This window comes from Aplidium turbinatum, chromosome 4, assembly GCF_918807975.1.
Source record: "Aplidium turbinatum chromosome 4, kaAplTurb1.1, whole genome shotgun sequence".
Taxonomy (NCBI): domain Eukaryota; kingdom Metazoa; phylum Chordata; class Ascidiacea; order Aplousobranchia; family Polyclinidae; genus Aplidium; species Aplidium turbinatum.
Genome location: NC_137475.1, coordinates 39,960,323 through 40,028,474, shown reverse-complemented (window position 1 = coordinate 40,028,474; position 68,152 = coordinate 39,960,323). Strand labels below are relative to the sequence as shown.

The following is a 68,152-nucleotide window of genomic DNA, read 5'->3' as shown; positions in this document are numbered from 1 at the left end:
AACTCAACTAACCCTATATAGTTGGATTATACGCTTTACGGGACAATTTCTCCTTAGCCTTAATTCACTTTCGTTTACAATTTCTCCAGGACAATTTGACTTGGATTTAATATGATCAGCTTAAGCAGGTTAAGTGTATGAAAAATTTTATGCATTTTAAATTTTGCAATGCGCTTTAACAATTAACAATAATTTGACGTTAAAAATAATTTTTTACATAGACTCTTATTTTTCTTCGTCAATAAATATGTTTATTGCTCCCTTTGAATTGTAGAAGAATCAGAAAATTCTGTAAACGATTCAAAAGACGATCTATCCGAAACTGCCTCATTGCTGAACCCTGATGTAATGCTTGAACCAGGTAATATGATCAGTATTGATCACCAATGGCGTACAAGGCGTGTGTAAGATGCGTTATGAAAGTGAATGGTGGGCGATGAAGAGGATAGATATTAGGCTAATGCAGACCAAACGTGTGGCAAGACACTTCTGTACAAAATAGGAAACAGTGTCTTGAGAGAGTGGACTGATGTTGAGGATATTGAAAAGTGCTTGCGAAAACATCGTTCGAGTTTGGTTGGACACCTTGAACGAATGGATGAGAACAATTTGACAAAACTAGTTTGGAAGAAGTTAATGACTCCTTCTCTTCAAAGGCTTATAATCACTATAGCTTTGCTAGAGAGATAAATTTTTGAATACCACGGCATAAACAGATAATTGATAGCGACTTGATGAGATTGAATTGCATAACTCAAAAACAATACAGTATATATATAAAATAAAAGATAACTACATAAATTCGAACGTTTTCGGCAAACTTTCTGCCCTCGTCAGGAAAATAACTAATTCATCTAAACAAATCATTAAGGTTTGCAATTGTCTGAAAATAAAATTTAAGGCAAAGTCACCACTTTGGAAGCTTCCGTGCGGAAATGACGATAATTGCTCATTTTTTTGTTCGGAAGTGACTTTGACTGTTTTCGCGCTTTCACTTCTGCAGTCAAAGTGATGTGCACTGTGCATGTACGTACAATTGTACACACCACATAACACCTAGGCCTACATGTTAAATTGTAGAAATGGCACCTTACACATTGCGTTAGTGCTGTTCAAACGTACATAAAGCCGAGAATATCTTCAAAGAGCGATTGATTGTATTTCTAGTCATTGATTAGTTGTGTCCAATATTATCCACCCTTTGCAGATGATTATGAAGAAGAACCTGACTCACGACCAAAGCTTCTATGGTATGAGTGGTTTAGGCAGCCTAATTTTTATGTGGTAAGTTTCATTGCAACATTTTGCCACTTAAATTTGGTTTTTTATCGTTTCTAACTTTGTGCAAGTTTCATAAAAAGTCTTCAATTTTCTTACATACCAAATGCAATATAGGTATTACCACAGGGTTGAAGCTGACATTATGTTGCTCAGAAACACACGTTTATAGCAGGCCAAGGATACGATAACTCTCTACTAAAGTTACACTTCAACCTTCTGTTTTGACGCCAATGCAATGTTTTTACTTGTTTGTTATCTTATCGGTATCCGCTGTTGTAATGTTTGATATTGTCCTCCAGATTGCTTGCCTCTACATGCTCACTAGGCTGGTGGTGAACCTTTCGCAAGTAAGTCAACTGTGCAAGGCAAAGCTTGATTCTTAACCATAGCCAGGATATTGTACTTCAAGAGACAGGGTTTCCGTATTGTCAGATTTGAATTTCGACTTTCATAATTTTGATTATTTGGTTGATGGCCGCCTTCGAATTAAATACTTGCATCTCGTCTTAGTTTTGCAGCTGCGATGATTTGTACATGATAGCATAAACACATGAATGCTGCATTGCTGCAGTTCTTAAATTTACAACTTTGAAAAACGACAAAACTTAAATGTAATTTAACATTAAACGTTGCAAGTTTTTTAGATTGCTTTGGAAGAATGTTAAATACAGAACCTTCCTCTCAGTTTTCCGAAACAGCTTTACTCCATCTTTCAGGTCTACATGCCAATGTACCTGACCGACACGTTGAAGTTACGCAAGCAGTACATCGCTATCGTTCCGCTAGTGACGTATGTGTCCGGTTTCGTCAGTACTTTCTTGGTTCGCCAAATCACCAAGGTCCTTAAACACGAGGTATGTTGGTAAGTTGTGTGCTGGTTTTGTCAGTTTGTGACGTCAGGCCCTGCGAAGTTGGTTGTTATTCAATGTTGATGCAGTTGTTGCGTTGTGAGGTTCAATTTGTTTTTGAAAACTTTTTCAAAGTATTTTTTATATGAAATTTTGTCTTCCAAATTTTCTTTCATCTCACGATTGTCCTTTTTGTCTCCATAGCTAACGTACATTATTGGAGCAATGTTCTTGCTGGGATCTTGCGTGTGGGCTCATTTCTTGGAAGAGCACAGCAAGCAGGTGTTTGGGCAAGCAGTTTTACTTGGGATTGGCACTTCCATGATGCTCGTCATGTCTCTGGCTATGACAACGAGCTTGATTGGCTCTGAGTCAGTGAGTATTCCGTCTTCAAACTTCTTTCACCATACTCTTGCGTTAGTTTTCGTAGTAGTTTTAGTAGTAGTTCATGAGACGTAGTTTTCGGTGTTCAGAAGTGATTTCGTAGTTTTCCTGTCTAGTTTGAATTGTCCTTTTATATTGAAGCTTTGGCGTGAACAAACCAAGAGACATCCAATCACTTTTATTCCTAAGATAACTACAAAGTAACGCTTTTTAGACAATTTTGTGTCGTTAAATAATAAGTATGTGTAGCATTTTTGTTCATTTATCCCGCTTTGGCGCTTTGTTTTTTCAGTCATATCCCAAACTGCTTTACCAAATTATATTTTTGTGTACAAGGAATTAGCTGTAGTGAATTAAAATTATTTAACAACCCAGCCAGCAAACCCAGTCCTTTGTTTTTTGCTGATTTTTACAACGTCTGCAGATGTTGATTGAATGAAAAAAGACCCCACTCTTGATTTCTTATTGCGCATCTACTTACAGGGAACTGGTGCCTTCGTCTATGGATCTATGAGTTTCACTGATAAAGTCTCTAACGGTGTCGCTGTTGTGATAATCCAGCATCTCAATCCATGTTTGTAAGTGTGCCACATGCTCAGCTAGCGATTCAATTCCCCAGACAACAAATCAGTCGTTTTTTTACATCAACTCAACGTCTGCAGACGTTGAATTAATGTAAAAAGTTTTAATGTAAAAAAATGTAATGTAAATGTAAAAATTTTAATGTAGAAAGGACTGATTTGATGTATAGATCTTTTTTTGCAAAGTTTCGACTTATGTATTTTTTTTACTTGATCAAACGCCTACAAACGTTGAATCAATGCAAAAAAGAGCTGATGTGCAGGTTGGGCAGTTCCAACTTTTGGCCTGTTGTTCACTGTTTGCTTAATAAGTTTCACGGTTGAAACTACATTAGTTTGCTATGTATTGTCACTGTAAGAATGTGAAACGCAGTTTATTCACCTGGCTTTTTTATGTTTCCAAGGGTATTAAAAAGCCGTGATAGAACACCAACGTATTTGTTTGCTCATTAACTTGGTTCAGACTTCAGATGCATGTCTTGTATCGGTAGAAACATGAATAGAAACCGCGTGCAAAGATCACACTTTTCTTTTATCTGTGCGAGCATATAGCGCTTTTAGTTAAACGTGTTAAAACTCACCTTTCGACCAACATGTGCCAACAATGGTCATTTTAGCATGTGACTGAACCATAATGTGTTGACGGTGTAGTGAGATATTTGGTTAATGTTTTACAGATGCAATTGCCCCGATTGCTCGAGTTACTTTCGCACTTTAATGACTTACCTGCTCGGTGCTGTCACTCTGGCCTCCCTTGTCACACTTTCTGTACTACTTTGGATGAAAAAATACTCTAAAGACAGACGATCGGCTTCATAAAAGGTAAAACGATGTGTAAGAGCAAAAGAATAATTTCAGGTAATTCTTGTCACTTTGGAGGTTTGTGGTGAAAATTTTATGGTTCTTTTAGTTTCACTACAATTCAAAATTGAAAGAATGATCCGAACACATAATTTTCAGGGCACTATCGGTATCAGTTCGTGAAATCTGGTTTCGCCCGACCGAGAATCGAACCTGGGCTGCCAACTCCGTGGTAGAGTTGCCAATCAGTTGGCTTTACTGTTTCTTGTCGCTGACTGCACAATCCCAGACAGCAAATCAACCGGGTTTTTTTACATTGATTCTTACGTCTTACAATGAACATTCTTACGTCTTACATTTAACTTCTGCAGACGTTGAATCAATGTAAAAAACGGTTGACTTGCTGTCTGGGATATCTGATGGATTTTCAACCTTCATCCTGACTTTTTTTTCAATCTTCTTACAAAGTATTTGTTGCAGATATCACTGTCGCTTGACAATCTAGAAGAATATTGCTGCCGTTTCGATGTCAGTATTCACATTGTTTCCAGTACAATGAGTGCAGTCTTTCAACTTGAACAGTGTTGTGTTTGCCACTGCTTCACTCAACCAGCTCATTAGTTCTTTTTTACATTAATTTAACGTCTGCAGATGTTGAATCGATGTGAATTGATGTAAACTAATTTGCTGGCTGAGTAGTCACATATTGAATCAGTTTCTTTTTGTTTACAAACTTTTTTCCGTTCAACTTCCACAATGTTACTTTGACGTCAATATTACACGTTATTTTAGTTCAAGTGCCATCTTTGAGTTCCTGTTTCACTGTTTACTGTTGACTTTTCCTTGTTTGCAATTTTTGATTATTTATTCCTGATCACATGATGCTTGATATTGTTATTCAAATGAAATAATGTTCATTGGCACTTTGTTAACCATTTGCAAACTTTATAGAGACTACGTCACGTAAATAAGGCACAAAAAAGAGCAAGTGTATTTTTTTATGAAGTTTTTGAAATGGTGATGTGTGTTCAAAATATCCAATGTCATTTCGTTCTTGTTTGTTACAAACTAAATAGCACTGAAGCTGACTCAAATTTTTAGCTTACGTCCAATGAGCTGATTGAGAATGTTGTCCCCCAGCAGCAAACGTTTTTACATCGTTCCAACGCCGTTTTTATGTCGTTCCAACGCCTAGTGATGTGGATACACCACGTGTTAATGGAATTTGTCCAACGAATAGAACAAATCACACGAGAAAGATCACAGGTGGTATGTTGAAACGCATTAAAACATACAAGTACAAGTAGGCTACTATCGGTGCACAACCCCATACATCAAAGCAACCTTTTTTACATTGTACATTTTACAACGTAAAAAAAAGTTGCTTTGCTATCTGTGTCTGGGGTGAACCCCAAAACTCCCTTCAAAAGACCTTCGTCTGCCAATCACTACTAATTATTGTAAACAGTTACTTTCAGTAGCTCGGTCCCGTCAAACCGAACGTGCTTGTTTGTTGGCGCGAGAATGAAACTTTTTATTGGTTCTTTCCAACGTTGTCTGTTCAACAACATGATTAGCGTGTTTAATTCAGTCTTTTTGGTGGATATCGTTAGGCAGTGTTATTTTGTGCCTCACGCTTTTGTAATGAGCATGTCTTTTGAAAAATGGTTGCCCACTCATTCTTATTCAATTTGCGCTGCAGCACTTTCCACTAAATCAGTGGTTCCCAACCGGGGAGGAATTCCTCCCTAGGGAGGAATTTCATGAGTTCAGGGGAGGAATTTCAGTTTTTGCCGTTCGTGTGCAAGAGCTACATTTAATAAGTTAATAGCTGTTTATTTGCTAATAAATTTCATACAAATATTACCCTAAAAGTGTTTCCAGAAAGCGCTATAATCCATTATTTTAGTGTAATTTTGCAAAAATTTTCCGGGGGAGCATGCCCCCGGGCCCCCCTAGAATACGCGTGCCTTCGGCACGCTCTAACCTCCCACCAGTTTTATTGCTTCCCTTGCTCAACCGACCAGGGTACGCCACTGCACATGAGGTAGCGATGTCTTTAATCAAACACTTTGTTGTTCTCTTCGATCCATCAAATATTTGGCCCCCCCAAAAAAACATTTCTGGCTACGCCACTGGCCAACACGCCACTAAAAAACCTTCACATACCTTGGGTTCCGCTTGCGCAGAATGAGGATGATCGACACGATGGTTTTGATAAGCCAAACCAAAAACTGGCATATCTGGTAATTTTTATAGACCGCCGGCTGTGCGGTCCCTGATCCCGTTTTTACTTCCGATCGGAATGAGGAAAGAGTCTTAGAACCCTAACATAATGGTGTCTATTACAATCTGGGGGAATTCTAGAGAAACCATTTTAGTTAAAATTCTAGGGTTTCTAAAATTTAAGACTCCCTTTTTTGTTTTTAGTAATATGGGGAGGAATGAATAGTTCCAAAATAGGCAAAGGGAGGAACGCAACAAAAAAGGTTGGGAACCACTGCACTAAATGTTCATATATCTTCATGTTATTTGAACTAGCATGCGGATGATTGACCATAGAATGCTGAATAGGCCTATCAATTATCCTCACACGTTCATTTTTGAAGATTAGCAGGCTATAACGCTAACAATGAAAAAACTCACTACCTTCCAAAATCACATCATGAGAAGCATGACCAACAAAAGGTTACTTGATCTCACGAAAATAGAAGATCTTCTAACTATGACGAAACTACATCCAATTGCAACAATAATAAAATCAAAAGTTTTAAAACTGTTCGGCCACACTAAAAGATCACAATTCGGAATCAGCAAAGTTTGCACAGAAGGCAAAGTAGAAGGAAAAAGAAAACGTGGCAGACAACCAAAACGATGGCAAGACAACATTCAATCATGGACCGGACTCAACTTGACGACACTGGGCGAATTGGCTCAAAACCGCCATTCTTGGAAGCAAATAAGCCATGTTGATGCGCAATCTACTACAGGCGGAGATAACGACTGATGATGAACGCTAACCTTCTTTTAATTCAGGATTCATATTTTGTGTATTGAAAAGTCTGTAGTTGTTTTGAATCATGGCTACCTAAAGATACGGCCTGATTTGTCACATTTTGCAGAAATTCCAGGTTTTGCTAACTTTTGGCAAATGTTTAAATAAACTTTTCTTAAATTTATATTTCTACGCTTTCCTGACTGTTTTTTCCAGATGACACAATAGGTTTTAATATTCTCAAATGTTAAAAAACCAAGAAAATTTGATTTAGAAGATTTTAGTCAGACTGTTAATTTTTCAATAACCGTCTGATTCAGCGTTTTTCAACTTACTTTTTCTCATTTGCTACTGCTTCCCCAAGGCAACAAAAAGCTTTTGTATCAATAGGAGACAGCAAAAATATCTCAGAAAATGTCAGTCAAACACTAGCAATAGCTGTAATCAAAATGTGACAAATCAGGCCGCATCTCCAGGTGGCCATGTTTATATTTATGTTACCTTATCTGGTCCGGGGAATGGTTTTGTTTTAATTGGCGTGTTCTATGCAGTTTGTGGTGCTACAACTCACGTCTTGACCTAACAAACTTGTACTCATGCACCAGGTTAATCGGTTTGTTGTGAAACACAGTTGTTAGTTTCCGGTTAGCAACAATTGCTTTTGGTTGCCTCCTAGTACTTTTGTCTTGGTGCGTTCCTTGATGAAGTTCATGGAATGGAATCTCTTATGTTGTATCATTTGTAATATCCCACGCGAAATCGATTCATTTTGTCTTCCACTATGAAATCAGCTACTTTTTTGGTGAATATTTCAAACTATGATATATTTTTAACATTTAAGTAACATAGACAGACAATCGATAACAACTTAATAACATTGAATTGCATTATTCAAAATTAATACAGAAATGAAATAGATACATAATTTCAAACGTTTTCGGCAAAACTTTCTGCCCTCTTCAGGAAAATATCTTAATTCATCTAAACAAAACAAAATTATTCGTGAAATGTTAATAATAAATGACTGACGTTTGAAATTATGTATCTATTTCATTTCTGTATTAATTTTGAATTATGCAATTCAATGTTATTAAGTTGTTATCGATTGTCTGTCTATGGTTTTTAAAAAGTACCTCTCTACCAAAGCTATACTATTTAAGTAACACGAATCTAAAATGTGCTTTTGAATAGTTACGAAATCTTAGATCGTCCGAAATAATGAAATTAATATCTGCACTTTGGAGTAAGGCCACACTGTTCATATTATTTGTCATGAAATGCATCACTACTAATTCAATGATTGTTAGCTTGTTGCTATCATTTCATTTCGTAAACTGTATGTGTCATACCTCATTGCCTGACGTCTATTCTAGCCTATGCAGTGAAGAGAAAGCATTTTTTGATAAGAACTTTTTTGTGCAATTTAAATTCTGTCACTTTTTTAAGACTTGTTCCTCAGAGAATTGCCATAAAATGATCGAAAAAATTGTTTATTTCGTATTTTTTCTGGTATTACCCTTCTTTATTTTTCACGTATAATCATTCCCTGTCACTATTCGTTCTGTACAATCCATCCAAGAAAATAACGTTTCGTTCTAAGATTTCAAAAACTAACTCAAATATCTTGCAGTTTCAACATCAGTGACTTCACAGGCATCAGTTAACTGTGCGAAGGTGGAGAAGTGGTCGATGTCAATATTCACTTAGTCATGTTCAGAAAGTGGTAGAGTGTCGATTGCATGTGCAGTCTAGTTTGTTACGCGCGGCGTATAGGATATATCGAGGGCTAAATGACAGAACGAGCTAAGTCCATTTTTGCATTTTTTGTGGTTAGATACTGGGAAGTGTTTCTCAAGCCCCGTATTTTTACTGACAGAAAGAGCTAAGTTCTAGCCTGAACAGGTTTCTCAGAACTGACTGCTCATTTTAAACTAAGTCCAGAGGGCTATACGACACAATGAGCTATTGCTACATAGCTCATTGTGCCGCTTCTGCTTCTATACCATCTCTATTGACAAAATGAGCTAATGTGACATAGCTCATTTCGTCATCATTGCCGACTTGCCGTCACAGGTCCAAAATATAGTCACACAGTAAAAAAGAGTGGTTTGACTTCAAATTTAAAATTAAAATTTTAAAATACCATTTTCTCAAAACTACTTTTGGGTGACTTGGCTCGTTCTGTCATTTAACCCTCGATATGAAATTATTTACAATCGTCATTTCAAAATTCCAATGTCGAAATGGCAGCCGAAATCCAGAGCTTCACACAGAGACTCATAAATATAGCTTAGCCTATCTCTATGCAGTGTTGGGCGCGATAACTCATTTTCAGAGGTGGGCAGTAGCGCGCTACTTTTGTAGCGGCGCTATTTTTTTTTCCAAGGTAGCGGGAGAGGCGCTATTTTTTAATTTAAATTGAAAAAAATGCTTGTTTTTTTTGCAATACTCGCGTGGTCAAGCAGCTATATAATCGGCTTGGTTACAAAGTTTCGGTCTTTTCTAGCTGACGTCAACTTCTTCGGCGAATATCTCCGTGTGATGAAGCCTATCTGCCAGCTTTAGACATTCTCCAGGGCGAGTCCAAGGAATATTACGGAGTCTTGCTTCCAACCATCACAATTTGCGAGAAGAAGTTGACCGAGATCAGTGATCTTGTGAGCTGTGAGGAGTTGAAAGCGAAAGTCCTTGAAGGGGTGAAGAAACGATTCAACAAGTGCTTCAACAATATGAAATGCGTTATGGCATCATATCTTCATCCCTCCTTCAAGACGTCGTGGCTACAATTTCTGCACTACGTTTCCACGGATGATGCTGACGCACTGCGAGAAAAAGTCAAGACAGATGTAATTCGACTGTTGCGGGAGACATCAAGCCAGGTTGATACCGAGAAGAGTGACACCAACACCAGTCATGACTCCGAGGATGTATTTTTTGGAGTGTTTGCGCTATCCCGTGAAACATCGGTGCAGAAGGAAGCAGCAATTGTAGACGTATTTTTTTCGGACAAGAGCAAGTCCTTGAGCTTTTCGAATACCGAGTTAAAACATATCTGTTCATTAAATACTACAACACCCCCATATCTTCCAGTGCTGCGGTGGAGAGACTTTTCTCTGTTGGAAAAGATGTGCTTAAGCGAAAGCGGGCAGGACTTAGTGACTCTCATTTTGAAATGCTCGTGTTTTTGAAAGATGCGTAACAATAAATTTCCCTTAGAATGTGTTTTCTATAACGACGTTAAAATGACAGCGTAAACGAATGATAACATTCGTTTTCAAGGTCACTTTTGCGTCACTAGGGACTTGCGTGTTTCCTAGTGTCATTTTAGACAAAAGTAGCGGTAGCGCGCGCTACTTTGGCCCGGGTAGCGCGCTACTTTTGTAAATTGGTAGCGGTAGCGCGCGCTACTTTGGCCCAAGTAGCGGGTGCCCACCTCTGCTCATTTTTCAGTTAAACGAAAAATGCCTAAAGCGATAACAATAAATCAAAAAAAGTTAAGCGATAACGATAAAATTATCGCCGATATTTGGAAGAGCGAGCTCAATATTTAAAAGTAAATTACCGATCTCAATGAAAAGAAAAGTATATCAATGCATTCTCCCAACAATGACATACGGAGCAGAAACATGGAACTTAACGAAAGCACTAACACTCAAACTACGCACTGCGCAAAGATCACATGAAAAAGTACTCTTAGGCATTACATGGAAAGACAGGAAACCAGCCAAATGGATACGACAACAAACACAAATCAAAGATATCATTCAAACAATAAAAAGTTTAAAGTGGAATTGGGCAGGACATATCATGCGAACAACAGATGGACAAGAAGAGCTACTGACTGGATACCGCTTGACAATAAACGCAAAAGAGAAACAGAAAACAAGATGGCGAGACGAACTCTACCAATTCGACAAACACTGGACACAAAGGTGTAAAGACAGTCAAAATTATAAAGATATGGGGAAGGCCTTCATCCTGCAGTGGAACAACAATGGCTGATAATGATGATGAATGTCCGATAACGATAAAAAAAAATTCTTGATTAGCGCTGCCCCATTCCATGCAGCAGCATGAACTGTTTTCATCAACATTACGAAAAATCGAACATAATATAGGCCACTGTAGTGTAGAGGGACAAAACTTTTTGTAAGTTATGCATGGATAGAACGCAACAGCGGCAGTGGGTATCGAATCTTCAACCTCTTGATCCAGAATCAAACCATTGAAGTAACCGCCGTGCTTATAATTATACCTTCAGATAGCCTACCAGTTGGATTCTTTTATCAATTGAGTTACACTGCCGCGTACGTGCAGTAGGCAAAATAATTAAATCAAATGAAAATACCACAAAAAATTCCAAACTTTGTATTTTGCTTTCTGCTTAAAGGGCTGTTTACAGCAAATTCAGCAATAATTGAAAAAATTCCAAAAAACGCAAAATCAAATGAAATTAATATCGGAACAACACAATCGGATTTTTCAATGTTATAATTAGCCATTTAATGCCAAAAACTCTCTGATAAACTCCCTGAGCTTCCGATCCTCGGATTCCACTGAGTGAGTTTGCAGCGCTTCCCCAGTTGTCTGGCGGCATTTTAAATGATTTTTCATTCAAATTCACTAAGCTATTATTTGTTACGTTTTTGTCTCTGTGGCCTCTCCTATATAAACCGATTTCTTATTACTGTATGTTGATTAGTTATTTGTTAACTCTTCTTTAGAAAAGTAAGTTGATTAGTTATTTGTTAACTCTAATTTGCAAAATTACCATTCAGCATTTATAATATTGTTGCCCGACGAAAACTTATGGCGTTTATTATGTGACCGGCTTTTTTATGACTTGTTCATTAGGTTAACATTTTGGTGTTCTCTCACTTTAGGCAGGTGCCCCCCTCCCTTCCTACTTTTTTCGCTCTGGCGAGAGCACTGAACTATAGGCCTACTGTATTGTTCTTAATTGCATCTTTTCTCGACGAGCCTATCTACTTCATACTTAGGCCTAATGCATGGCTGATTTTCTTTAACTTTAAACAGGAACAACTTTTAACTTGCTACGCCCCTAATCTAAGCCTATGCAATAAAATCCCACTCTCCAGAGTCTTGATCTTGAAAAGTGCGGTAAAATGCACGATGCTGCAATCAGAGTTTTTTTTCTACTGCAATGCTTACCTGAAAGCGGCCTCGTATTGCGACTTTTTCACACACCACTTGCCAATTTCTTTCGCTTCGCTTCAAAGGAAGCTGTGCGCCTGTGCGCTCACATTTTAATTGTAAAATTCACTCGCGATTGCCGATTGCAGCAAAACAACAAGAGAATTGTTGCATGCATTTCATTGCATTGCAACTCTAAAAATTATTGTGTTGTCAGGGCCGTCGCTGCAGGGGTGGGCGTGCCCGCTCCCCTGACAACGACCTGTGCACACACACTTCAGGCACTGAAGAAGAACTGGTTTCAATTTTAGTTTCATTAACTAGGTGGCTAGTAAAAATATTACTTTTCATGATCTTTCCACTTGTGTGTTGATCTGAAATAAAATTTATCGGCGATAATCAAATATTGCCTTTGGCGATAACGATAACTGAAAAAATAATTGAGCGATAACGATAAGCGATAAAAATTTATCGCCGATAATTATCGCCGGTAAATTATTATCGACGATAATGCCCATCACTGTCTCTATGTATCTCTGGCTTCACATCGCAGCCCATTTGCTTCATCTGTCTTAGACATTCATTTCCTTTTTGTTATGGGCTTTCACATAAAGCTGACATAAAACCGTTAAACACCTTATGGTTAAGAGGTGGTATCGATCATCGTTTTGCTATGTAGCTTAATCTACTGTAGCCTATAGAGACACATTTAAGTTGCATTACCTACTCCATGTGAATTAAAATAATTACACACTGAGGAAAGCAAACAAATTAAAACAATTAATGCTACAAAAAGTGCTCAATGTCAAGTAGAGCGAATTGCATCAAACTCAGTTAGCCTACTACTCACTAAAAACCTTAACAACCTGTTTTACCTCATTAGGATCATCAGAAGGAATGTGCGTAAACTGTTGGCTATGTTTCATCAATAAAACTTTTGGATTCGATTAAAGCTTTTTGTAAACGAAACCGAATACGCTACATGCAGACTTGTGTTCCATAAGTGGAGGACATGTTTCTTGCACAAGTTGGCCAGGGCGCCGGAACGATTTTTGACTGGAGGGGGCAGGATTATGAAAAAAGGGCACTTTTGTTGATTGGGTTTTGTGGCCCTGCTAACTACTGATATATAGCCTACTACATAATTTTTCATTCAGGCACGTTTTAAACCTTTCAAGTTTTGCCACCTTTTCCCGTTCGTTAACGTGCTGGTAGGTCTATATCTAAGTTATTTTTGTAGTTAGTATCTTTTTCGTCCCGGACGCGTTAATGACGAAAAATAAAATGATTGATTAAAAGACCAATTCTTTTTAAAGATATAGGCTAGCGATAATGCTCATCTATCAGCTCACTATCGAGTAATGATACAAGTGTCCGGTATACAAAAAAGGGCATCATGCTATGATGTAACCGATTGTGTTACAGAATTTCGTGAATGTTATTTCGAGGCAAAAATGAAAGCTTATAATTAGGCTAAAAGCGAATAGTAGAAATTGTTATATTGCAAAGTGTGCAGTAGCTTACATGACCTTAAAAAGGCACCATTGCTCCTCCTGCCCTTCCATCCACAGAAAAATTGAAGGCAAAGGGGCATCCACCCCCCGCTTCCGGCTCCCTGCCTAAGCTATGTGTGAAATATGTTAAGCGTTCTCTCAAAATTTCTCCTGAGTTGAGAACTCAACTGTAACTGCAGTATTTAGCAAAACACATTGATGTGTAGCCTACTGGGTCTACATCATTCCAACCTTCCAAATACACTGGGAATATAGTCACTTTTCTGTAGTGTGTAGGGGAAATTGCCCTGAGGCTGGATCCACCACTGCCTGACAGTGTCACGTAGCCTACTTGGTTGGTTTTGAATCTTTATCTTCGAACTGATCAAGTCTTGATAGTTTGTTTCGCCTACTTGTAGAGGCTTTTGACGCAGGGCCGGTTACGGAGATCGACAGAGTGAAGTAGGCCTATTGTTGCCGGGAAAATATTCAATCCATTAGATGCCGCTGAATAGAGAGCAGTCCTTCATAATGTGCGTTCTCGCCGTTCAGGGAATGGGATGGAAGACAGATTTTGGGATGGAAAATGTCAAGAATGAAAGATCTTGATGATGGGATGGAAGGCAATCTTCCATCATTAACTTTCTAACGCATTATCAAAACATATAAAATATTAGTAATAAAAGGTTTCTGTAGACTCTTAACCTCAGTTCTGGCTTCTCGGTGTTTTGGGAATTGCTAATCATAAATAATTGTAGGATCCATGTAAAAAGATTCAACCAAACGTATTTATAATCAATACAAAATCAACCATTCTATTTGAATAAGAGTACTGATGAAGCTGCCTTAACGGCGGCGAAAGCTTTACCAATAAATTTTTGTAGTTACCAAACCTGGTTGATTTTTTATTGATTATAATACAAAATATTACTTGTTGTTTCTTTCTGTATTTATATAATCAATCTACGCTTCTAGTTCTAACACCAAACGGTACGTAGGCTAATCCTTAGGAAAATACTGCTGTTAAATTTTTAGATTAAATTTAGCCTATGATATTTAGGTTTATTTGTGGCATATTCAACGCGGAGATCACAAAATGTGAAGATGGAAGAGATTTCTGAGATGGAATGGAAGATGGAAAAACATCTTCCATCCCATACCCTGTGTGCATTGCTCAAGCACACAGCCCGAGAGTCGAATCAGCGTCGCTTGATCTTTAAGCTGCTTCGTTCACGAACCGGGAATTTACGAAGCCACGCGCTAACCAACTGAGCTATCGAGGTGTAGCCTAGCCTAGTTTTCTTCTATTTTTTAGCAAATATGAGAAAAATTTCGAAAGAAGCGGTGGTCTGTGTTGTCACGAGAAGCCTAATCCTATTTAAAAGTAGACCAGAGGTAACGAACCTGCGGCCAATCAAAGAATTTTGTGCTGCCCGCAAAACAATTTGACAATCGCTCATGCATTAAAGACAAAATACATCTCAAAGCTGTTTTATGCCTTTACTGTACACCTTTCCTTTGCTATTTTCTTAAGTCGTTACAGGTCGAGGCTGACAGATGAAAATTTTAGTAGCCTACCGGTATGCTATGCAGTTGAGAGTTGCCACATCGTCTATTCGACTTAATATTGAACGCTTAGTCAAGCAAAAAACTTTCCAAAATCCCACTAAGCAAAAAAATTCAATGCTTCAATGTTATTTTTTAATATTTTATGCTTCAATGCTGCGTTAGATAGCTTCAGCTGCATAATTCGCATGGGCTTTTGTTTGTTGTTTAAAAAGTAATTTCCTTAACTGATTTGTTGTTTCCGAGCACAGTGGTCGAAACATTTATTCAATGTTGTATTTCTAGACGTTTCATATAAAATAAACAATAATAACAGTAGTAGCCAACCAAGTGAGAAAACCATTTACCTCTTGTTACTTACTGATTCAGTGTATCAAAGCAACGCAAAGCAATCAACTAAGGAACGTGGTACAGAACGCTTAATTGATTACACGCGTTGCGCGGTGGTAATCAATTCCAGCGTCTGTACCAGAAAACGCTGAATGTTATTATGTGGTGAGGCAGGTCACAAGTTACATAAAATCAACTTAAATAAAATGACGACTATAACATTCAACTTGAGCAAAAAGGATAGAGCCAAAAAAAGAAAAATCATACTCTTATATGAAAGCAAACGCTTCAAAAAACTGTCTTCTTTATCAGTGCAAGTAGGCTACTGTTGCTCTATCCTTTTTGCTCAAGTTGATTTGTTTTTATTTTTTACTGTTGTATGTTTCTTTTCTCCGTAAGATAATTTCAACTGTGTGGGTTTTATTACTTTCATCTGCCGTTTGTTACTCTTCATGAATAATATCTTGAGTAGCTTCTAAAAGATTTCATAGTAGGTTACGATTAAAAAGTTGTGTGGCCCGATAACTCATGTGTAATTGACAAAGTGGCCCGCGACCGCAATCAGGTTCGTCACCCCTGAAGTAGATGATGATTAGTAAAAGCACCCACGACTCGCAGTCTTCATTTTGGTAAGAATTTGAAGACTTGAGTTAAAAACTACAGCCACAAAAACATGTGTTTTAGAAAAAGGAGATAATTATAGCCTATGTGGTTTGCTTAAGCTAAACTTAAACACAGACAGCCTATCCTCTCTGTCATGAAAAGCATATTTTCAAATTAAAAAATTACTGCATGGAGAAGAAAATCACAGAAGTAGCCTACACAAAAATAACAACTGCACGAAGTAGCCTACAGCGTAAATATTTGTAGGCTTTGCAAAGAATAGGCCTATTAGGCTATCAACTGGCAAAAAATCTGACTCTGGCTCCTGTTTTTTATTTTCCAAGAATTTCTGACTCCTAGTCCGAGACTCCGCATACTCCAGTCTCCAAAGTGCCTACACTTTCTTGTAGACCTACACTTCTGCTTCGTAGTAAGCTCTTTGCCTCACCATGATGATGCAACCATAATCCATTTCATCATTGTAGACTTAGGCTAGCAACAAGCAGTGGCGTAGCTAGGGACTGTGCCGCCCGGGGCGGATTCAGATTTTGCCGCCCCTTCAAGAAAAAGCATGTGAAAATGAAATTTTTTTAATTGACCTAAAGTGGAATTATTGTATGTTTTGAACCAGTAGCGTAGCCAGTAATTTTGAAAGGGGGGGTTTTAAGGGCCGGCGGGCGAAGCCCGACGGCGACCTCGCCAAAGACGACACCCAGCGGCGGGGGGTCTGGGGGGCCTCCCCCAGAAAATTTTGAAAAATTACCTTGGATTTGGTGCATTCTGAGAGCATTTTCAACAAAAATGTGGGTATAAATCCCCTTATATAAATATTCCTGTGAAATGGTGCTGTCCGGTGGCATAGCAAAAGAATAAGATCATGTTTTCTTGGGAATTTTTCGGTAACTTAATAAAGCTAAGTCTCTATGTTTTCTTGTTGCTAATTCCTGGCTGAGATATTTGAATGTTTGGTATTGGCAAAACTCGCTCTTTTAATGGAGTTTCGTTTAAACTTAGGCAAACTTTGTTTTAGAGACATAGAGACTGAAAGCATCATTCTCAATATCGTGACGTCACATGCGTGCCAAAGGGGGGGATTGTAACCCCCAAACTCCTCCTCCGCCTTGGCTACGCCACTGTTTTGAACGTTGCCATTCTGTTTGCTTTTATTTTCCGTGTACTTTTGCATTATCAAAAAAAAAAACGTCCTGTCTGAAAGTGCCGCCCCCTAGACGTGCCGCCCGGGGCGGTCCGCCCCCCCCCCTAGCTACGCCACTGCCAACAAGCTTCCTAATTTCAACTTCTAGCATCCGCCTTGGTATTGAAAATACAAGAATGAATTAGTTGAATTGATCTTCAAAAGAGGATTGTTGTTCTTTGTGTCAAAAAGAATAATAAATTTAACAACATTGATGGATTACGGATCCATGCAATATTTCGAGCAATGATATAATTTCCATTTGTTAGTTTATCCGACTTTCTGCACCGGACGAGCAACTCCGTTGTTCCGCCAACATTAGAAGGGTCAATTGCCAATTTGACATTTTTTTCACGCTTTGTTGCTTGCTTGTTTTCAACTAAAAACCTTAAATTACTTTAAAACTAACTTCATTCTTCTTATGTAACCTATAAAATATACATTTTTTTGTAAATCAGAAAAAAATTGTAACCCTTCTAGTGTTTCGGATAAGCCAAAGCGCATCCCGATATACTTTCTGCAAACAGAAAAAAATCTTTCTTGTGCATAACAGAGTTGCCAGGAGTGTTTCGGCAAAGGCACTCAATAGCATGGCAAAATAGGGGTAGCAGTTAATTCGAAGACATGGCTTCTAATTGAGTTGCCTCTGTGATCATAGTGCACTATATGTCGTCGCAAAGTAAAAACGTGACTATTATCATTGATTAATTCTTGCTATAATAAAGAGCTGTTTGAACTAATTCTGAAGGACATGTTGCTGGATTTAATATAACTGAATCCACGTTTTCTTGTAAAACAAGGATTTTTTTACAATCAGTCAACAAAATTACCTCATATTGTTTTAAACAGTCTAACAAGCTTGGCAGACTCCTGGATTTTTTGCTTATTTAAAAGACTTTTTCACACTGTTGGGCAGGATACGACATTTTTATCTGGCAACTTTGACGGATGCTTTCTTGTTTCTTCCTTTGTCTCGTCGTTAATGTGAAAGTACCAGAAAACAATAAATCTTCATCATCATCATCATTTTATTTTTCGTCATTAACGCGTCCGGGACGAAAAAGATACTAACTACAAAAATCGATATAAACCTACCAGTACGTTAACGAACGGGAAAAGGTGGCAAAACCTTGAAAGGTTTAAAACGTGCCTGAATGAAAAATTATGTAGTGGGCTATGCATCAGTAGTTAGCACGGCCACAAAACCCAAAAAACAAATAGCAAAAAATAAAACAAAAGCAGAGAGAAGCACACATGTAATAATGAATGACAGACAGCCTAATGAAAAGTGTTGTGGATTGAATTTGCCAGTTCCAATATTGATGTGGATGAGCAGTCATAATATAATAATAGGATGGAGAAAGAAAACCGGACATAAAAGAAACCCATCCTCAGGCAAAAGCCCGTTTCAATGTGGCCTAGGAGAGCAGGTGTTGAGCTCTTTCTATGGTTAGACTGCACATCACACAGTAGCCTAAGACGATTGAGGTTTGATATCCAGTTTAAGTTATTGTTTCTTGTCCTGGTGGGTGATGGAATGGATGAGCTGGTAGATGATGATGTCCTGATGGTGTTGATGAAGCTCTCATCCCCTTTTGCGACGTGTCGTGTTGATTATGGAGTATTGCACTTGCTGTTAATATCTACAAACATAAAAGTACAGCACAAGCAATTGGTAGTATTGTTAGGTAAGCCTAGTCTTTTGTAAATAATTTCGGATTTCCACTAAAATCTTCACAAGAATGCAAGAAAGCCTTTCTACGTTGTCTTTCTATTCAATCTATTGCGTGTCCGTTTTGCTTAAATGTTGTTTTAGTTTGTGAATAAAAAGTGACTTTGTATCAGTCTTTCTAATTGAAGAAGGAAATTCGTTCCATGTTTTCGCACCTGTGAATTCTATTGAATGTTGAGTAAGCGTTTTTGAGAAGTATGGAATGTTTAGAGAATCATTATTATGGTTTCTTGTAGACAAGCTGTGAACCTCTTTGACATATTTAAAAAGGTTGGTGAAGCAATCTGGTAGTAAATTGTTGTGAAATTTAAACACGAAAACACCAATTTCCAGTTTGAACAATTGCTCAACTGATATCGGGATCTTGCTACAACTATCATTGTTGAGACGGAAAATACGATGAAATTTGTCACAGATTTTTTGAAGTTTTTGTATAAGTCCTTCGTTGCCATATTTCCAATTCGTAATGCAATACCTCAGGTTACTTTCAATTAAAGAATGGTATAAGCAGATCAAATTTGACAAATTAAGACAGGGTCTAATCTTGGTAATTATGCCAAAATTTCTTCGAAGCTTTTGCAGCAAATGTTGCATGTGTGGTTTCCATGAAAGATTTTCATTCAGAGTCAGGTCAAGGAAACTGATATTTTGTACTCTCTCAATTGGTTGATCATTTATACTTAAGATTTGCTTACACTTATTCGCACGTAAACTGTTAGTATCAAATACCATGTATTTTGTTTTGTTTACATTGAGTGATAATTTATTTGCTACAAGCCATTTGACAACTTCTTGCATTTCTGTATTGGCCGCTTCATGCAATTTATCCACACTCTTACCTGACATCAGAAGATTTGTGTCATCCGCAAAAATGATAGAATTAGACCACCAAGACTGAGTTATCGTTTTCTGCGGCATTAATAGATGTATCGTATAAACAAGTACAAGCTCTCTATTCAATCATTGCTTGAGCAATGATAACTTATTTATTGTTATCAAAGGGTATGATTTGATAAGATAAATTGCAACTTTATGTAACTTTTAATTTTAGTGCAAGGGATTGATATAGGCATAATCCTATTCAATTCAATTGATAACTACAGTGCAAGGGATTGATATAATCCTACTGGGAAAAAGATTTCTTAGACGTTTTATGTGTGAAACTATTATCTCGGTTAAATTTCACGTTGATAATATACAGTTTTTCTTATCATTGGTAGCCTACAGACTCATTTTTAGTGTCAGCCATAGCTTTTTTTAGTGTCCCTACCAAAAAACAATAAAATGGTCAGCTCAACTCAAAAATGTATATCTGTCACAGTCTTGACTGAAGTGTCTGCAACAGAAAAACTGCCTTGTATTTATTCCCTCCTGAATAAACTTCTAAAAAGTACAAAGAACATGTCCTGGAGCTAGTGGTGAACAACCATAGTAAAATTATTGTCTTACGAGATCAACAAGATGGACACACACATAATGAGCACAATCAACAACTTTTCAGATTTCACAACCAAAAAAGAATGCCCTCCATCTAATAAATTTCTGATTGTAATTTTGCGTTAAAAAAAGTTTAGTAGATTGCTTACATTAAACCTCATTCAACAATAGAAGAGTTCATCATCATTTTGTTCCTTCCTCGTCTGGAGGGTTGGATACAATGCGCCATTGTTCTCGACCATGAGCTGTGCGTACTGCACATTCATAACTTAATTTTGTCCATTTTGTGATTTGTCCATTTTTTGAAGAGTTAAAAATAGGTAAAATTGCTTATAGATGCATCTAAGCACCAGTGTAGGTTGAATGAGGTACAGTAGTGAAGATGACAAAGTGGTTTATTGAATCCAACTGCAGTGTAGGCTATAGGCTACATTTTAACTTAGACAGAAGATATAGTTACCATGTATGGTAACTATAATTTCTGATGCTATGGTTGTTGTATATCACTTGAACATTGAAGTCAAGCATATCTATTTGGGGATTGCAAGGTAGGCTACCATACTGCATGCACCATAACTCGATACAAATAAAAAGGAAAAAATAGCAAAATTATAACACTAAAATATAAGCTTTAGGTCATGTCAAAAAAACTTCAGGAGCTATGTGTACCATATATGGTAACTATAGCCATTGTATTTAACTTAAAGCTGTTTTAAAGATATCCAAATTTCAGTTGATTTATTTTGTGTGTTGTGGGAAATACTATTTGTTACAGGACTTTGATGCTACCCTGGGTGATTGATAATGACTTGACAAAGTTTTGAAAACATTGGGCATAACATTTTTATAACTCAGCTTAGAAGCAAACAATATTGTAAACATCAATTTTCCACTTTGTCACTAGCTTATTAATCTTGAAATGAAAGTTACCCGCTTCAATTTGCTGCTGCATAGCAAAAAAATTCAAACCTTGCCAATTGCCATGTTTGAAATAAAAAAATAATCAAATTATAATATTACAACTTGTATTTTTGGTATATACCGTATAGATTTATGTATTGTTTGTTGTAAACAATGAAAAAACTGAAAGCCCCGTTATAAGAAGCAGAGCGTTTGTGTAGTTATTTAGTTTGTTTTGATGGGTTAGGATCAACAGCTTGGAAAACCATGGCGGCATCAGCACGATGTTATCTTCATTCCCAAGTCAATAAGCTTGCAACTCTTTCTGCCTCTACTCAACACAGACTAAGCGGAATGGGTGATTTCATTTGTTATACTGTGAATACCAACTGCTAGCTTAAATGCAAATGTAGAGAGTACTACACTAAATTGAAAAATTTAAGTTTATTATAGAGCTTTCACCACACAAGCTCGATAATACAGTTAAAATCTCATTAAACAAATGAAACTGAATAAGCAAGTTCAAGTTTAGCTCAATAACAAACTTGACTTTAACAATTTTGTGTAACCCTCTCTACTTGTTTGATTTTTTTTTTGCTCTACGCAATACGCATCCTTATAATTGATTGGTAAATTCAAAGAAAGACTTTTCATGATCCTTCAGTGATGTCGTTTGTATTGGAATTTTGAAATGTGTTTGCTTGTTCTATGCCAAATATTATAATTATTTTCTTGTTTGAATGTGGAAATGCATTTTCTCATAGCCTAGCCTAAGGAGAATAGAATCAGTTATTTTTTGATCAGCTTAATCTTATTATTGGCTGTTTGCATTTTTTCGGATGCTTATAATTGCCAAGTTTTGTTGTCTGCAGACTCTTCTAGAAACCACTGCATGGTTTTAAACGTATTGTTTAACAAATAGTAATATTACAATGTTTGTTGGTAGTTACATATATGCAGTCAAATTTATAGTTTAAATTATGTATATCAATGTTGATATTAATAAATTTAACATATCATTATAATGCTTTTTAAAGACTTAAGCATGTCTATGTCTTAATAAAAATGCAGTATTAGTTACAGAGTATAATTTTTTTCAGGTCTTTTGTCACCTCCGGTTAAATCTACTGAAAGTTTATCAAAACGAAAATACTTGTCGCCATATTCAACCTTTTCAAATTCAAAACTTTCAAATATCCCTCAAAATGCCACAAAAGTGTTTACGAACAATATTCCTTTAAACTCAATGAACCTTGCATTTTATGGAACTGATAAAGGCAATGATGATGAACAATCAAAACCCAACGGCAGTAAATCAAAGCAAGCAAAAAATACTTCCAGTAGTGAACAAGAAGAAACAAAATCAAGCCAGATAGATATTGAATCAAACCACGCCTCCACAAAAAATAGTGATTGTGGTAGTACTGCTAAGGAAGTAAACCAAAAGAAAACAGGAAATCAATCAAATGAGTTGGGGGAAAACATTACGATGCTTGCATCCGACTCAGGATCGAAAAGTGGGAGCACATCAAAAGGTGGATCCAGCAGCAGAAAACAAGGGGCAAGTGGTGGACAGTCTGGTTCTGGTCACAGTGGCTTCAACAATTGCATAGCATGTGGATTGCCTTGTACAAAGTTAGATACGGAGTGTAAGTAGAACAGCATATTTGAGAACTTTCATGTTAACAAAGGTTTATTTTTTTCGGTTTTTAAACATACCATTTATAGAAATTTCCTTGTATATATATAAACTATGATCCCTTATCTTTAATACGGTATCATACTAAAGGAATTCAATGCTTTTCTTTCACTGAGCCAGTTAAGAGATTTACTGCTTACAGTACTGGTGCACTATGGTAATCTTTTGGCTATATTCTCACTTCCAGTGGGGTCGCCAGTGCAGATTGCATTAATAGTTTTTAAAATACAGTAGTCAAATAAACATTGTTGCAAAATGTTTGCATGTTATTTCATGGTTCTGTCTGCACATGCTCATGTGTGCATCTTCCTTTGTGTTGTTTGCATATCGCTTATAATTGTTGGGATCTTGTTCTTTCACAGTTGTAAAGATACCAAGCGAAAATGCATCTTTTGATCCATTTTTATTCATTTCAGGCCCTTCATCATTCCTACAATGCAAACAATGCGGTAATCTTTATGTAGCAACAACCGAAGAAGAAGTGACCTCTGAAAAACCTTCAGAATCAATGTGGGATCAGCGACCGCCTCCTCCTCCAAAAAAAGTAAGAGCAGATCACTTGTTTTGGATTGATTACAGTTTAGAGCAAAATGTTTAGAATGCCTTGTCATTCTAATAAAAAAATATATATATAACCGAAAACGTCGATAATAAACTCATGTTCAGCAAACGTTTTGATAACTTAACTGTTTTCATCTTCAGTGTTATTAACATGAAGATCGCATATTAATAGAAATAATTATAGAAGTTCAGTGGCGTATACTGTATATTGTCATATATATTCAATTGCACTGAGGATGAAGACGCTTTAGATTTGGAAACGTTTGTTGAACACGAGTGTAGTATCTACACTTTAGGCTTTTAAAGTTTTGATTGGGTTGTAGTTTATTTTAATAGGCTAATCAGTAATCACACTAGTATATTTAAAGTTTTTAAACCCTTTTTGGTATGTAGTTGTAATAGCACATGTCCACTCTCCAACAGCTCAGTTGGGCATCCAAGATAATAAAATCTTGTTTCACTTCTTGGGATAGTGGGATATGTGCTTGAGTGACGCATTTCGAGCACAGATCTCGTCTCCATTCAGCAGCACATACTGGATGGAATAACAGACAACAGCATTTCAACAACAAGTGGAAGCTTTACTCTGTCAATCTCGGTGACCAGGTCATTGTCAGTGATTTAAAGCCTCTGTAAGCTTGCAAAACTGTCAGCATCAAGCGTCTAAAGAGGCTTTCTCAATTTGAGGATGAATTAAAAATTCTCACAATCCGTCATTTCTTAAGCTTTGCAATTGTTTAATTGTGTATTTGTAATGGGCAGATTTGTGAATATCTTGACAAATATGTTGTGGGTCAAGGCCATGCCAAGAAAGTACTGTCTGTCGCCGTGTATAACCATTATAAAAGGATCTTTAAGAATATGCCTCGAAGACAAGTTCCTCAAACCGAAATGGAGAGATCTCAACACGTATATTCGTCCAGAGGTACAGAATGTTTTCAATAATTCTGTCACCTGCGAAAACCCTATTGTAAAAAGTAAACAACTCATCAAAGTTTCCAGTCAGCAAATCAGTCGTTTGTTTGACGTCTGCAGGACTTGATGTAAAAAAACGACTGATTTGCTGACTTGGTTCTTTGTAAATTCGGCATTGATACCCCAGATAATAAAAGTTGTCATCTCACAACGTTTGATGACGTTGAAACAATGCTTAAAGAACAACTTTTGCTTCTGGGTCGTCGTTCAAAGCTATTCACTGACGGCATCAGGTTCAACACCGAATGACTCATTTTGGCAACGTCGACAACAAGTCAACGGAGTTCGTGGCTATCAACACATCATCAAATTGTGCGGCAACGTATTTGCACACGTTCCAAACTGTCCCAGTCAGAAAATCAGTCGTTTTTTACATTGATTCAACGTCTACAGACGAAGCAAAAATGGACTGTTTTTGCTGTCTGGGATATGTATTACACACTTCGCACACGGTGCAGTTCTGATTAATAATAAATACCTTCCCAACATTGACAAGCAATAACAAATCATTGTTGATTGTTGCGCTCAAGGCGAGTCAATGGCCCTTGTACAAAATATAGTGTTTTGCTTACCTACCTTGCTTGTGATCGGTTTGAGCGTCGAATTGACTGGCTTGCACTTTCAGACGTCATGCATATTGCGGGGCTTTCCCACGCTTCAACACAAGGCTCCCGACCTCAGATGACCATTGGCGGCTCTCCGTTACTGATGGACGACAAAGACGCGAAAGAAAAGATCTCACTCGATGATAACAACGAAGTTGTTGTCTTGGAAAAGAGCAACATTTTAATGCTGGGACCTACCGGATCAGGTGGGTAACGGATAAGTCCACTGCCAATACACTGGTTGCTGGGATAGCGCGTCTATGCAGCGGTTTCAAGTATGATTACTTTAGGCGATTCTCTACTGAACCTTGGACTTTTTACACGTAAATAGTTATTCATTAATGCTCAAGCGTTATTCAAACGAAGGATTACTGTATAATAATATATTATGGTTGCAGTGTACGATTAGTAAGCAGAACTTTAACAGGTCATTTGTTTTCAGATATATTACTTTTAAATAGATTGTCACAAACCTAAAAATACCATGTCAAATTATTTGCCACAGACGAGCAAATGTCTAGTTTTTACCCAGAAAACAAATCAGAAGTTTTTTACATTTATTTAACATCTGCAGACGTTAAATGAATGTAAAAAATACTGTTTCACTGTGTGGGTATGAAGTACTTATGTGCTGCAAGTTTTTGTTGTTTATGATGTGCACCGTTTGTTTGAAAACAAAAGTCGACACTTCACAATGCTGTTTGTTTTACGACACTTCACCCATCTTGTCGTGGGTTGGGAAAGGGATGGTTCAAACAAAATCTTGTTTATTTGATTCAGGGAAGACTTTGTTAGCTCAAACATTGGCCAAATGTCTGGATGTTCCCTTTGCAATTTGCGATTGCACAACACTGACACAAGCTGGATATGTTGGCGAAGATATTGAATCCGTTATAGCGAAATTACTCCAGGAAGCCGGGGGGAATGTGGATAAAGCACAGCAAGGTTTGCGTGACGACAGCTGCTTATTTGAACGAGTTTCTGTTTTGTGGTTAATATTATTTTAGTATCAATAAAATAGGTTTACCTTCAAACAAACTCTTTGACCAGAAGAAAGACAACAAAAAATGTAAATAATACAGTAATCAGCCCAGTGCTTACTGCCGCCGAGGATCAAAGGACCCAAACAACGTTTTACAACAACTGTCACTTTTCCTGGATGATGATCATCGCTGCATCGTTGTTGTGGGCAAGCTGTGTAATGATGTCTAGTTTAGCGTTGGTGATGCCTTCAACATTTAGTTGCAGAATGGTCACTCCTTGACCTACAACAGCTGGTGCTGTTCGCCCTGACAAGGGCGCTGTGCTTGGTCTGGGAGTGCCATTCTGATGATTGTTCTTCCGCATGATAACTTTATAGCGACAGTTGTAGCAAGTTTAGTTTCCCAGAGTCGGTACTTGCGGGGACGACCACGTGGAGGTACTTGCTTTCGTCCCCACTGTCACTTTTGATAACGTTTTTCATTTTCAAGTAGCTCAATTATAGCTATGCTCATTGCACTTTGGAAATGTAATGAAATAAGAAAACAATGTATAAAATTAACATCATTACTTTAGTTTAAAGCAACAAGTTAGAACACGGCAATAATCACAGCGTAGCCTATTTGTCGTGCAATGAATTCTATTCTAATCTTTTGTGCTGTGTATGTTTAATGTTTTCTTTATCTGTTGCGTAGGAATTGTCTTTCTGGATGAAGTTGACAAGATCAGCAGTGTCCCGGGCATCCACCAACTACGTGACGTAGGTGGGGAAGGAGTTCAGCAGGTATGTCTTGTTTGGTCAGTGGTCACCAGAACCTGGTACAGTAAGTCTGGTACTCCGATTTTCTTCAAGTATCCGGTAGTGATAGTCTTCACTTCTCTTCCCCAATTTATTTTATTTTACATCTCTTTCTTCATCCTTTATTCGTCCGACCTTGTCTATCTCATCCTTAACATGTTGTTTTCACTTCTTTTTCGACTTCCTTGTTTTTTCCACTTTTCTTCAAGTCTATTGTGGGATAATTTTCTTCCTCTCTTCCTATCCCATACCACCTCGCAGCATTTTCTTTTTTGTCCTTCAACAAATTATTTTTACGCGATTGACCAATACTAGTGGCAGCGATAATAACCATAATCTCTGCCAGCGAAGACATGGCCAGTCTGTATGCACCCAACCAGCTCAAACAAAATGCTTGGCCGAGAAACAAACTCTCTTCAACTCTGATTGCAAGAGCTTCGTGTGGTTGGGTGCGAATACTGAGACAGAAAGTCTCACCACTTAGCTGCCTACATGAAGCAAATCTCTACTGACCATTGAATCAACGTAAAAACTCAATGTTAAGCTTAAACAATAAATTGTCTAACTTTGCAAACCAATTCAAGCTTCCGTCTGCAAAGTTAAAGATTTAAATCCCGCCAAATGAACTGAGGACACAAAAGAAACTGTTTATTTCTAATGAGAAGACTCACCAGACCATGACAAGATGTTATATAATTAGTTTTGTAACACTTCGTGAAGGTATGTCTAACTGGAGACACCAAGTCAAAATGACGTAACCCAAAACTGATGGTTCCTGTTCAACGTACTTGTTTTGCTTACTCTTGGTTAGTTGTGGGAACGCCTTAGGCAATTGCTTGTGTTGTGACTTCACTGGGTAACCTTTAACTTCTAGAAAATGTGAAAAACATATGAACCAGAGAAAAAGAAATGTTGTTCATCAGTAGTGGTATTTCAACATATGTTGACATCGCCTGGGCCGTTTACTTTTTGTGTGAATGCAGCGGAAACCACTGCTTAACCAATAGATGATACCAGCCTCGCTTAGAAAGAAGTTGTTGTTTACATTAAAAACACCTCAGAGTATAGACTTTCAAGCACTAGATGACTTCAAGCACCTCAGTAGAAGCTAAAAATTTTTCCCAGTTTGCACAATTGATCTATTTTATATTAATTCCACGCCTGCAGACACTGAACCAATGTAATAAAGGAACCATTTTACAGACTGGGCTTCCACTCTAGCGCCAGGCTACGATTTTTTTGTTAAAATTCTGAAACGTTTTGTGAAATTCCGAATTCATCCAACTGCCATTTAGGTTTGTTTGGTTGGCTGTGATATGCAAGAACGTCCTTTGAAAGTAAAACGCGGTTTGGTGTTCTTATTGATTGTGATGCCGCCAAATTTCAATAACCCGCCTACTTCGTTCGTCATACAAGCTGTATTCATGAGCCCAGGCATTAGATTCCAAAGAGAAGGGTTGAAATGAACTGGAGTTGTCGGAGTAATGTCGTATAGTGGGGATTACGCACAACGTGGAAGTTATAACCACCATGCAAATATCAAAATCCATCATTTTTACAATCATTCAACGTCTGCAGATGTTGAATCAATGTAAAAATGAAAGATTTTGCATTGTTGGCACGACCTAACTGCATTGTCTCATGCGCCTGCCTCAACAGCATTTCTTCTCGTTTCAGGCTTTTATGTAATTGCTTTGAAACTGCCGTCATTTGTGCGAAGAAAATTTAAGTCACGCAGTTAGTTTCGGTCACGTTTCAGATTGTTGATGTTTGCATTCTTTTTGGCTCTCCTGCACTTTACACACTGCAACATATCATGTAAATATGCCTCTCGTGTCAATGTAGCCTACTGCTGCTTACAACCACCAGATCGTTGGTTGTCAGCTGATTAAGACAGGAATCCAATCCGGAACTTCAACACGGAAGGCAAGCGATTGAGCGGGAACATTTATCAACATGACCAGCTAATGACCGGAACTTATTTTCAGGGACTGTTGAAGATGCTAGAAGGAACCACTGTTAACGTTCCGGAACGAAATTCCCGGAAGTTGAGAGGAGAATCGGTTGCCGTGGATACCACCAACATTCTCTTTGTAGCTTCCGGTGCCTTCAACGGTCTGGAGAAGTTTGTCAGCCGACGAGTTAACGACAAGGTTGGTTGGTAGCAGACAGCAAATCAGCCACTTTTTACATTGCAGGCTGCAGACGTTGAATCAATGTAAAAAATAGCTTGATTTACTGTCTGGGTTGTTGCCGATTAGCCAAGCCAATGTTTTTGGCTCAAATCCTTTCAATATGTGTCACAAAGCTGAACGATATAGCCGCCAAGCGATAAAAATCATTACTAGATATCTTTTAATTCAATAAACTTTGTTTATAACGAGGTTGTCGATATCATTTGTTGTTTTCTAACTTATATCGCCGATGACAAGAATTTCCTTCAGCACGTATAATTTGATAATTCGCAATAATATCAATCCATTTCTTTGTTTCATTACAAGATATGCTGGTATTGATTGGCAAGCTTAATCGATAACACTCCGTATTGTGCTACATTTTTAGGGGCTAGGATTCACGCAAAACGTTGCGAAAAACGTCGAGTCGGAGAAGAAAGACCAAACGATGGGTTTCAACCAACAGGAACTGCGCTCAGCTACTGAGGAAAATAAAGAAAGAGACGAATTGCTCATACACACAGAGGCGAGGTATGCTTTGCTTTATTTACGACGAAGATGCTCAAACAACCCAGACAGCAAATCAATCGTCTGCAGACATTGAATCCATATAAAATGCGGCTAATTTGCTGTCTGGGAATGTCACTGTGAACAACCTGGGGATTTCCCTGGGACAAAAACAAACGGTTAAGAACCAAAAAATATATCAGATGATAAAACAGATTTATTTTTGCATGACATCAACGTCAATAGACCCTGAAACGATGTAAACAGATTAATTTAGCCATTTGAGGCCAAGACTTGATGTCTTGATGCACAAATGTGATCAGCTTTGACACAAAGATAACAAACTTTCTTCCTCTAGGGATCTTGTGTCGTTTGGAATGATCCCGGAGTTCGTCGGCCGTCTCCCCATCACTGTGTCCTTGCACAGCCTCTCAACCGAGCATTTGATGCAGATTCTAACCGAACCCCGTAACGCGGTGGTTCCCCAGTTTCAGGTACAACCAGGCCAAAATACCCAGACAGCAAAATTCGTCATTTTTGAATTGGTTCAACGTCTTTTCTACGTTGAATCGGATTTTGCTGTTTGGTTAGTAGCCTCAAAACCACAGTGTCATTGTGGTCTCGATTGTCTCTAAATAATCAACACAGCAAGCAGTGAAGTGTAGTTTTACTTTGCGTAATTTTCACTTCAAATGAGGAGCTTATAAATACGTTCTTAGAAGTAGATGTTTTTGCTGTTTGATATTTGAGTAAACGTATAGCTATTTTCGTCTATTCTGTTACCATTGCTTTTAATCATTTACTCTTCTTTTATTGTCGCACTTGATTCCAAGCATTGACTGCCTCTTGCATGTAAAGTTTCCAAGATTCTCTGTTGTTTGCTGTGTGTATTAGGTGTATGTTGGTGTTGGTTTTTGTCGGTTTGTTGGTTTAAGTAAGTTAATCTTTGTCTACCTTGGGCACGCTTCCCTTCAATTTTACCTGTGAGGGAGAGATGTTTTAATTTTCTAATTTTTGATTTATTTACTCTACTTACTCTATACTTTTTACTCTACGATTTATTTTTATCATTATCATTCCTGTTAGCTAATACTTCGATCACCCGCAGGCATTATTCAACATGGACAAAGCTGATCTCGCCATTACTCCAGGAGCACTCAAAGCCATTGCGGATGTTGCCTTGGAGAGGAAGACTGGTGCGCGTGGTCTCCGTTCCATCATGGTTAGTCTTCTCGCATTAGTTTGCTCGTCGTATTCATCGCCAAGTGGTGAGAACCCTGGCATGGCACTCCAAAGGGCGCCGGTTCGCCACCGCTTATGAGCATGGGCTGTGTCTTTGACAGGACACTTAATATAAATATTCAAATCGGAAAAAAAGCATGTTCAGTGTTCACAGTGGCTTTGTATTTATTTCTAATGCTTCGAGTAGTGCCAGAGCTTTCAGTGGAAGGACAATCAAAGAATTGTTTCTTGTCATTTTCCAGTCTGTAGACGTTGAATCAATGTAAAAATGACGAATTTTGCTGTCTGAAGTTTCCAGGGACGTGTGGCCCTCCTCGCACCTGTCGCTGTTTCTTTGTTCTAATGTCTCTGTTCGACATCCATTGCTTGAAAGTGGACCCAAAGTTCCACGATCAATGGAGAAGTAAAAAAGTGAAATTTCACGCAAAAAAGTCTTTGTACATAACTACATAACAAACAAGTAAAAAAAATTGTTAAAATATATTAAACCAAGTGATCAAACAAAGTGAACTCTAACCCAAATCCTTATTATATATAAAAACCCGGAATTTGTACTGTAGTGTTAATTAGGTTTTCAACGCTTCTCTAAAACTGAAGCAAAATGTGTGGCTCTTCAGGAGGCATTGCTCCTTGATCCCATGTACGATGTTCCTGGGAGCGATATCATCGGTGTCTGCATCGATGAGGAGGTTGTAAGATCAAAAAAACGTCCTGACTACATCCGATCTCCTCAAGGATCAAAGGAGTATGAGAACGACCAGAGTGCCAAGAAAGATGCGGATCAACCAGACCGCCTCGTCGCTTATAATGAGTAAAAGTTTTGCGTTGTTTTTATGTCTACGTGGTTACAAGGATTCGACAGCTTGTTCACTTTTTACTCGTACAGTTGGAAGGTCACTTTTGCGGAGTGGCATGTTCTACGTTTTTTCTGCCATTTTAAGCATTTTTTACCCGATACGTTTTTACTGCGTTGCTTCTCGAAAAGACATCGCAAAAATTCCTTTGTGTGAATTCTGCGTGATGTCTCCAAAGACCGCAATTGTATATTATGCTAAAATACTATGATTCTGTGTATCTAAAGACTTATGTTTTACATAAATTGTATTGTTTTTTTTCCTGTCTTCTAAAGAAAACTGTACGCCGGTAGTTATGTTAGCATGCGCAAAGTCTGTTGATTTCGAACATAGTTTTTGATACATCACTTTGCTTCGAAATATCAGTAGAACTCGGTTAATCCGGATTCGGTTAATCCGGATCTTTGCCTAATCCGGATAAAACTGGAAGTACAAATGAACAAGTCTTGATAGAACCGTCATGGGTTAATCCGGATCTTCGCCTAATCCGGATGGAATCGCCGGTCAAATCGAATCCGGATTAACCGAGTTCTACTATTATGAAATTCATTTTTGTCTTTTCGAAAACTTTCCGAAACTGTTCTATAAATTGTTATCCGGTGGAAGCAAAATTGTTTCCACGACAAAGCATCGGTGTGTCATGTAATTGTACTAATGTGTTCTCCTTGTGACTCTGTGTTTCTGACTTTCACTCATAGCGTCGATATGCTCTCAAGCAAATGAAGCTGTAAGGCTGTTTGTAACTTTGTCCCTTAAATCAACCTCTGATTTTGAAGTATTCATTTCCTTCCAGTGTTCATACGAACACATTACATTCTATGCTGGTTTGTTTAAGCAAACCGTATCAATCAACAAAGTATCTGTTTCCAAATTTGGTTCTTTTTCCTAAAACCACCATGCAGCACCACACGAGCTCACTCTTCATGACACAACTGTGGGTGAAATGTGATAAGGTTATTTTTCAAAAGCGCTGTTGTGTAGGACTAGAGCAGCAGTTCTTCACCTTTCCACACCCGGAAAACTCTTATCCTAAATATATTGGCTTGGGCTCCCCTTATCTGCTCAACATAGAAAAAAGATGCATGATAAATGAGCAAACACCATTCCTTTGGGGGACCTCGGGGATCCCTTTAAGAACCACTGCGCACCACCAGGTGATGGGATGGTAACGTACTGTTTGACCGAAGTTGTAGTCCACAGTAGACTGTAGCATATTGTACATTTCTAATTCCAATACTGTGCACTGAGAGAGAAAAAGAAACAAGATAAGTCATCAACAAAACTGACTAATTAGCAAAAAGAGGAACTTAATATATTAATTTTGACACGGTTGCGTTTAGCTCTCGATTTGTGACATCTTTTGCGTATTGTTGTTTTGCTCTTAACATCTGTATAGATCCTTGTACTTTCAATTGTTTCCCAGACAGCAAAATCCGTCATTATTACAGTGATCATAAAATCAATGTAAAAATGACGGATTTTGCTGTGTGGATGATTGTTTAAGATAAATCTTTGAAATCTGTTTATTGTAAACTACTTACATGCGTGGATCAACTGCAAGTGTGGTGGTTGTACACTTTGGTTAACTGCTTGATTTTCGCTTGTAATTTTGGTCATTTGTGCTGTCAGTGCCCCACGTACCTCACACGGTAAAAAAAGTTTCTCACAGAAATTATCTTGTCGATTACGTTCCGGGTTGAGTTTTACTTCCGCTAGGTGGCGGGCGCGTTCAATACACGACCTCGTTCTAACTGGCGTGCGTTTTCTGCATTTTCAAGTTGAACTGAGCTATGTTCGTTTGAGCCTTCAGGTTAGACGGCCTACCCTTTTAACCACCGCAGATTGGCGATGTCACCTGAAATGCTGTCAGTGAGGAGCCAGTCTTTTCTTATCATTCAACACACGCATATCTTGTCCGCCCCGATAGCTCAGTTGGTTAGCGCGTGATTTCGTGAACGAAGAAGCTTCAAGATTAAGCGGCGCTTGTTCGACTCTCGGGGTGTGCGCTTGAGCAACGCACGTTAAGTAGGCTACTGCTCTCCATTCAGCGGCATCTAATAGATGGAATAATTTCCTGGCAACAAGACTTCAACTATAGGAAACTTCACTCTGTCAATCTCGGTGATGTGATGAAAGCGTGATTCTTGCGGTTTCACACATTTGTAGAGGCTTTGAACCACTGACGCAGGCCCGGTTACTGAGCTTGACAGAGTGAAGTTTCCGATTGTTGTTGCCGGGGAATTATTCCATCCACCAGATGCCGCTGAATGGAGGGCAGTCCCGAGAATGCGTTGCTCAAGCGCGCACACAGAGAGCCGGACCAGTGCTGCGTGATCTTGAGTTAAGTAGCCACTTACTTGACGGGGCGGACTGATGCAAAGTACAATCTGACACGGTCAGTGGCGGGTCCCGGAAGAGGGCAAATGGGACGATCGTCACTCCCCCTCCTAAAACACAGAAAATTAACTTTATTCAAGGTGTAATGGCACGTCAGATTAATGTAGCCTTTACATCATTCTGTTTTGTTGGAATCGCCCACCTGAGGCTTCTTCCTGGAGGCGGTTTCTTCATCAGCTTTATACTCGGAGGAAGGTGTCACTCCGCATTGGCGTTGGTGCACGGTTGAGCGGATTAAGAGGAAGATAACGAAACCAATATTCGTCTTTATCGTTATGCACTTCGTCTTGTCAAAGACACAGTCACGTTCTTATTATTCGGCCACGCACAATTGCAAAGAAACAAAAGATCACTGCTATGAATGATGATGCCAATGCTAGTAATGGGGTGGACCCAAAGGGGAGCGATTGGAACAATCCCACCCCTGAAACACAGAAAAGTCACTTTATTCGCGGTGTATTTGCAAGATCATAGCCTATAAATGTAATCCTACACATCATTCTGTTTTGCTGAAATCGTACCCTCCTAATGCTACTTGCTTGATCCGTCCCTGGTTTAGTGACCTGTCATTTCTAAGAAAATTAGCCTGCTAAATAACTTGCCATGGAATAGCAAGTCATTTAAGATGACAGTGTGACATAGAGCCGTTGAAAGGATAATTTGAGCCCAGTGCCAATGTTTTCCTCGGGCTATACCTCAAGACACGTTTAAAAAAACATACTATTTCCAAAGAATACACGGTTGTTTTTTTTACGTTTTTCGAGTCCAAAAGTACCCCCTGTCAGCGCTACTGCAGACCACTGACGCGCAAAGGTAAGCTGCACCAATCTAAATATCTTTGTTTCGACAGTTGCGTGCACTGTAGGGGTACGCTAAGCTTTATTTAAAAATAATTGCTTTGTTAGATGGCGCAAAAGAGTAAAATTAGAAAGAAAATATTGCCAAAAAGGAAAACTACACATTGTTTTTTTGTTAACGAACGCTGTAAAAGAGACCTCATAAGCAACGCCAGACTAAAAACGTGTTTATTAATTGCTGGAGTGGGTTGGCGTTTTTGTTTAACGGTATTTCCATCACAATCTATTTCTTTGTTCCTGTCAACAAGTCTCGTAACATAGGAGGGCCAGAACAATATTGTGACCTCCGAAGTGGGCGGGACTTTCAGATACTGTTTCTGCCTGGGCTAAAGATCCGTAGGAAAAATGACACCAAGAACTTCTGAGAAGGGGAGAGCAATGACAAAAGTTGGCAGTTTCTTTGCTTGATGCTTTTGTGTTTGTTAAGTTTCTGGAAGGCTATAGGCCTACTACTGCGCTACAATCGGCGGTTGAATTGTTCTATAAATTTAGAATAAAACGTTTTCAAAGTGTCATATTTATCAAACGGAAAAAATAAAAGAGACATGGAGCCTACTGCCACTATGTAACACAGCTACGTTACTGAAACAGTAGTCTACTGATCGTCTCAAACTAAACACAGTATTTTTATTCGTTACTTAGTACAGAAGCCTAAAACTGTGACCATGACCTACCAAAATTGCCTTAAACCACTTTCCACTTAAAACTCTTGTTAAACTTCAACTTTACGTAGGCCTATTTTTGGAAACAAGTTCTGCTCATGAAAAATCTATCAGGCCTACTTTTAACTAAGAAGCTTTACAAAGTAAAAATATCTAAAATGTTGTTTAACAATAAATATTATTAATACTACAAAAAGTGCTCAATTCATAGCAAAAAGCCAAGCAGGGCAAATGACATCAAATATAGTTACTACTTTCTAAAACCTCAACAGCCTGTTTCACCCGAAAAGGGTTTGAAAAAGAAAAAAAAAAAAAAAGGTTTGAAAAACATGCAAAATCAATAAAAATGGAAGACCTATCTACATTTGGGAGCTTGAACACTTAGTTTTTACGTTTAGATGTTTTTGTGTTGATTTGTATTGTCGCTCAAATACTAAATCAATCACACAATAGCTGTAATGTCTGTGAAGCCATAATAATCATTGTGCTATTTTGTTTACCGCATATCATCGAAATAAATCCAAAGCAATAACTGATGAAAAGATTAATCCACCATGTTATCATTATACAAAGTTTTTATTTTGTAGAACTACTTTATGTCCCAAAAATCAACAACAACAAAAAGTAAAGCTTTTCACAAAAAGAAGTTAAATATGAAAAAACTTTCTCAATTGATCGACAAATTACGTTTTGTCATATATTGAATTCACGTTACCAAATACGCAACTTTTGTGTAAACTGAATACTGAAAAGTTTGGGTGTTCATCAGGACAATTATCGTTTCTAGCACTACTTGCAACGTTTATCTGATGAAATTGAAAGTAAAAGCAAAGACAAATAAGTTAACGCAAAGTGCAATAGCCAAACATTTGTCGCGACTATTTAGCGAATAGCATCAATTCCTCAATCGAATCAACCATTGTGCTCAAAAGATCTCAAGTTTCAGGTCCATCAAAAACTGTAAGGAAGTCGCTTTGTCCTTTGGACTTCATACTGATTGATGTAGCGTTAGTTGTTTGCAGGCAAAGGTAAAAATTTGTAGCTGCAATGATCTGATTGGATTTACAAGAACGGTGCAATAGAAGCAGGCCTAATCGGTAAACATAACTCGAAAAAATGTTCACCCCGAAAAAGTCCACGCTGAAAAAATTCATATAACCATGTGCATTCAAATAATTTTTACGGGAAAAGTATATTTACCTAGGTGGAGTTTTACCGATAGGATTTTTCTAGGTGGAATTTTATTTTCTAGGGGAATTCTATTTACTAGAGGGGGGGGGGTTTGCAGAAGCTATATTTGGGGGAAAATTTCCGGTGTAGAACTTTTTCCTAGGGAATATTTACCTGCATTTTGCAAAAGGTGATGCTAAGCTATAGCCTACACTCTATACTTTACGCATTTTTGAAATCTTGCAAAATCCCACAACAAGCCCTCTTTTAAGGGGAAATGGGGGCAATTGCCTCCCCCGCACTGAAAGAATTTGCCTGCCCACTGAAATTTGTGCTCCCCTCTACGTTTTAGTAACTTTTAGGGGTCTGGGAGGCGAAGCCCCTTAGCTGCTACCACAATCACAGATAATATTGCCTCTCCACTAGTCAAAAAAGGCCTGTTTGATAACAATCACAGTTTTGTTCAGAGTGTCCCTCAAAATACTTTGATGGGTTGAATGTTAAAAAAGAAGGATAAATGTTGTTTCACACAACTATTGCATTTCACGAGCAAAATTTATCCAGTGTAAGCTAAATATTACAAAAACTGTTGAATAACTCAATTTACGTTGTTTTACGTAGCCCTATCTCTCAGTCTCTTTGACAAAACATAAACCAAAAAAACGTTTTAGAATAATTTCAACACACGCTGGTGTTTGCATACAAATAAAACATTAAACAACGTTGAAAGAATGTTAACTTGCTTCATCTCAAAAGTCGTATTCAATTCTGATTTCATTATTTGCATGAAAAGCGAATCAGGCAAGTACAGGCTGAAAAGTAACAATTTGTTTCAATCAAAGTTTTCTGCAACGAGAAAAAGAAAATAAAGTGTTTTGTTTGCACAATCTCAAAAGGAGTAAAGAAATGCTTATCGCATTGTTGTTGTGTGAATCCGTTATCAATGTGTAGTAACTCAAGTTTTTTTTACGGAAACCACTATTCATAACGATAATTCACCAAAGAAGCTCGTAGCTGGATGTATAAAAATTTATTCATTTCGACCTTCGCTATGATTTTCAGGTAGATGCTGTTTCGCGATCTTTCTTATCTCCAGTAAATGGCTGTAGAACGCTAATTGAGAAACGATGTTTTGGAAGAAGAATGCATGATCACTTAAAAAATGATCAACCGATATTTGTATTGATGTCTAAAGGTGGTTTGACCTTGTACGTTGCCTTTTACAGCCAGTATGAGAAATCGGTTTAACCTTTTACGTAGATGTTATATCGACAACGACCATATGAACGTAAATAGTAGAGCCTTTATTTAGTGGTGTTTGTGACTGTTTTATGCGAAATTATGTTCCAGTACAGCTTTTTGAAGACGGTTATCAAAGTTTTTATCTAAAGCTTTGTAAGCAACACTTCTTGACAAGAAAGGCCAAGGACCGCCTCGCAAAATCAAGCCTTCAAAGGCTTCCAAGCGAATCAAGCTTTTAAAAGAACTCCTAACACTGCGGAAGATTTGTATACTTTATATTTTTATAAAAAAAAGAATCTATTTAAATTTTTGAAAAATAATTCATTTCTGTTCTCTTGATTGTAGGTTTTTTTTTTAATAATTTTGTGGACAAAAATTTCGTCTATTCTTTTTGCACTAAATTGCAGCTTTCAAAGTTATCATGTTTGAATGATGCAATGAAAACGGCATGCGTTTTTAAACTTGCGATTATAACCGGATATGGAACTGTCATTACTTAAAGTAAATTATTCCAACGTTTCATACAGGTGTTAGTTTTGGGCAATTTTCTGTTTTAAGTTTTACGTTTTCGGTCCATTTCGATCTTATCGGCGTCGAAGACCCATCATTAAATCATTTCTCGACTTTAAAACTATTTTCTCTTTGGCTGTGAAGTTTATGGAAATTATCTGGCGCTATGTCATAAAATAACGTTAGATAGATATAATTATTTCTAGACATACGATTATGTCAATATCATTTATGCGCTTTTTATACAGTCACGGTTAAAAAACACTGCAACCTCTTTTCCCTTTGAGCATGACAGCAAATTTGTCTTTGTATTTCAATTAGATTCAATAGTTTGATTTGCTTTCATGTGTCAGATACATCAGTATTTTTTAATCTAACGTTAGTTTAGCATACACAACCAGCGCCAAGAAGATAGATTGACTTACAATCTTCGTACAGCCCTCAACACAACAAAAAACATCTCTCACATTTTCAAAAAGAAGACTTAAACCGAATAGAAGTAGGCTACCTGTGAAAGGAAAGCGACTAAGATGATCACGGCAAAGTGATGTGATTTGTCACTCGGTCCATTCACTTCTGTAGTCTTGGCATCAATATTTTTCTGTGCGCTTTCCAATCTGCATAGTATTTGAACACGATTTTTTATGCGTTTTTCTGACTTTGCCTGAATGAAAAGTTAGACTTATCCGTGAGACGTCTTCACATGCCAATACCAGGAAGCTGACATAACTCAAGAGATCTCACAGGCTACGCTTCTTATGACAAACTTCAATGAAGGGAGTTCCAAGTCTGATATCAACCAGGCAAGAATAACATCAACCTCAGCAGGCCTGTCAGAAAAACGCAGTCTTATAGGTATCCACAGTACACTCTACAATACGGTGGTGAGCTCTGGTAAGGCACTCGAAAGGGCGCCGGTTCGACACCGCTCATGCGGTTGTATCTTTGGCAGGACACTTAAAGACATTTCTGAAGGTGGACAGGAAGATTGGCTTTCTTGTCTTACCGTCTACTTAATCCAAATTTTCAAGCACCGGGCGAAAGCCTGGATACTAGAAAAAAGCGACACTAGTTAACACTTTTCAGACTATTTTACTGTGCCGTTGAAGTGTGTTTGCCACGTCTCTTTTCACTAGAGTCTGGTCGAGTCATGCACAAGTCTATGTAGAGGTAAGTAGTGTGAAATGCCAGAGCTACCACACTGGGTGTAATCAGAGCCGTTAATTTGGGCCTGGTAGGCTACCAATGAGATCCTCGGGCCTCAAATCAGACACTTTTAAAGAAAGCGCACTACATCTAAAGAATACTCGGTGACTTTTTCAAGTTCCCGGCCCCTTGGATAGTATCTGGACCCCAAAAGCATTCCGGCCTGGGTCCAAAAGTACCCCCTGCCCCCCCTCTCGCCCCTCTGTCAACGCTACTGGCTGGAATACCTTCAAATGGATTTGTTTGCTGCAGGATTATCAATTGCAAATTGTCGAAATGTGACTTTTTAAAAGAAACTCAACCTTTTGAAACTTGAACGTAGATCTAATAACGCAGAGACTGGATATCGTTCCACTAGGCCCAGAAATGTGTACAAACCTTATGTTTTCAAGTCGAATTTCTGCAAAAACGTACCTGTTCTATACCTAGCCCGAATGCAGAAACATACTTTTAGTCCAAGAATATAATTTTTTTACAGGCCCAGTCAGCAAAGACAAGCTATGGTCTATGCTGGCCTATATGGAAATATTACATATTGAAGTCCAAATTTTGGTCAATTTGTTTTGAAGTTTGACCCAAACCCGACTTTGGCCCACTTTCTGATTGACGGCCTATTGAGCTTACGTCAATTGCAAATTTCGTCAGAAAAACCCTTTGCTTTTAGACAAAAAACACTTTGTATCTCTTTCTGGAGTTTTTGATTATTAACTACGAATGACAGACTTGTTTCTTAATGTGAGAAGCTCACAAACTTTGTGTATAGCCTGAATTGCAGTGGAAAAAGGAATATAGCTAAGTAGGCTAAACCAAAATTGTTTTCTTTCGAATGTCACCTACTCTTCTTACGTTGGCGTTTAAACGGAATATGTTTGTTATCTTTCATTTTCTATTGACGTATTTCCTTACTAAAATCGTTTGCTTTTGTTAAAAAAATACTGCAGTTAAATCAAAATAAGCAAATCACAGCTCATTGTTTTGCTTTTACATCATCCATCAAACGTACAGGCAGCAAAAGTTTTAATTTTTATCTTCACTTCAACGTATTCTGACGGTCACAAGAAGCCCAACCTTTCACGTGTGGCGCGTGGCTGTGTTTGTGTAGTAAGCGTTGTACTGATTTGTAACTTTGTCTAATTAAGATGGCATTACATACGGATACACCACGAGAACCAAGCAATGGTAAGTGTTATCAAAATAAACTTTGTGTTGTTTTAAGTTTCTTGACTGTTTTTGTACGCATGTAGCGCTGTTGTGATATCATTGTCATCTTGCTGTTGGAACAGTGAGCGGAGTAGGCTGCTATTCTGATAGCCCGGTTAAAGATTAGCCTGGTAGTGACACTTTTAAAAGCAGTATTGATTGCATACTTTTGCAAAAATGTGGATCGCATTAAAATTTAACACGTAACAGAAGTTTCGGCATTAAATCATACAAGAAAATTAAAACATTGTATGTAATTTATATTTTTTTAAATGAAATTTATATTTTTTTAAATGAAATCGCCAATAACTTGCGTTAACTTTTGTGGAAAATTGGTTTCGTTTTTTTTTTTACTTGGAAACATGTTTCCTCTAAATGTTCTGTTTTGTGATTGACATTTATAGAATTTATAAACTCCTCAATTTGAAACTACAATTTGTTTTAAATTTGCTTTTGCAAGTGATAACTTTGGAGTAAATTTTGGTTTTAAGAATTTTTTTTCGAGCAATTTTAAGCTTTGGGCATATTTCGTAAATTGCTCAATTAGCTAATTTGTCACATTCGTATCGGCAAACAACATAAATTGGGCTTAGATCAACAAACTGTGAGAAGCATGATCTCAATTTTCTGCTTTATTTACAGTACTGCCCGTTGCTATTTTTTAAACTCCAAGGACCTTTTGAGAAAAGAACTTATGTTTAAATGCATTTGTATTATTTTTTATCAACAGTTTGACACGTTTGAGGTAATTGTGGTTATATAGGTTGTCATTTAGGGGAATTTTTGTGAAATAAGATCAGAAAAACGTAGGCTTTTTGCGTCATAGACGAGGTCACCTGCTACAATGTAGCTACGTTTAGCAGCAGTGTTTAACTTTCAAATAAATATAGTTGCACCTGGTCTTGTTAAAAATCTGCAGTTAAAATTGTGTAGAAGCAATTTGGTGACAATTTAATTTTTATAATCTGTGACAAAAAGCATGCGAACTGCGAAGTTCAACAAACGACGCAGAAAAATAATTGTTTGGTAAAATCAACATGAAAAGCGATGGCAATAAATTACTTTAACCAAAAAAAACTTGATCTTGCCTTTTATCGATAAAAAAATCGAGTTTAATGGTTTGTTTAGGATACTTACCCAGGGAGCAAATCAGTTGTTTTTTTTGCATTGATTCAACGTCTGCAGACGTTGAATAGTTGTTAAAAAAGCGACTGATTTGCGATCTGGGTATCGCTACCATCTTACAAAATCAGAATCGTACAGTCAGTTTTGATATTAAAGAGCGTTTAATAACCATAGCCATGCAATCCTCACCTTATAAAGAAAGTAGACCGTGTCAATATGACGAAATCAATTAAGCGTTTACCACATTAGTTTTCTTTTCTTTTTTTACTTGCCATTTTACTAACTGTCCATTAGGGTATGGTTTGACTCAGCACGTCCGTAGTAATGACCTTATTGAAACTTTGTGATCAAATTTCAAGCCATAATGAAATCTAGAAGATGAGGCTGACAGGCCAATGAAAGGCCTCTAATTCCACCTGCCTTGAATTCGTTGGCACGGCGTAGCCTATGAGCTTACGACTCTGTCACTTCACTTGTCACAAAGTGACACCAAAGAAAATCATGAAGTTGGATTGCAGCTCTACGTTCTTTTTAAATGTACCGTAGGTTATTACTTTCTGTACCCCGGTCAATCACAGCTACGAAATTTCGAAACAATCTCGACGGTTTATTTGTGTGTGTTGCCGTTCTGGTCAATCAATGTTTTCTACAAGTATACTGTAATAGGCTAAGAATTACAAATGTTACAACTACCAGTAGGCCTATTGATTTTGTTGAAGCCAATAAATTTTGACTTTACTCCTTTTTGTAAAATCGCAGCATGCTAAATAACATGATGCATTCTACTCTTGCAAATTTAGCTAAACTATCACAAGATGTATAAAGTGACAATCCGCTTTTGTTCCGACGTTTCGTCAATTAGACACGACTGACTTCTTCAGGGAGCTAGGCTAGGTAGTGACTACCTGTCTAGAATGGCAAAACACAGGACCATGTTGCTGAAATCAACTAAACATACAAAATGAAAATTCAACTTCTAGACGAAAATTATCGCGCGCAAAATGGCAGCAAGCTGTTGATCATAATAGGTTGTGGACTTGTGGTAAAGCTTGAGCAAAATTCCTTCCAAGAAATTGAGGAAGTTTTTGGTCGGAAACTTTGATGCATTTTTGTCTCTCGCACACTTAAGGTTAAACACGCGGAAAAGAAAATATTTCACCAAGCACAAAGAACTTTAGATTTCTTAAGTTTGAGCGTAATAAGCGAAAAGCAAGAAAATTGATAAATTTATAATGTCCCCCTTCTGACCATATTTCTTGCAACCTTTGTGAAATCTTTCTTTGCTATGTGACGAAATCGCTTGAGCGAATTCCATTTAGCTTTTCCAAATTTTGAACTATTTAGCTACTGATTAATTGATTGAACCTTTATCCTCGGACTGGGAAAGCTTCTTGCAGAGCTTAATCCTGGCAGTTTCGCATACTTGTAGAGGCTTTGAATCACTGACGCAGGCCCGGTCACCGAGATTGACAGAGTGAAGTTTCCGATTGTTGAAGTCTTGTTGCCGGGGAACTATTCCATCCATTAGATGCCGCTGAATGGAGAGCAGTCCTTAACGTGCGTTGCTCAAGCGCACACCCCGAGAGTCGAACCAGCGCCGCTTGATCTTGAAGCTTCTTCGTTCCAGAAGTGACGCGCTAACCAATTGAGCTATCGGGACGGACTGTTAAACTGTTAAACAGATTGAAGGCTTACCAATACTGGAATTGAACCCTGTTTCCTGCATGCGAGAAAGACACGTTTTTTGTGCCGTCTTGCCACGTCATCATCTCTGACGGGGACACTGAACACATTTACCGGGCATAATTGGATTATTTTGAAGGGGAAGCTACTGAACGAACCAACATAAATGGATGTGATAATATTGTTGAAAAAAGAAGTATACGGATGTAGTTCGAATCTCACTAGCTCAAAACGAAAACCAAAAATATAAAACAACAATTGCCCAGACTTTAAATCAGCCGTTATCGTTGAATAACTGTAAATAAATGGTTGATTAGCTGTTTGGGAGCTTATAATTAAAGTAATAGAAGTGTGAAAATCGTGAAGTTATTTCCCTTCAAAAGGAAAGTTTGAGCTTTGAACATGAATCGCTCTTGTGAACTGGTCCGTGCCTTCGTTTTAAGAACATACTGTTTATATCAAATCTGCATTAACGAAGGTTGAAAGGCTTAACAGAAACGAAGTAAAATTCAACAGCTCTTCAATTTCACATCACAGGCAAGAGCCAATGTACAGTAAGTACACTCATCCTCCAACAAAATCGCATTATGAATCACTGGTGACGTAATAGATGAGATAACGTCATGAGGATAGATGATGGAAGGTTAGAGCAAGGTTAATCGTGTTTAAGAATCAAGCGTTTAAACTTTTGATAGCCTATACCCTGGCCAAAAATTATTATTTCTATCCCTTTTTTTATTCGGAACAGTGTTCAAAGTAAACTTCACCGTTTACTTCTGTGTCGCATTTTTTTTCATATTTTTCTTCAACAGAAAGTGTTAAATTTACATCTGCTCCAAATGCAGTAATTAGCTGATATTTATTTTTATTGTATGCTTTTCATAATTTTAAGTTTCATGACTCCCACAAGCTCATGCTTCTTGGTTCCTATAATTGTATGGTTTCAACACGCTTAATATAATTCGAGTGAAAAATGCGTGTTTATTTAAATTATAGATGAGAAAAAAAGCAATTAACTTTTCAAATCAAAAAAATGCTTCCTACATTTTCTTATCACGTCTTAATGCAGAGCAGCGAGGCCTTTCAAGGAAAATCAGGCCTTGCCAATTTGTACTTTTAGTGTTAGAATCAAACAATTGAGGATCAAAGAAAAGCGTTTATCTGATCTAACCCTATAAACAGGCGCTGGCCGTCGGCTAGATCCTAAACGAAAAGCTGATTTATCATTGGGATCTTTGTGTTTGACGTTTTATGCGAGTTAAAAGATCAATCACGAATGTAATTGCGCATCAAGAGACAGTATTCAATAATTTTAGCTAAAGGAACCTGTCAGAAAAAAGCTTAATTTTTCAGTCGCAATTATTCATCGTGTGCTTACCCACCCACTTAAGTTTGCTGTCACATACTTGTTTCTTTATCTGCTTCAAATGAACTAGATTTTGACCCCACATTTGACGTAGAAATGTTTTTTGCAGGTTGGTAATTTTTCAAGTTAGAACTTTCTTTATTCTGATTGTGAGATTGGTGAAAGGTCTCACAAGCTGCTATAGGCTACTATCTCCACTAAAGAGTGCAATATTAATTTTAATGGTAGAGCTAATTTTGTGTCCCTCTGCGGTAGCCGGTAGCTAAGGTTGCTTAAAAATTGTCTATTTTTATGCTGTATCCGTTTAGTTACTACACGTCAGCTGCATGGCCGAGTGGTGAGAGCCCTGGAACGACGTTCGAAAGGACGCCGGCTCGACACCGCTCAAGAGCATGCTGCTGTGTCTTTGGCAGGACACTTGAAGGCATGCCTGAAGGTGGACACGAAGATTGGCTTCCTTGCCTTCCCGTCCACTTAATCTAAATCTTCAACGACCAGGTGCAAGCCTGGATACGACAAACAAGAATAGTTACTACATCTACGAAATTCGGTCATTGCCCAACTTATTTTTATACTGCAACAATCAAGAAAGAGGACCGTCGGTGCGTGCTGTTTTTTAAGTCTTTGGTGAAAACGAACCAGTAGGCGAATTGAGACTTGGAAACAGGAACAGGAACAGCATCCAATCACTCACCGGCCTCGTTTATTGTTCAATGAACTTGAAGACAATTTTTCCAAAGTTTGGGAATCTTCGGAATACATCGTAAAAAGATAAAGCAAAAGAGTCGACAAAAAATTTGAACTGTGAAGGTGACGTGGCCCCATACTAAGCCTCGGAGAGTGAGAGCACAATGTTGTCATTGCACCCTGGTAGAGGTGTTTTTTTTAGCAGCAATTTCAATTGAGTGTTGAGCCAGGTTTGCATGATTGGAAAGCAAGTATGTCATCCGAACTAAGCTGGAAGGCTACTAGAGAGCAGCTATAGTCTTTTGTTTCGTCACCTAAAACGCGCAGACCTTCCACTCCATTAGGTGGCTTGAAGATGGTGTAATCGTTGATGATGTCGTCTGCGGTCTGTTCCTCAGCACCGTATTCGCAGCCGGAGGAAGAGGACATTCAGTTCAGTCGATTTCGACACTCGGTCTCTCCATAGATCTTCTCCCTCCACAGCTCTCGGTTCTCCACAACCTCCTCCAGCCCTTTTCCATTCCCATCCCATTTCTCAGTCAACTTGCATTATTGCAAATTTAAAATGTTGAAATTTAACTGTTATTTGAAACTGATTTTGTTTGGTTGCGTCATATTTTTAAATCTTTGATGAGGCAACAAGAAGTTTCATTGAAACAAGAAAATTTACTTTTGAGTTGAAGAATATTTTTAGATACAATTTTTTCAGCGTTCGGTGGTGGTAGAACAGAGCCAAAGGTATTTTCTGCTAAAGAATTCGTATGCAAACATTACCAAAAAATAAACTAGGTTTCGAAAAGTAGCGATGGATTGAAATGTAATTATTTTGTAACTTTTTGCGCTTTTTGTTTTGTCGAGATTTCAACTTTCAAATAATGATTTACTGGTGATAGACACCCGCTATTTGAATTGTATCAAAAACAGATATTCGTAGGGCGCCAGGTATGTTTACATTATGGTCAACAATAGCAGTTTGGGTGCGACTAATGTATTTCGTTGACAGCGCCTTAGATACCGAATCTTCATCTCACAAAAGTACTAGTTGAACGTTGAATAAACGTTTGAATACAATGAATTAATGCCGGTGCATGAGATGGTCTTGTTAGAGTTTTCTGACTGACTTTCGGATGCCCCTTCATTGTAGCAAAGGTTAGTGTTAAGAATAGAAAAGTTAAACTCGTTCTTTGATAAAAATTTCATTTGTCAACAGTTTTTGTTTGAAATTCACAATTGACTTATTATTTATAACCAGTACATAATGAAGCCGACAAACTCAGAATTAAGTATCAACCGTTTTCCAACGCTGTGCTGACAGCGTTGTGCTTTGTTTTCGCAAAAGCTTCTATTGGTGAACATTCAACGCTTATCAAAGAAATCACACTTTGATCTTCACGCAAAAATGTCACTTCCACCTCTTCTTCAAAACGTATTACGGTCTAGATATAGATTGAAATTTTATTGGTTATATTTTTCGCGTTTACATATCTTAAAAACTGATCTTTTTTCATATAAACCCTTTAGGTCTACCAAGGTGCAGTTAAAAATTGAATAAGATCAGGCTCTGACTTAATCTAAAGGCTAATGTCCTGTTTTCATTCATATGAAGAACACGGTGATGTCCGAGTAAAAAATTTTCTTGTTCACAAGCTACAATCATTACATCTACCTTAACTTGTGCGATATCCAGCCAGCAAAAGTTGCTATTTTGAAGGGCAACTCTGCTATCAGGGTAGCTGTGTCTTGACTAGTCAAACAATCGATTATAACAGCGATTGATGACCTCTAGTTGTACTCAACATCTTTGCTTTGTTAAGGTTCATTAAATGGCGTGTTTTATTAGTGTAACTTCCTTGATGCTGCGTAATCTGTAAAAAACACGCCCAAAAACAAGGGCAACACTGAAACCTTTGAGAACCGTAATGGAAGGTTTTGGAACTTTTTATCCAACTGTAAATTTGTTTCCTTTTGAAAATTCACCTACTGTATGTTTCACAATTTCAATGACTAAAATTTTTATTCGGCTTATGGTATTTTTTAAATTCCCAAAGTCAAGGATCATTTAATCAAAGTTGTATTTTCAATCGACAGTAGTGTAGATGAAAAAAACAGAAAAACATACGCTCCGCTAACTAAACATCATTTTGTTGAGTTGGCCCACAGCAGTAGCCGACAACATTAAATTTACAAGAAAAGATTAAAAAACTTCAAGTCACAACACAGAGCTCCAAGTGTTTTGTCTTTTCAAAGTTCAAACACCAAGTTGGAAAAACCAACTAGATTCTACCTTTCATAGTACGGAGAGCAACACAGTGAAAATGAACATAACACACAAATATAAAGCAGTAACCCATTTCTTTTTTTACGCAGTTTCAGTATAGTCTGATGTTGAAACAGCAAAAAAACGACTTGGTATTTTTTCACTGCAAAAGGCACAGAATGCTCCATTGAAAAGTAAATTGTCACAATGAAGACTTTGAATGTAACAAAAATATATTACCTAAGAAGACTGCAGAAAAAGCTTTTGCAAGCTTGGTGTAGGCCTATATAAATTAGCAACTTCTTTGTGAAAATACATTCCAAAAATGACTTGTCGAATTCTTTAAACCTATTACACATAAGTAGGGAGTAGGTTTGGTAAGACAACTTCTAAGATTGACAAAAGTTAAAAAAACAAACGTAATGCGATCTATATTGGCTTAGAAGTTATCATAAACTTAATTGCTCGTCATAATCTGGTGAAACTACAACGAGAAAATCAACTGCACACATCATGATGGTTAATTCTTCAAAAATACGCAATTATCGGTTTAATGGTGTTCAGATTTTCTTATAGAAATCCAAATTTAACAGTGCCTATGTTTTCTTTATAATGTAATTCAATAATTGCAGAGAATAAAAAATATTACGAACAAATTGTCGGCAATATAGCCCCTTTTCACCGTGAAAAGATGCAAAATACAACTCATTATTCATATAGATTAACTTCTTCTTCTTCTTGTTGTTCTTCAATTGCCTTGCCTGAACCAGGCATCGACGGCCTCAAATAAATAATAATTAAACCAAGTATTCCTATGATATGTTGTATGAATGATTGTTTGTGCCTTGTCGTTAAATTGTTTCAGATAAGTTTGTATTTGTTTGACAGGTGCCCGCTTTCCAAACATTTTACCACTTATAGAGAGATGCTCAAGTTTTTGCTTTCTTATTACATGGCCGAGAAATTAACATTGTCTTATTTTAATATTTTTATCCAAAGATCTGGTTTGGTTCACTTGCTGAAAAAACTTCTTTGTTTGTTTCCTTTGTAAGCTATGAATACGTTGCATTCTACGGAAGCACCACATTTTAAAAGCATTAATTTTTTCAGCCATTTTTGTTGATACAACTCTTTAGTCATGTAGATTACAGCTACAACTGAACTTTCAGTTGCCTCTAACATTATCAACAAACTGCAGCAATACAATATTTGAATAAGCATTTGAAAATCAAGTAGATCACTCTCTATGCGGTATTCATAAATTTGATGTCGCGTTTAGAGAGCATTCATGTTCACTTATTCAAAGTTGTGACAAAAAATCAACCTAAAAGTGTTGCTACTTTTAATAAATTATAAAACTGGGTTTTTAACCTGACATTCATTAAGAATTGTGGGTAATAATTTCATAACAAAAGACGTTGGTTTATATTAAAATCAAACATGGACACTACAAAGATATTTAAACAACTCATCAAAGACGGCTTTTCACACCAACTTACAAACAATTTTCATGGACACCACAGTTATTTAAACAATAAGATATTAATTTCACTATTGTGTTTAAATTTCGACAGAATATTGATAAATTATTTGAAATGACATTGGCGAGGTGGTCTAAGTAACAGTATCAGTCATTTCTTGAATATTGCAAAAGACGCGATACATAGATTATTACGACATCTGTGACGTCACGTAAATTAATCCTGACGTCAAAAAAGTCTTAAGCATTCTAAAATTTTGAATAATCGTAAGCTGGATAGGCGCGATTCTGGTTTGTGAAATTGTATGGGGACCCGTAACAGTCGCCAGTTTGTGGGTAGCTATGGACGTGGTAGCCTGCGCTGTCTCTGAGGGCTGCAGCGGTGGCGGGAAACACGTCGTTGGAGGCGTGGAGTTGGTAATAAGATTGTTCAGCAGTGTAGTGACTTTGCGCTGACGAAGCAGAAGAATCAAGACGGTTTTGATACCAAGCGACTGCAGGCTCGTTGGCGGGGGGAGGTGTACTGCTGAACGATCCAGAACTTACTTCTCTACACGTAGCTTCGGGATGAAATTGCTGGGCGCATTGCTTTGAGCCTCCTGGAGAGAGATAAGTTTGCTGATAACTTGCATAGCTGTATCCAGGAGTGTCCTCATCTCGCAACTGGTATCCTGTCTCGGCTTGCATCCCGGAAACTCCACTTGAACCGGAGGAGTTCGGTCGAGATATTGGTTGAGAATCTTTGTCGTTTAGATCGATCATGGGTTGAATGCTAAAGTTGCTGGCCTTGAGACTCTGTGACGAGCAAAACGCTTTTGTGCTTTCGCTGGGCTCGACCTTTGCCACAGTTTTTTTCAAAAACGCGGAATTGTTTCGATGGACTGTTGAAGAGCTGCTCTCTGAAGCTTCTGTGTCATCTCTGCTCTCATCTTCAGAATCGCTCTTTGAAAGCTGCTTGAAAAGACTTGTCTCTCTTTTTGAAGTCACGCTGCTTGTTTCTGATTGGTTACTTTTCTCATCGTCCTCCAGCTAAAAAAATGTTTGAATTAAGTTTAAAAGGTTTGTTTTTTTGTAAAAAACTTTTGTGCAATTTTATAAAAGTAATCACGGCAACAGAATTGTTGTTTGTGTGACAAATAAGAACATTTCAAGTGATGAAGAGAATCTAGCCCACGTACGATACGTCGCCGGTTCGACGACCGACAAAAGCGTCCAAATGGCTATGTCTAATTGACATGCTTGAACGTGGAGGCTGGACACTAGGATTAGCTTCTTGCCTTCCAGTACACGAAATCCAAAACTTTAACCACCAGACATATTGTAAGGTTAAAAACGACGAACAAAATAAATGAAAAATTTACAGACAATTTTAAGAAGAATAACAAAAAGCATTTTAACAAGTGGAGACTTCGCTCTGACAATGTCGGTGACCCGGATCTGCGTCAGTAGTTCAAACCCTCTGCAAGGATGCAAAACTTCCGGGACTAAGGTCCCAAAGAGACTTTTTCAGTTTTGAGATAAAGATTTTCTCAATCGATCAATGATCAAATAAAATAATATCTTACTTTTCGTTTTTTCTCTTTTTCTGCTCCTCCTCCTCCTTGATTCTTTTTGAAGCGCTTTCTCCTCCTCAGGTAGCTCCCATTCTCAAACATATTGTAAGCATCTGGGTCCATTGACCAGTAGCTGCCTTTGCCAGGTTTTTTGTCGTTTCTGTAACCCCCGGATATTTTAATATTTATGTTTCAGGTAAATCGTTGGTAAGTAAACATAAACAACTTAAAATTGTAAGTAAAAAGATTTTAAAAGAACATTGGTGCTCAAAAAGTTTGGAACATAAAGGCATAATTTATCAATTTGTGATATTGGCTATTATAATTGTCATCATTATTATTTTGATATAATCATTACTGGATTCGGAGCATTATTAGAATTATTGCCGAATATTGCTATTTTTTTCAAACTTTGTACTATCGTAAAGTAAGAAGCAAGGAAAGTTTACAAATACATCTATAGCACTGTCTGGAAATTGTGTTTAAAAACTGCAAATTTACATAATGGTCACTTTCACTCATTTTTAGATCACCTGGGAACTTTAACGAAGCATTCATTTAGCGATAAGTTGTGCCTGATTGAATTTTGCCAGCCTTGCTTATTCTCCCTGTAGAAGGGAAACTTATCCATAATCCATTGGTAAATTCCGTTAAGGGTGACCTAAAAGTAATCATTTCAGCATCAAATGAGCTCGAATTAAAATCAGTTTATCGCTTTATTGTTTTGCTTTATTTCCTGCTGTTGCTAGAGCTTCTTAGTTCAAAATTATGGTTCTTTATCATCATCATTCATCATTGATGATGATAAAGAACCATAATTTTGAACTAAGAAGGTTCTTTATATGGTTCTTTATCTCTAATGTTTTTTATATAAGGTTCTTTATCTCTAATGGTTCTTTATAACTTCTATTAATGCTGTTTGTCAACGTATGCGTCACAAAACTACACATGCTTTTTTGCATTTTGTAGAAAACTAAAGCAACCCAACTTACTTTTTTATTAGGCGCATGTTGAACAGCCATAGCTATCAATGCAATGTATGAATAGGGAGGCTTTACTAGGTCTTTGTTCTGATGGTGATGCAGAGTATGGTGAGAAGAGGGATATCCAGAGGAAAAACTTCCATGGGAAGAGCTTCCGTATTGGTTATTGCATGCGGAAGTATGATGCATTCCTAAAAATAAATAGATTTTGTATTGTACAATACTTTGGTAACTGAACTCTTTCATTGTGTGGAAAGGGACGTTCTTCAGAACAACGAGCAATTGCGATTTGCTGACCATAACGATGTAGCCTCCACGCCATATTCTTTACCTTCACGCATAACGCTATCAATTTTTGCTACAATCGGCTGCCCAGAAGCAAAATTCTTTCATTTAAGTGTAATGGAGCCTTTAATGAAGTCAAGGATTCATACTATAGGGATCGCCAACTCGGCTGGATATCCGACAATTGGAGTGTAAAAGTGTTGCCAGATATTTTTTATATTTTTAGAAAAAATATTATTTTGGCCTTTTTAAAGTAGTAGTTACCCAAAACTTGCCCGTAAATAAATATTTTAAAACTAATCTAAAGCAATTTTATTGTTCACTTATCAAAGTATTATATTTTTGGCAAATTTAACTTCTCTTGTACATAAAACATATTACTTGAAAAATAATTACCGGCTTCAACACTTAAAACATGAAGCTCTTTATTCCTGAGGTGTATTTTTAAGTTTCTCAATTTTTTTTGTTCTTAACTGGTTAGTATAATTTTTTTTAAACCTGCAAGTTTTATTTAGGTTTTTTACATAAATTCAGCACATTCTTATTGCAAAGTAACACAACTACAAACTACTTTAACTCAATCTTGTGCAACTTTAAACTTCAGGTTAGTTTTAAATGGACAAGCTTTGGGCGACCACTATTCTTTAAAAATGCCAAAATAACATTTTTCTAAAAATATAAAAAATATCTGGCAACACTTTTACACTCCGATTGTCGGATTTCCAGCCGAGTTGGCGATCCCTATACTATGAATCCCTGAATGAAGTTTAATTAAAAACTCTATGTTTCAAAAAGTTTATAGTCAATCCAGCTTTTTAATAATAATCAAACAAAAAAAATATTAGCATACAGCTCTATTCAGTCTAAAGACTCAAAAAAGCATAAAAATTAGTAACAATCGAAGCTTTTTCAAGCTATTTGTGGTGTGGTACAAAGCTATGAGTTTTGAAGGATTCCACTTGGCCAAGAAAAGAATGTAATCATCTTCTCAGCCTTTCAACGGAGCTTAAAAATATTTTTGTTTTACAGACAAACTATTTTATGCATCTAATTAAAATTAATTCAAAGTCGTGTAAAAAATGCTGCTATAGTTTTTAAGGTGTTACGGTGTAACAAACACCAAAATTATTTTGGCATCGGCTAGCACAACTTGAAGCTTCGACAGTAGGCTATAGTTGTGAGCAAAAAAATGCAAAACTCTTAGCAGTTTATCATCAAACGAGTATTTGTATTTTTCTAAATCATGTTTGTTGATATGGAATGTTAAGCAATTTGAACACACACATTTTCACAACTTAAATTGACACAACAAGTCATAAACGACTGTAATTGTGTTGAAATAAATATTTTGAAAAGTACTTTTCAGTGAAAAGGAAAGGGTGATAGCTGCAGCGATTATTTTATTTTTTTGATAAGATAAGTTGCACAGAATTAATTTTATAGGACTGATATCACTTTTTACCTTGCCAACTTTTTGCCCTACAAATGCCATATTTCGTTGCATGAATGTTTTGAGATGTAAGAATTACAATTTTAGTGTTGAAGGAATTCTTGGTTTGAAAGGCGATTGTGAAGCTAAATTGACGTCAAAGTGACGTAATTTGTGAAACAGCTTTTTCGTATCTTTTATTGACGAAACATATATCAACGATGCGGTAGGTCGTTCAACTGGCACATCTACAATCACCTAGAGTTTAGAAAAATACAGAATTCTGCGGTTGTTCATTGATAGGTGTTGCTACAAGGCAAGGGTCAATCAACATTATTTACGCTACAACGAAGCTGAAACAAAAGCAAAACAAACTCAGTCCCTCATCAGAACAGAACCAACCACATCCAAAGAAAAATAAGCAACAACAAAAACTAAAACGTTTTGGGAGATGTTGCATTTTAATTTATATAAATTGACTATTATGAGTCTCTGATTGACTAGTAGGCCTATTTAATTTAAACATGCGCACTACTAGCCTAACTATTTTTGTTTTTGTTTGGATGTGGTTACTTCTTCTTAAAATTGCATCCATTTGTGAGCTTGATATTTCCATAAAGATTATTCCAACTGAACTACATTCTTAATAGAATTTAGTGGTTGTTTTTTGTGGTTTAATTTGTAATTTAACTAGTAGGCCTATAGTAAACTGTAGGCTAAGTGTTTTGATAAAGTAGTTAAAATTTCGAATTTTTTTGAATTTTAAAACGCCGGTTGGCCAACACGCTATTGAAAATCCTACACCTCTGCTCTGGGCAGTAGTCTCACATTTGTGTAGACTTGTCACGTGGTTAGAGAAGGCATCAGCAGAAAAAAGAACTAAATTTACTGCCGGTTTGAATACGGAAAAGCATCCCATGTGTCAAGATTTTGATTGGTGAAAATACTTTTATGACTTTTTATTTTCGCCTTCTTTTTGACAAGCCATGCCAGATAACAAAATTTGCATTTTTTATCGAATAAACATCTAGCAATGTCAATAAGATGAAAGTTTATATGGATTTGGGAGTTGACAGCGGAAAGAGAATAGAGTCATGCAATGCAAAATAGTTTCTCTATTATTCACGTGAGACCGAAGTCTTTGGCAGATTACTTCAAGTTAATTTGAGATTGACAGAATTGTATTTTCCTATGAAACCGCAAATTTCAGTTAAATTAATCTTTACGTGGTAATTCCAAAAAACATTAAAAAAGCCGTAAATTCAATAACGTGATGATTCCGAACTCCTTCTCTGTACGCACATTATGAGATCCGCAGACGCCAAAGAAAACACTTCGATTTTGTAAGAGAGAATTAAAAACACAATAGGTGTGAAACGAACTCAATTTCTTTTTACAGTAAAATTGTGAAAATCCTATACAAGCAAGGCACACCAGTGTACTGTTGGGCTTCTTTACCTGGGGTTCACATACCTTAAAAGGGATGTTTCTACTGTTGATGAGCTACTGTTGCAAAAAAGCACACAAAAAATATTCAAAAGCATTGTAACAATGAAAAAAAGGTTCAGGAATCTGTGGAAACTGGGGAAAAAAGGCTCAGGCGAAGTCATCAAAGTTTAGTGGTGCTCAGACGTGATAATTATTTGAAAAAAGAATCAGTCAGTCAAGCACAAAAAGTTAAAAACCATCCTAAATCTATCTAGAACTTGTGATGATGAATTTTCAAACTTGAGTTGCCACCAAATAAAATGTCAAGTAATCATTTTAAAGTCTTAGTTTTTTGGTAATCACTGGAATATGTAGCCGCCATATTTCTCATTGTAGAAAGTGCCAAGTCGAGTTTGCAAACGACATGAAAAAGTGTAGTGCAATTTGTAAAAGTTCGGTTTTTAGGTTCTGCATTTGAACACAGAATCTCAAAAGAAAAACACAAGGATTCCTCATTACTGAATGTGTTCAGTACCTATAGCCAGGCGCGGATCTAGGAGTTTTTTTCGGGGGGGGCCAGAAAATTTGAAAATCAATTAAACAGAAAGAAAAAGATAAAACAGATATTAACAATGATACTACGACAGTAGCGTAGCCAGGAATTTTGAAAGGGGGGGTTTTTACGGCCGGCGGGCGAAGCCCTTCGGCGCCTTCGCCAAATGCGACACCCAGCGGCGGGGGTCTGAGGGGCAGCCCCCAGAAAATTTTGAAAAATTGCTTTGAATTTGGTGCATTCTGGGAGCATTTTCAACAAAAATGTGGGTATAAATATTCCTGTAAAATGGTGATAAGATCATGTTTTCTTCGGATTTTTCGGTAATAAACCTAAGTCTCTATGTTTTCTTGTTGCTAATTCCTGGCTGAGATATTTAAATGTTTGGTATTGGAAAAACTCGCTCTTTTAATGCAGTTTCGTTTAAAATTAGGAAAACTTTATTTTAGAGAAACAGAGACTGAAAGCATTATTCTCAATATCGTGATGTCACACGCGTGCCAAAGGGGGAGGGGGTTGTAACCCCCCCCTCCCCTTGGCTACGCCACTATACTACGACATATACGATATGCCATAAAATAAAATATACATTAAAAGAAACAGCCATTTCATCAATTGTGAATGTTTGAAAAATACATTTTGCTTGAATAAAAATTGCTAAGCATGCAAAGTAAACTTGAAATCTGGTTTAAAACCCTGTATGCAGTGTCCATGACCAATTGGATGTTTGTATGTTTGCAAGCATAGACGGCAATTGATTGAAATTATAATGAAGGCTAAAAACTATAAAACAGCCATTCAAGGTTTCAGATTGTTTCAACTGACGTCATTTGGTTCAGCATTGGTTTCAGCTGAGTCAGCTCCAACAAATGTTGCTATTAAAATGCATTTACAGTTGTATAACGGAATAAAGGAGTCTGATCGATGGATGATTTTAACCATAATAATAACAAAAAATTACCCCCCCCCCCCCCTCCCAGATAAGTAAAGTCTGCCGTGGGACTAATATCAGTTGTGTAGACGCATATCAAACGATTTGATGCGGATACATAGAATTTCAACAATAATTCCTCGCAACATTTCGGGGGGGGCCCGGGCCCCCTGGGCCTCCCCCCATAAATCCGCGCCTGCCTATAGCCATCACTGTACTGATGAGTCCCATGTCGAAACAGAGGCTTTGTCTGCAGGTCACCTGAATTTGATTTATAAATCTCGAAATGTGTTTAAAATGATCGGATGGTGAATTTGCTTCAAGATAATTTGATCTTTCAACAGCGGACTTTTAAAAATAAAAACTCAATTGACAAAATGAAAAACCGATGCATAACTGAAATAGATTTGCTGTTTTAAATTACTGAAAGAACTTTATGATGATTTCAATTCTTAAGTAGGCCATATCTTTGTTTATTAGTGAGTAATGGTCTCAGAGGGCAATTCGTGACTTGACTTTCTTTTTTCCGTTTCCTGTATTATCCAACTGGCTGCGGTCACGATTGTACGGTATTGTCAGCATGTTATACATGATATTGGAGACTGGAGAAATGTACTTAGAAAAATATGCTACCGACTTATGAAGTTAAACTGATACAACAGCCATTGATTAAGTCAATTCTTAACCAAACTTCTTCTATCGATTGTATAGCCCAACGATTCTCAATCGCGGCCCTCAACCATTTTTCCTGCGACCCTCAGAAGAACTTTCCAAAATTGGCGAAAAACATGATTTTAACATAAGATACGTGCTAGCAAAAAATGTCTCATAACAACGTTTTTCCACACTACTGATACAGAGAAATTAGCTGTGTTTATTACAGAGGATACGCCAAACTTTAACGTTTGCGAGCAACTTCTCACTTTGCGTTCCATTCATGACACATCAAACGGGATAAACATGTTGCCCAAATTTCGTTCAAATTTTCCAGAAGCACATTAGGATCCTTCAAAGCTGTGTTTAGTTGCAACAGATGAGTGCCCTTCCATGTTAGGGAAGAATTAAGTTCTTCATAGACTCATTTACAAATGGCGTGAAGAGAATAACCTTACCCCTGTGATGTGGCACCACTGCATTTTACAGCAAGAACATATCGTTGCTAAGTCACTGAAGATGTTGGTTTGGTTGGTTGGTTTTGAATCTTTATCCTCGGACTGACAAAGCCTTAATAGGTTATTCCTGGTAGTTTCGCATACTTGTAGAGGCTCTTGACGCAGGGCCGGTTACCGAGATTGGCAGAGTAAAGTTTTCGATTGTTGTTGAAGTGTTGTTGCCGGGGAATCATTCCATTCACCATGTGCCGCTGAATAGAGAGCTGCAGTCCTGAAAGTGCGTTGCTCAAGCGCACACCCCGAGAGTCTAACCAGCGCCGCATGACCTTGAGCCAGGCGCGTAACAACTGAGCTAACGGAGACGGGGCGGACGGTGTCTAATGTGATTGTGATAGCAATCGTAACATCAACAGTAAACTGAATTCGTGCAAATGTGCTTAACCCTCACAAACTAAAGCATTTCTGGCAGATATTGATACTGACTGTGGGGAGGTGCTTAGAGTCACAGCACCAAGTCAACAGATCATTCAAAACTAAAAAGTAGATTAGGCTAATTAGCGGCATGATTTGTTGAATTTAAAAGTCGTATTAACGGTATCAATTCTTTCCTGTTCCTGATGAAAATATTTGCAACATCTACGGCAATAAACGCAGCTACCACCTCCCGATGATTTTCAACTGAAGCTGCTAGATTTGCAGTCAGATGTGGAGCTGACACAAGCATTGAAATGTGATCATTGTTTTACTTCTAGAGTCGAGTCCCAGAGGAAAAGTATCTTAGCTTGATGGTTAATACATTGAAAAATGCCTCTGTTTAGTTTACCATAACTTTCGTGTGTGAAGAACTCTTCAGCAAAATGGTTGGAATTAAATCCAACCATCACAACCGATTGACAAACCATCATTTTAACCAGTTTTTGAGTAATGCATTTTTCAAGATAATCTTTGTTTTAAGAAACTTATTAAAAGTAAAAGCCAAAATCAAGTTTTACATTAAATTGCTTTGTATGTGTTTTTGCTGTTTTATAGTAGCTTACATAATTATGTTCTTTTATGACTTGTTTGCTTTTCTTGCGGCCCTTTACAAAACTGAAATTTTGAATTTGGTCCCGGTGCTGAAAAAGGTTAAGAACCACTAATATAGTCTATTATATTGAGTCCATGTTAGTTTTAAGCAATTTTTCAAATTAATTATACCGTATAAGTCTAGTATACTGTAGATTAGACGGTTTAAACAGTGGATTTTTGTTGTTCTGTGTTTTGCCATTGAAAAGAAAATTCGATTTACAGACATCACTGTTAGGTTTGAAATTCATGAAATATACATTACTTGCAGTCATTGTGCTACTGCAGCACTCACCCAATGTGACATCGCAATTAAGTCCTTAGTCAGAGAAAAGCTCAATTATCTTCCAAGGCGTTTATAACCAGTAAAAGGATAAGCACAAATATAGCCATGTGATGAAATATGAGCCATAGCGTGCCTCGTGTCAAATCTTTATCAGGCATTACAAAGGTACGAGTAATTTTAACTTCAAAGCGATTTTCTACATCAAGATCACATGACAAAACTTGTAGACAAATTAGCAAAACAAAGTGACAGCTCCAAACATTCCCACAACTTATGAAATTACAGCATGAAAGTTTTTAGCCATCATTGTAACACGATTATGTTGACGTTTATTTACATGTGAATCCTTATGTGAATTTTATGAAGAAAATAGCTAAAGTTTCATTTTTTTTATTTAGCAAAGTCAATTGACACAAGAAAGCACCAATTATTAAATATTGAGATTTTGTTCTTCATGAAACAATAAATTAAACAAAAAAAAATCCCCTACAACCCTAGTATCTTTCTTGTATTCATCATTACACTACTACACTACTAGTCTACTACACATCAAAGCTACTAAAAGCCAAGGTGGTTCTTTTCAAAAAACTTCAGCAAAAAGCCAAGTCGGTTTGCAATGCAAAGACACGCAGGTGTCATCAGGACATACGTGTGGTAGGCTGCTTTGTTCTAGCTTCGATTTGGCTATGTTTGGTAGATGCGAAATAAGACGGAACTCGTCCCGGTGTTTGGGAGGCCATTTGCAAAACAATTATAGCATTTCGAAGGCACATTTCCGTTAGCTAGGTGCACGGCAGCTCATAGGTGGGAGGAGGAAGGTACGTTTTTTCCTCGACGTCAACTGGCGGGGTTTATGCATTGTTCAAATTTAAAAATACAATTCTACCGTTGCTGCCACGTTCCGCTATAACGAAAACAACCGTTCACGAAGCATTATTTTCAACCTAGAATTTTTCTTAAAACAATATTGCAAAAAAATGATGAGACACGCCACTGCTTGGATGAATGACACCTACAGTTCCTGTTTAAACTTTATAAGCATAGCAATTCCGTAGGCATAATCTAAGCAATTTTATCGATGTATTGTTTTGATTAGGCGTTATTCTTAGAAAATCTGCAAGGTTTACAAATAAGGCTATTATACTGTAATATCTTTTGTTGAATACAAGTCATGTTCAAAACTTAAGCTTAACATAAGCTAATTACCAACGAATAGTTTTTTCAATATGAGATACCATACCCAATAGTCTACATAAAATAAAAGTAATTTGCGTTCTTCTGGTGACTATTTACTAGGTTACCTCCTGATGTTAAAGATGATAACTAGCTTTTGTATTTCCGACGTTTCGTCAGTCAGCACGACTGACTTTATCAAGGTGGCTAAAACAGGTTAACACAACCTGTTCAGCAACGATGGCACAACACAAAAACGTACTGATAAAATGAATAAAGTAAGCAGCAAGAATCAGAATTAAAACACGCAACAAGATACCTAGAGGTTAAACTGAATGCAGTGAATGCCTAAAACCAGTAGGCTGCTTTCCAACAGCGTAAATTTATCTATCTATTGGGCCACCGTCAAGAAACATTGAAAAGTCATCAGACAAGACAGAAACCAAGGGAATTGGCAATAACAATGATAGAGAAGACGCACTGAGAATGGAAAAGGTGAAGTTAAAGTTAAAGTAATTTTTTGTACACAGAGGGAAAATTCTGACCATCTTTCTGGTTGAGAGCATGTTGTGCTTTCTGGTTTATGTACCACTTTTCTGTAAATAATCTTTTTGTGTAATCCTTTTCAGTTTTAAGAATGGTAGCGTTGGTCCAAGTAATTTTATGGTCTGAATTTATAGAATGTTTGCAAAGAGCGGAATGCTCCGGACGTTGAAATTTAATAGCTCTTTGGTGCTCGTTGATTCTAGATTTAAGGTCACGTTTTGTCTGTCCAATGTAGATTAAATCACAGTCATGACACGGAACTTGGTAGATCAATCCAGAAACTTCACCTTCTTTCATGGGGTCTTTAGCCGAGGGAAGGTATTTACCTATTGTCAGATAGGGTTTCATCGCAACTTTGATTCCTATGCCATAAAGGATACGCTGAATTTTGTCGGTTACCCCCCTTATGTAAGGAAGACAAGTAAAAGATTTATAAGGAGGAAGCGAAGGTTTCGGTTTGGGTCGCTGTATGCAAGCAAGTTTTCGTGGAAATCCGTTGAGCATTAAAGTATTGTGAATGTTTTTCTTGTGGTGTGAACGTTCAGAATCATCCGTTATGTGAGTGTCCAGTCTGTTGTACAATGTTTTGGCCACTGTGAGTTTTTGATGCTTGGGGTGATGTGAGTTGAACTGCAGGTATCTGTCTGTATGTGTTGTTTTTTTGTGTATGGTAGTGGTTAGTTTTTTGTTGTTGCTATGGCGAACCACTTTAACATCCAAAAATGAAATTTTGCCGTTGACCTCATGTTCTATGGTAAATTGAATGGATGATGAAATGCTGTTAAGGTGCTTGTGAAAATCTACTGTACATAAAATTAACTTTATTGATGTGTTTTCATTCAGAATATTTTTTTTTTCTTTCATTGTATATTCTTTCCATGACAACGTAACAGGATAGATATTTCCTCTTTGAAGTGTCTAACCCTCAATTTAACAAAACCTATGTGCGATAATAATTTGGTAAAACTTGCCAGAAATTATATAAAGTTTTATTATGGCATTTTAACCAATTTGCTTCGAAAACCACGAAACGGTTGCACCTGTGCCAGATACCCGCAGGTGCGTATCGTATTATTAATGTTGGATTTTTGTGGAGTTGCAATCCACAACTTCTCCGTGATTTTTAAGAATAATAATACCTGAACAATAGACTAGAAAATTTCTTTTTGTAAATTCTGAAAACTAAGTTAAGTGAAAAATGCGACCAGTGTTGTAAATTCCATCGCAAACGGGCAGAAAATCTTGCTTTGGCCCGCAAGTTCTTTTGAACGTTGGGCCAACGGTTTTTAATGTCAAAACTATAATACTAAAACATAATTCAATTATGATTTTGCAGCGATCTGAAAGGGAGGACTTTGTAGACAACAACTATGAGTAACCGTTTGAAGATAATAACTTGTCAAATGTAGCGTACAGAAAAGTTAAAGGTTTTTAAAAATAAATATGTCAATCATACAAAGTAGTTTTGAACAAGTTGCTTTCACGTGAAACAATGTTGAAACTATCTAAAACTACATGCTAGACTGCTCATACAAAACTCATAGGACGCCATTTTGAATTTATGATTGCAATTGTGGCCGCACAAAAACATCTCAGATTGAAACATTTTTTGCTTCAATGGGAAACTTGTAAACAAAGACGCGTTTTTTGTGGGGTACTATTCTCATGCAATATTTCGCCTGCTTTATAGCGTGCATGCCACCCTCACTCCGTTTGTCGGTGGAGGCTTGAAAAAATACGTTTTTAACTCATCGAGTGCGTTTTGCAAAATGGAGTAGCCTGTGGCATTTTGCATTGCAAGGTCAAAAACTTCTTTGAAGGTTTTGAGGTGCAACGGATTATCAATTTTATGCTAATTAAAGATGCAAACAAAGTTGAAAGGGAAAACAACAAAAGTTTTCGTTTCTTAACAATATTCCGAGAGCAAGAATTAATCGATTCATGATTGTTGCTACGCACGTACAAAAACAGTACGTAGCCTATAGGCCTAATAGATACATAAAAGCCAAACGCACTGCAAACAACTTTTGTGCTTTGTCAGTTACGGAAAGCGTTGAAAAAGTAAAATTATAGAACACACGAATGTAATATTTTATCGAACATGTCTTCGGTTTCCAATTGACTGCTTGTAAAGACCAAACTTTTTCGTTTAAAAGATCTCTTTCATTCAATGGAGGATGTTTTGCAAACAGAAGAAGTGGATCTTTCATGCTGGTGCATGGATAACTGCTGAATGCAACCTTGCTGCAGTATGTATGTAGGCTAATTGAAAACGGAAGCTCTGGTCTAACCTCTGGTTTGCTATACAAAAGAACCGGCATCCGGTAAAAGAAGCCGTCGTCTTGTGGATTAATTGATTTCAATCTTACTTTGAATTTTGATTTCACTCAATACAAAACACTCTAACAGTACAATCATATACATATACTATACTTTACGCTATTTACTGTACGATTTATAAAAAGTCGTTAAATTGCTATGAACGAATTCACCTGATCTAATGTAAGATTAGAGAGTGGTAAGAGAAATGCTGATATTTTGGGTTGGGTAATTTCATAATTAACTTTATTCAAATCGTGCGTTACATGTTTAACCGGCAAGTTAACCGTAAATTTTGTTGGGCTTACCTGACAGAGCATTGTAGCCTTGTGCTGAGTAGTAGCCGTAACTCCCATCGGCTGAGGTTGAATGTCCTGTATACATGTTAACGGCGCTTGGCGGTCCGACTGCCGGCGAAATTCCGTTGTTTGTTCCGGGGTGGGTTGAAGTCTGATAGTGGAGCTGCATTGTCATGTTAAGTCTCTTTTCGCAACATAGATTTTTTTTCAAAAACTTCCTGTTAGTGAAATCAATAAAAAACGATTGCAAGCACTCTGGGTCATTGGAATAACAAACATACACAAACCAAATTTGTTTAATATCATAACATGAATTGATCACTTCCCAATAAAATATACACTGAGTGGGGTTACTTGTCTCACGTGCTCTATAAAGCCAAAATAACTTTCTTACAAGACTTTTGTTTTAACAACGCTGCACTATTATTGTAACCTGACTGCCTTGCAATGTTGACTTAATGTTTCAAGCGATTGTGAGTGGACTTCGTAATAATCAGTCTATTTCTCCAGCGACAACGTAGGCTAATTAGCAAGTGAATGCCATGTAGGTGTCCAAACCCATAACTGTGCATACTTGGCACATCATTTTCGGATTGTTTGTTTCTGCGTCTTGAGATAACTTAACAACAAAATAACGACTAATATTTTAACATTAAAAGTCTCATTCGATTAACGATGTCTATCGCAAATTGCATACTGTTACAAGTTTATTCTACAAATTTTATCTACATTCTAAGCACGTTTGTTCTACACAAACCATTGAGCTACGCCAGAACTGTTCGAAGAAGGAGGTTTATAAACCAAGTCTTTTAAAATACTTTTTTTTTCATCTCTGGTTTTAATGATTTCGGTGTTACTCTCTTACTCCACCTACCGTAAAAATATTCTTGCAACTCAAAACACATTGAATGGATGTGGGGAAAATGTCCGCAGAGTAATAAAAATACCAGCTTACATAATGTTGTTAGTCTAAAACACAATGTTTTTGTCATGATTGTTAATACGTTATGTAAAAAATGTTCTCAATTTCTAACACATTCTATATTTTCATGTCGTTTTGACTACTAGCCTTCTGTCCGCTGTACCGTTTGTGTTAGTCTTATCATTTGTTAGCAGCCCCGTTAGCTCAATGGTTACGCGCCCGACTCAAGGTCAAGCGACTCAATAAAATATAAGCTTTCTCTAACCCTACTTTTTTTGAAAAGCTCTTGTGCACCGCAAAAAATAATTTAAAGAAAAAAAAAAGTTTGGCTTCGACCGCCGTCGAACCCTCGTTCTCACGATAACTAGGCAAAGGATGAAACCACTGAACCAACCATGCCAACGATAAAATGTTGCATTCACACGGTTTTAATACAAACTTTTACCAAAATATGTAAATGAGACAGAAAGTACGTGGGAAAAAAATTTGCGACCCGGCCTGCGTCAGCGGTTGAAAGCTTTTTTACAAGTATGCGAAACTGCCAGGATTAAGCTTTTAAAGAATCTTTTTCAGTTTGAGGATAAAGATCAAATCAATCAGTCAAATTTTGCAAAACCTGACTTGGTGCATTTCGAAATGACTTTCCCATGATAGGATTTCTTTACCTCGGCTACTTTGCTATTCTCCCTGATAGGCTCAACGCCTCAGGAGTGTTTCTCTCAAACCATCAACCCTCTTGATAACGCACAAAGGCCGATTAAATGTCTACCATATAGCCTAGGCCTATATTTTTTTTACTCACAGAAATTTTACTTAGCCTCTTTTTGATCTAAAATTTCAAATTGTTCTGTGGTGTTGCGACCGTGCCTAATGTGAAACTGATTAGGCCTATCTTCGTCGTTCCGTCTGAAGTACATTTTAACGTTCGCCTATTTCGCTTGTAGGCTACTTTTCTAGACTTCCGCTACATTTAGCATGGGCTATTGTTCTTCTTGTGACTTGTGCTGGCCAAAAAAACGAACAACTATCACCTACCATAATTTTTTTTTAGCTTAGGTTCTCCACAATGTAGGATAACTTACTAAATTTAATTTAGGGGGTCTTTTCGAAAGTTTTTATTGCAAAAAAATGTAATGGTCTTTCCTATAGCCTAAAAGTCTACTTGATATTTTGTTCAATTTGTTCTAAAAATGCTTCTGACAACATAACCAATATAACCATGCAAATAGTGAAGCGGTTTTTTAGACTCAGTTTATTTGAAAAATGTGAATGAGAATGAATGATTTTAAGTCGTATATTTTAGAATTTAAAGAAAACAATATTCAAGCAATTCGAAAAAAATCCTCTTTTCATTTTCTTGTGGAAGAATAAATACAAAATGTATAAAAGTTTAACTCCATCTAGGATTCCAGGCTATCATTTTTTTTTCTTTTTACAATGCTTAGAGCAGTGGTTCCCAACCTTTTTTATCCGGTGGACCCTTTTAGTCGATATTCAAATCTAAATTCCCCCCCTAAAAATTAAGTTTGTTAAAAATTCGTTTACATTAATATTTTAATCTAAGTCTTGGAAAATAAACTAAACTTTTGCTAGTAGGCTAATAAGCTTTTTATCGCTAGTACTAGTAGGCTACGCCAAATATTCCTTTTCATACTAAAATAATTTAATTAATAAAGAACGGCGCTGGAACGTGTTTTATTCAAAGAATAGGCCAACCCTACACCCAAAATATAAGAGTCAATGCATTTAACAGTCTGTGTGAAGATTGTGATTTTTTATTTCGACAACTCATGAATGTGGTGGAAGAGTATTGGAAAGAGCACAACGAATATCATTCTCCACGTCTAATCTATTTCTCTGTTTTGTGTCATGTCCAAGAGTTGAAAAACATGATTTGCATAGATACCCAGACAGAAAATCCGTCATTTTTGCAATGATTTAACGTCTGTAGACGTTGAATCGATGTAAAAATAACGGATTTTGCTGTCTGGGTAAGTGAAAGCAAACGGAAGGATACTTCGAATAGCTTTCTCTGCCACTTTGGGATAGAAATTACACATTAATGACCAAAATCCAGTGAAGGATTTTTCTTTGAATAAGTCTCTTGTGCAAGAATCCGTTTTGAGTTCTAAAAATTCATCCTGCAATATATCGGGAAGGTTTTTTCATCAACAATGTGAATGAATTTCGTATTAAATCAAGATCATCGTCATAAATTTTAGGAAAATATTGAATGAATTCTAGTTCTAATGCTGTGAGATGTTGCAAAATTAATTCTTTTTCCAACTCTGGAAGAACTTGTTCTTTGCCGTCAACAACCAGCACCGATGATAATTCTTTAAACATGGTTTCATGTTCAATTGTTCATTCTAATTTTTCTCTTTCAATTATCAAGGTTGCTGGTGAAAGCTTTCAAAGCATCTTTAAATGCTAAGCGGTACTGGCATCTACTTCTTGAAGGGCCACTCAAGCCAGGCTGGTCAAAAGGTAGAGGCCAGACAAAACGTAATTCCCCTCGACCTAAACAGTAGAGCCTTCTAGTACCTTAAGACAATCTCCTAATAACAGTGACATTAATCAATCACTCTCCTCCAACCTGCCTTGAGCCAGCATGGAAGCAGTACAGTTTGTAAATTCACATGGTATTGGTATCAACATGTCAATGGCTCATAGCCTAGATACAGATAACCAATGTTGATGCGCAATCTGCTTTGAACGGAGATGGCGATTGGACATATAGCCTACCGTATATTTTTTCCTTGCATTTTCAGATTTAGTTTATTCATTGGACCAAACAAATACGCAACGAATCTAATCCATTTGTCATCATTCAGCAGTGCAACGAATTCCAATTTTATTTAAAGGTCAAAAAATAATTTAAGCTTTTCTCTGAGCTCAAACACTCGCTTGGTTACGTTTCCTCTTGAAAGCCATCGAGTATTTGAATGAAAAAGAAGTAGCCCTACGTGATGGTCTGCATCCATGTCAGTGCACAGTTGCTTAAATGATTGGGAGTTGATCTAATAATAATTTCCTCTTTAACGCTCTAATGTAGGCCAACTTACTAGGCTTAAAATGGTTTACAATCACAAAACCAAATTCCCCCTTGAAAATTGCAAAATTCTCCCCTAGTGGGGAATTCCCCCCCGGTTGGGAACCACTGGCTTAGAGGCAACCAATCTGCCTTAGGCTGCAACTTAATGAAAAAAAAAAAACTTTTTTTGTCGCATCAAAACTTGTGTCCGGTGGTTAAAGGTTTGGGTTAATGACAGGGAGGCAAGAAAGTCATTCTTTATGTCCATTTTCAGGCCGGGTCCGGGTCTTCTAGGTGCACACAGTTTGGTGCCAGCCAAATAGGTACGCGCACTGTGGCGCCCGGGTATTTAGGTGCTATCCTGTGTGGAATTACACTCATAATCAATAATCATTTATCAGAAATACTTGATTATACGACAGTTCTCCCCGCTGTGTCACAAAGTGAAATTGCATCCCATATTTAAGCTTCACTAGAGAGTTCGCTTTGTTGTACCACAGACATACAAGATACGATACTTTCAGAGAAATTCAATTTATGCTTCAATTAAGCTCATGACATTGCCCTACCATGCTTTTCACATTCACATATCTAATAATTAAATGAGTAAATACAGTGACGTACGCAAATAGCGTAAGAGTTTATATTTCAAAGATAGCCTAGACCGGGGCTTCCCAAACTTTTTTGCTCGCGAC

At 37.3% G+C, this 68,152-nt stretch overlaps 3 protein-coding genes across 4 annotated transcripts in view; 2 read left to right on the top strand and 1 right to left on the bottom strand.

Annotated features, from left to right (window-relative positions):
- The window catches only part of LOC145769264 (major facilitator superfamily domain-containing protein 12-like), an 11,884-nt gene extending 3,382 nt beyond the window's left edge, over positions 1–8,502 (top strand). Inside the window, exons 6-13 of one of the 2 annotated variants that reach the window (XM_082580846.1) lie at positions 275–361; positions 1,208–1,284; positions 1,581–1,628; positions 1,998–2,135; positions 2,334–2,504; positions 2,997–3,091; positions 3,772–3,916; positions 4,376–8,502. In XM_082580846.1, the coding sequence (XP_082436972.1) occupies positions 275–361; positions 1,208–1,284; positions 1,581–1,628; positions 1,998–2,135; positions 2,334–2,504; positions 2,997–3,091; positions 3,772–3,913 (758 nt within the window). In that variant the 3' untranslated portion in view covers positions 3,914–3,916; positions 4,376–8,502. Of the gene's footprint in view, positions 1–274; positions 362–1,207; positions 1,285–1,580; positions 1,629–1,997; positions 2,136–2,333; positions 2,505–2,996; positions 3,092–3,771; positions 3,917–4,054; positions 4,168–4,375 lie in introns of those variants that run through there. The other variant, XM_082580847.1, reaches the window with a different exon arrangement.
- A 12,952-nt stretch (positions 8,503–21,454) lies between these two features.
- LOC145768538 (ATP-dependent clpX-like chaperone, mitochondrial) lies at positions 21,455–33,452 on the top strand. The gene is made up of 12 exons (XM_082580047.1): positions 21,455–21,658; positions 22,401–22,949; positions 23,416–23,543; positions 24,323–24,485; positions 25,161–25,346; positions 25,921–26,085; positions 26,817–26,905; positions 28,909–29,073; positions 29,483–29,625; positions 29,960–30,095; positions 30,710–30,823; positions 31,461–33,452. Exons 1-12 carry the CDS (start codon positions 21,568–21,570, stop codon positions 31,656–31,658), a joined length of 2,127 nt encoding a protein of 708 aa, XP_082436173.1. The 5' UTR covers positions 21,455–21,567; the 3' UTR covers positions 31,659–33,452.
- A 16,336-nt stretch (positions 33,453–49,788) lies between these two features.
- LOC145769160 (uncharacterized) lies at positions 49,789–63,676 on the bottom strand. The gene is made up of 5 exons (XM_082580751.1): positions 63,511–63,676; positions 52,085–52,266; positions 51,626–51,753; positions 51,105–51,252; positions 49,789–50,568 (listed from the first exon to the last, which is right to left on the bottom strand). The coding sequence occupies exons 1-5, from the start codon at positions 63,674–63,676 to the stop codon at positions 49,789–49,791; spliced, it is 1,404 nt and encodes a 467-aa protein (XP_082436877.1).
- Positions 63,677–68,152: the final 4,476 nt, after the last annotated feature.

Excerpts from the sequence above, each read along its gene's own strand:
- LOC145769160 (XM_082580751.1), bottom strand. The coding sequence starts at position 63,676 with ATGACAATGCAGCTCCACTATCAGACTTCAACCCACCCCGGAACAAAC. Across the intron at positions 51,754-52,084 it reads AACATGCGCCTAATAAAAAA|GTCACCCTTAACGGAATTTA; the intron begins GTAAGTTGGGTT and ends GATTACTTTTAG. Across the intron at positions 50,569-51,104 it reads AAAAAGAGAAAAAACGAAAA|CTGGAGGACGATGAGAAAAG; the intron begins GTAAGATATTAT and ends ACATTTTTTTAG.
- LOC145768538 (XM_082580047.1), top strand. The coding sequence starts at position 21,568 with ATGGCGGCATCAGCACGATGTTATCTTCATTCCCAAGTCAATAAGCTT. Across the intron at positions 26,906-28,908 it reads GTGGGGAAGGAGTTCAGCAG|GGACTGTTGAAGATGCTAGA; the intron begins GTATGTCTTGTT and ends ACTTATTTTCAG. Across the intron at positions 29,074-29,482 it reads GCCGACGAGTTAACGACAAG|GGGCTAGGATTCACGCAAAA; the intron begins GTTGGTTGGTAG and ends CTACATTTTTAG.